The sequence below is a fragment of the Lonchura striata genome, chromosome 16 (assembly GCF_050655825.1).
Source record: "Lonchura striata isolate lonStrDom1 chromosome 16, ASM5065582v1, whole genome shotgun sequence".
Lineage (NCBI taxonomy): Eukaryota > Metazoa > Chordata > Aves > Passeriformes > Estrildidae > Lonchura > Lonchura striata.
This window is the reverse complement of record NC_140718.1, coordinates 1,976,513-2,048,601: the sequence shown is the minus strand read 5'-3', so window position 1 is coordinate 2,048,601 and position 72,089 is coordinate 1,976,513. Positions and strand designations below refer to the sequence as shown.

Here is a 72,089-nt window from a genome sequence, read left to right as displayed (position 1 = left end):
GTTTGTTAATTAGGTCATACATATTGCAAAAGCCGAGCTCATGAGTGGTTGCTATGTGACTTGTACTATTATCTTAAAAGTATCTTTGTGAATGATACTTGCCTGTCCAGCTGGCCTTGCAGCTAGAACAGCTTCGTACTTCTTTGTTCGTCTCTATCTACTTCTACATACCAAGCAGTTTCAATATCCTGCTTTCTGCACACCATCTACTCTTCAGGGTCATGCGAACTTTGCAGCAGTCACGTAGCCCTCCCTAGTTGGATTAATTTTACAGCATCATGTCCCCTGTTGTACAACCATTCCTCTGTCAAGCTCTCTTCAAGAGATGTCAGTGTGACGTCACAGATATATCTCTGTGACATCACAGGAAGTTGTCTAACATCACAGAAGTGTATTGGTGACATCACAAAGATATAAGTGTGACATTCCTAAAAGCTGAGTGCTTTCACAGAGATTTCAGTGTGACATCACAGAGAGCTGTGTGACATCCCAGAGACGTCCATGTGTTATCACAGGGAGCTGTGTGACGTTATGGAGGCATCCGTGTGACATCATAGAGATGTAATTGTGAGAGCAGAGGAGGAGGCTGTGTGACTTCACAGAGAAGTCAGTGTGACATCACAGAGAGCTGTGAACCATCACAGGGAAGTCCATGTGATATCACAGAGAGCTGTGTGACGTTCTGGAGGCATCAGTGTGACATCATAGAGATGTAATTGTGAGATCAGAGGAGGAGGCTGTGTGACTTCACAGATATTGGTGCAACATCACAGGGATGTCCATGTGACATCTCAGAGAGCTGTGTGACATCACAGAGATGTCAGTGTGGCATCTCAAAAAGATGTGTAACCTCACAGGGTCACTGTGACATTACAGAGGTGTCTGAGTGACATCACAGAGATGTCATTGTGACATCACAAAAAGATTTGTGACCTCAGAGGGTCGGTGCGACATCACAGCCATCTAAGTGTGACGTCACAGAGGTGTCAGTGTGACATCATAGAGATGTCACTGTGATGTCAGAGGAGGTTGTGTGGCATCACAGAGATGTCCGTGTGACATCATAGACAGCTGTGTGACCTCACAAGGTCAATGTGACCGCACAGAGATGTCAGTGTGACGTCAGAGAGATAGCTCTGGGACATCACAGGAAGTTCTGTGACATCACAGAGATGTCTGTGTGACATCACTAAAAGCCCTGTGACCTCACAGAAATGTCAATGTGACATCATGAAGGGCCGTGCGACATCACAGAGATGTCCATGTGATATCACTGTCAGCTGTGTGACGTCACAGATGTGTCAGTGTGGCATCAGAGAGATGTCATTGTAACATCAAAGGAGGATCTGTGCAACCATAGAGGAGTCAGTGTGACATCAAATAGAATTGTGTGACATCACAGTGTTGTCAGTGCGGCATCACAGAGAGCGGTGTGACGTCACAGAGATATCTTTGTGTCATCAGAAAAAGCTGTGTGACTTCGAAGGGTCTCTGTAACATCACAGAGGTGTCTGAGTGACATCACAGAGATGTCTTTGTGACATCACCAAAAGCTTTGTGACCCCACAGGGTCTGTGCGACATCACAGCCATCGAAGTGTGACGTCACAGAGGTGTCTGTGTGACATCATAGAGATGTCATTGTGACATCAGAGGAGGATGTATGACATCAAGGAGATGTCTGAGTGACATCATAGACAGCAGTGTGACCTCACAAGGTCAATGAGACAAAACAGGGATTGTTGGAGGGTGCCGCGGGAGACAAGACTCATGCTCTCATGATCATCAAGTCTCAGTTTATTGTGACAGATTACACAGTTTATAGATGTTTGTTAATTAGGTCATACATATTGCAAAAGCCGAGCTCATGAGTGGTTGCTATGTGACTTGTACTATTATCTTAAAAGTATCTTTGTGAATGATACTTGCCTGTCCAGCTGGCCTTGCAGCTAGAACAGCTTAGTACTTCTTTGTTCTTCTCTATCTACTTCTACATACCAAGCAGTTTCAATATCCTGCTTTCTGCACACCATCTACTCTTCAGGGTCATGCGAACTTTGCAGCAGTCACGTAGCTTTCCCTAGTTGGATTAATTTTACAGCATCATGTCCCCTGTTGTACAACCATTCCTCTGTCAAGCTCTCTTCAAGAGATGTCAGTGTGATGTCACAGAGCTATCTCTGTGACATCACAGGAAGTTGTGTAACATCACAGAAGTTTATTGGTGACATCACAAAGATATAAGTGTGACATTCCTAAAAGCTGAGTGCTTTCACAGAGATTTCAGTGTGACATCACAGAGAGCTGTGTGACATCCCAGAGACGTCCATGTGGTATCACAGGGAGCTGTGTGACGTTATGGAGGCATCCGTGTGACATCATAGAGATGTAATTGTGAGATCAGAGGAGGAGGCTGTGTGACTTCACAGAGAAGTCAGTGTGAAATCACAGAGAGCTGTGAACCATCTCAGGGAAGTCCATGTGATATCACAGAGAGCTGTGTGACGTTCTGGAGGCATCAGTGTGACATCATAGAGATGTAATTGTGAGATCAGAGGAGGAGGCTGTGTGACTTCACAGATATTGGTGCAACATCACAGGGATGTCCATGTGACATCTCAGTGAGCTGTGTGACATCACAGAGATGTCAGTGTGGCATCTCAAAAAGATGTGTAACCTCACAGGGTCACTGTGACATTACAGAGGTGTCTGAGTGACATCACAGAGATGTCATTGTGACATCACAAAAAGATTTGTGACCTCAGAGGGTCGGTGCGACATCACAGCCATCTAAGTGTGACGTCACAGAGGTGTCAGTGTGACATCATAGAGATGTCACTGTGATGTCAGAGGAGGTTGTGTGGCATCACAGAGATGTCCGTGTGACATCATAGACAGCTGTGTGACCTCACAAGGTCAATGTGACCGCACAGAGATGTCAGTGTGACGTCAGAGAGATAGCTCTGGGACATCACAGGAAGTTGTGTGACAGCACAGAGATGTCTGTGTGACATCACTAAAAGCCCTGTGACCTCACAGAAATGTCAATGTGACATCATGAAGGGCTGTGCGACATCACAGAGATGTCCATGTGATATCACTGTGAGCTGTGTGACGTCACAGATGTGTCAGTGTGGCATCAGAGAGATGTCATTGTAACATCAAAGGAGGATCTGTGCAACCATAGAGGAGTCAGTGTGACATCAAATAGAATTGTGTGACATCACAGTGTTGTCAGTGCGGCATCACAGAGAGCGGTGTGACGTCACAGAGATATCTTTGTGTCATCAGAAAAAGCTGTGTGACTTCGAAGGGTCTCTGTAACATCACAGAGGTGTCTGAGTGACATCACAGAGATGTCTTTGTGACATCACCAAAAGCTTTGTGACCCCACAGGGTCTGTGCGACATCACAGCCATCGAAGTGTGACGTCACAGAGGTGTCTGTGTGACATCATAGAGATGTCATTGTGACATCAGAGGAGGATGTATGACATCAAGGAGATGTCTGAGTGACATCATAGACAGCTGTGTGACCTCACAAGGTCAATGAGACAAAACAGAGATTGTTGGATGCTGCCGCGGGAGACAAGACTCATGCTCTCATGATCATCAAGTCTCAGTTTATTGTGACAGATTACACAGTTTATAGATGTTTGTTAATTAGGTCATACATATTGCAAAAGCCGAGCTCATGAGTGGTTGCTATGTGACTTGTACTATTATCTTAAAAGTATCTTTGTGAATGATACTTGCCTGTCCAGCTGGCCTTGCAGCTAGAACAGCTTAGTACTTCTTTGTTCTTCTCTATCTACTTCTACATACCAAGCAGTTTCAATATCCTGCTTTCTGCACTCCATCTACTCTTCAGGGTCATGCGAACTTTGCAGCAGCCACGTAGCCCTCCCTAGTTGGATTAATTTTACAGCATCATGTCCCCTGTTGTACAACCATTCCTCTGTCAAGCTCTCTTCAAGAGATGTCAGTGTGACGTCACAGAGCTATCTCTGTGACATCACAGGAAGTTGTGTAACATCACAGAAGTTTATTGGTGACATCACAAAGATATAAGTGTGACATTCCTAAAAGCTGAGTGCTTTCACAGAGATTTCAGTGTGACATCACAGAGAGCTGTGTGACATCCCAGAGACGTCCATGTGTTATCACAGGGAGCTGTGTGACGTTATGGAGGCATCCGTGTGACATCATAGAGATGTAATTGTGAGAGCAGAGGAGGAGGCTGTGTGACTTCACAGAGAAGTCAGTGTGACATCACAGAGAGCTGTGAACCATCACAGGGAAGTCCATGTGATATCACAGAGAGCTGTGTGACGTTCTGGAGGCATCAGTGTGACATCATAGAGATGTGATTGTGAGATCAGAGGAGGAGGCTGTGTGACTTCACAGATATTGGTGCAACATCACAGGGATGTCCATGTGACATCTCAGAGAGCTGTGTGACATCACAGAGATGTCAGTGTGGCATCTCAAAAAGATGTGTAACCTCACAGGGTCACTGTGACATTACAGAGGTGTCTGAGTGACATCACAGAGATGTCATTGTGACATCACAAAAAGATTTGTGACCTCAGAGGGTCGGTGCGACATCACAGCCATCTAAGTGTGACGTCACAGAGGTGTCAGTGTGACATCATAGAGATGTCACTGTGATGTCAGAGGAGGTTGTGTGGCATCACAGAGATGTCCGTGTGACATCATAGACAGCTGTGTGACCTCACAAGGTCAATGTGACCGCACAGAGATGTCAGTGTGACGTCAGAGAGATAGCTCTGGGACATCACAGGAAGTTCTGTGACATCACAGAGATGTCTGTGTGACATCACTAAAAGCCCTGTGACCTCACAGAAATGTCAATGTGACATCATGAAGGGCCGTGCGACATCACAGAGATGTCCATGTGATATCACTGTCAGCTGTGTGACGTCACAGATGTGTCAGTGTGGCATCAGAGAGATGTCATTGTAACATCAAAGGAGGATCTGTGCAACCATAGAGGAGTCAGTGTGACATCAAATAGAATTGTGTGACATCACAGTGTTGTCAGTGCGGCATCACAGAGAGCGGTGTGACGTCACAGAGATATCTTTGTGTCATCAGAAAAAGCTGTGTGACTTCGAAGGGTCTCTGTAACATCACAGAGGTGTCTGAGTGACATCACAGAGATGTCTTTGTGACATCACCAAAAGCTTTGTGACCCCACAGGGTCTGTGCGACATCACAGCCATCGAAGTGTGACGTCACAGAGGTGTCTGTGTGACATCATAGAGATGTCATTGTGACATCAGAGGAGGATGTATGACATCAAGGAGATGTCTGAGTGACATCATAGACAGCAGTGTGACCTCACAAGGTCAATGAGACAAAACAGGGATTGTTGGAGGGTGCCGCGGGAGACAAGACTCATGCTCTCATGATCATCAAGTCTCAGTTTATTGTGACAGATTACACAGTTTATAGATGTTTGTTAATTAGGTCATACATATTGCAAAAGCCGAGCTCATGAGTGGTTGCTATGTGACTTGTACTATTATCTTAAAAGTATCTTTGTGAATGATACTTGCCTGTCCAGCTGGCCTTGCAGCTAGAACAGCTTAGTACTTCTTTGTTCTTCTCTATCTACTTCTACATACCAAGCAGTTTCAATATCCTGCTTTCTGCACACCATCTACTCTTCAGGGTCATGCGAACTTTGCAGCAGTCACGTAGCTTTCCCTAGTTGGATTAATTTTACAGCATCATGTCCCCTGTTGTACAACCATTCCTCTGTCAAGCTCTCTTCAAGAGATGTCAGTGTGATGTCACAGAGCTATCTCTGTGACATCACAGGAAGTTGTGTAACATCACAGAAGTTTATTGGTGACATCACAAAGATATAAGTGTGACATTCCTAAAAGCTGAGTGCTTTCACAGAGATTTCAGTGTGACATCACAGAGAGCTGTGTGACATCCCAGAGACGTCCATGTGGTATCACAGGGAGCTGTGTGACGTTATGGAGGCATCCGTGTGACATCATAGAGATGTAATTGTGAGATCAGAGGAGGAGGCTGTGTGACTTCACAGAGAAGTCAGTGTGAAATCACAGAGAGCTGTGAACCATCTCAGGGAAGTCCATGTGATATCACAGAGAGCTGTGTGACGTTCTGGAGGCATCAGTGTGACATCATAGAGATGTAATTGTGAGATCAGAGGAGGAGGCTGTGTGACTTCACAGATATTGGTGCAACATCACAGGGATGTCCATGTGACATCTCAGTGAGCTGTGTGACATCACAGAGATGTCAGTGTGGCATCTCAAAAAGATGTGTAACCTCACAGGGTCACTGTGACATTACAGAGGTGTCTGAGTGACATCACAGAGATGTCATTGTGACATCACAAAAAGATTTGTGACCTCAGAGGGTCGGTGCGACATCACAGCCATCTAAGTGTGACGTCACAGAGGTGTCAGTGTGACATCATAGAGATGTCACTGTGATGTCAGAGGAGGTTGTGTGGCATCACAGAGATGTCCGTGTGACATCATAGACAGCTGTGTGACCTCACAAGGTCAATGTGACCGCACAGAGATGTCAGTGTGACGTCAGAGAGATAGCTCTGGGACATCACAGGAAGTTCTGTGACAGCACAGAGATGTCTGTGTGACATCACTAAAAGCCCTGTGACCTCACAGAAATGTCAATGTGACATCATGAAGGGCTGTGCGACATCACAGAGATGTCCATGTGATATCACTGTCAGCTGTGTGATGTCACAGATGTGTCAGTGTGGCATCAGAGAGATGTCATTGTAACATCAAAGGAGGATCTGTGCAACCATAGAGGAGTCAGTGTGACATCAAATAGAATTGTGTGACATCACAGTGTTGTCAGTGCGGCATCACAGAGAGCGGTGTGACGTCACAGAGATATCTTTGTGTCATCAGAAAAAGCTGTGTGACTTCGAAGGGTCTCTGTAACATCACAGAGGTGTCTGAGTGACATCACAGAGATGTCTTTGTGACATCACCAAAAGCTTTGTGACCCCACAGGGTCTGTGCGACATCACAGCCATCGAAGTGTGACGTCACAGAGGTGTCTGTGTGACATCATAGAGATGTCATTGTGACATCAGAGGAGGATGTATGACATCAAGGAGATGTCTGAGTGACATCATAGACAGCAGTGTGACCTCACAAGGTCAATGAGACAAAACAGAGATTGTTGGAGGGTGCCGCGGGAGACAAGACTCATGCTCTCATGATCATCAAGTCTCAGTTTATTGTGACAGATTACACAGTTTATAGATGTTTGTTAATTAGGTCATACATATTGCAAAAGACGAGCTCATGAGTGGTTGCTATGTGACTTGTACTATTATCTTAAAAGTATCTTTGTGAATGATACTTGCCTGTCCAGCTGGCCTTGCAGCTAGAACAGCTTCGTACTTCTTTGTTCGTCTCTATCTACTTCTACATACCAAGCAGTTTCAATATCCTGCTTTCTGCACACCATCTACTCTTCAGGGTCATGCGAACTTTGCAGCAGTCACGTAGCCCTCCCTAGTTGGATTAATTTTACAGCATCATGTCCCCTGTTGTACAACCATTCCTCTGTCAAGCTCTCTTCAAGAGATGTCAGTGTGACGTCACAGATATATCTCTGTGACATCACAGGAAGTTGTCTAACATCACAGAAGTTTATTGGTGACATCACAAAGATATAAGTGTGACATTCCTAAAAGCTGAGTGCTTTCACAGAGATTTCAGTGTGACATCACAGAGAGCTGTGTGACATCCCAGAGACGTCCATGTGTTATCACAGGGAGCTGTGTGACGTTATGGAGGCATCCGTGTGACATCATAGAGATGTAATTGTGAGATCAGAGGAGGAGGCTGTGTGACTTCACAGAGAAGTCAGTGTGACATCACAGAGAGCTGTGAACCATCACAGGGAAGTCCATGTGATATCACAGAGAGCTGTGTGACGTTCTGGAGGCATCAGTGTGACATCATAGAGATGTAATTGTGAGATCAGAGGAGGAGGCTGTGTGACTTCACAGATATTGGTGCAACATCACAGGGATGTCCATGTGACATCTCAGAGAGCTGTGTGACATCACAGAGATGTCAGTGTGGCATCTCAAAAAGATGTGTAACCTCACAGGGTCACTGTGACATTACAGAGGTGTCTGAGTGACATCACAGAGATGTCATTGTGACATCACAAAAAGATTTGTGACCTCAGAGGGTCGGTGCGACATCACAGCCATCTAAGTGTGACGTCACAGAGGTGTCAGTGTGACATCATAGAGATGTCACTGTGATGTCAGAGGAGGTTGTGTGGCATCACAGAGATGTCCGTGTGACATCATAGACAGCTGTGTGACCTCACAAGGTCAATGTGACCGCACAGAGATGTCAGTGTGACGTCAGAGAGATAGCTCTGGGACATCACAGGAAGTTCTGTGACAGCACAGAGATGTCTGTGTGACATCACTAAAAGCCCTGTGACCTCACAGAAATGTCAATGTGACATCATGAAGGGCTGTGCGACATCACAGAGATGTCCATGTGATATCACTGTGAGCTGTGTGACGTCACAGATGTGTCAGTGTGGCATCAGAGAGATGTCATTGTAACATCAAAGGAGGATCTGTGCAACCATAGAGGAGTCAGTGTGACATCAAATAGAATTGTGTGACATCACAGTGTTGTCAGTGCGGCATCACAGAGAGCGGTGTGACGTCACAGAGATATCTTTGTGTCATCAGAAAAAGCTGTGTGACTTCGAAGGGTCTCTGTAACATCACAGAGGTGTCTGAGTGACATCACAGAGATGTCTTTGTGACATCACCAAAAGCTTTGTGACCCCACAGGGTCTGTGCGACATCACAGCCATCGAAGTGTGACGTCACATAGGTGTTTGTGTGACATCATAGAGATGTCATTGTGACATCAGAGGAGGATGTATGACATCAAGGAGATGTCTGAGTGACATCATAGACAGCTGTGTGACCTCACAAGGTCAATGAGACAAAACAGAGATTGTTGGATGCTGCCGCGGGAGACAAGACTCATGCTCTCATGATCATCAAGTCTCAGTTTATTGTGACAGATTACACAGTTTATAGATGTTTGTTAATTAGGTCATACATATTGCAAAAGCCGAGCTCATGAGTGGTTGCTATGTGACTTGTACTATTATCTTAAAAGTATCTTTGTGAATGATACTTGCCTCTCCAGCTGGCCTTGCAGCTAGAACAGCTTAGTACTTCTTTGTTCTTCTCTATCTACTTCTACATACCAAGCAGTTTCAATATCCTGCTTTCTGCACACCATCTACTCTTCAGGGTCATGCGAACTTTGCAGCAGTCACGTAGCCCTCCCTAGTTGGATTAATTTTACAGCATCATGTCCCCTGTTGTACAACCATTCCTCTGTCAAGCTCTCTTCAAGAGATGTCAGTGTGACGTCACAGAGCTATCTCTGTGACATCACAGGAAGTTGTGTAACATCGCAGAAGTTTATTGGTGACATCACAAAGATATAAGTGTGACATTCCTAAAAGCTGAGTGCTTTCACAGAGATTTCAGTGTGACATCACAGAGAGCTGTGTGACATCCCAGAGACGTCCATGTGTTATCACAGGGAGCTGTGTGACGTTATGGAGGCATCCGTGTGACATCATAGAGATGTAATTGTGAGATCAGAGGAGGAGGCTGTGTGACTTCACAGAGAAGTCAGTGTGACATCACAGAGAGCTGTGAACCATCACAGGGAAGTCCATGTGATATCACAGAGAGCTGTGTGACGTTCTGGAGGCATCAGTGTGACATCATAGAGATGTAATTGTGAGATCAGAGGAGGAGGCTGTGTGACTTCACAGATATTGGTGCAACATCACAGGGATGTCCATGTGACATCTCAGAGAGCTGTGTGACATCACAGAGATGTCAGTGTGGCATCTCAAAAAGATGTGTAACCTCACAGGGTCACTGTGACATTACAGAGGTGTCTGAGTGACATCACAGAGATGTCATTGTGACATCACAAAAAGATTTGTGACCTCAGAGGGTCGTCGGTGCGACATCACAGCCATCTAAGTGTGACGTCACAGAGGTGTCAGTGTGACATCATAGAGATGTCACTGTGATGTCAGAGGAGGTTGTGTGGCATCACAGAGATGTCCGTGTGACATCATAGACAGCTGTGTGACCTCACAAGGTCAATGTGACCGCACAGAGATGTCAGTGTGACGTCAGAGAGATAGCTCTGGGACATCACAGGAAGTTCTGTGACAGCACAGAGATGTCTGTGTGACATCACTAAAAGCCCTGTGACCTCACAGAAATGTCAATGTGACATCATGAAGGGCTGTGCGACATCACAGAGATGTCCATGTGATATCACTGTCAGCTGTGTGATGTCACAGATGTGTCAGTGTGGCATCAGAGAGATGTCATTGTAACATCAAAGGAGGATCTGTGCAACCATAGAGGAGTCAGTGTGACATCAAATAGAATTGTGTGACATCACAGTGTTGTCAGTGCGGCATCACAGAGAGCGGTGTGACGTCACAGAGATATCTTTGTGTCATCAGAAAAAGCTGTGTGACTTCGAAAGGTCTCTGTAACATCACAGAGGTGTCTGAGTGACATCACAGAGATGTCTTTGTGACATCACAAAAAGCTTTGTGACCCCACAGGGTCTGTGCGACATCACAGCCATCGAAGTGTGACGTCACAGAGGTGTCTGTGTGACATCATAGAGATGTCATTGTGACATCAGAGGAGGATGTATGACATCAAGGAGATGTCTGAGTGACATCATAGACAGCAGTGTGACCTCACAAGGTCAATGAGACAAAACAGAGATTGTTGGAGGGTGCCGCGGGAGACAAGACTCATGCTCTCATGATCATCAAGTCTCAGTTTATTGTGACAGATTACACAGTTTATATATGTTTGTTAATTAGGTCATACATATTGCAAAAGCCGAGCTCATGAGTGGTTGCTATGTGACTTGTACTATTATCTTAAAAGTATCTTTGTGAATGATACTTGCCTGTCCAGCTGGCCTTGCAGCTAGAACAGCTTCGTACTTCTTTGTTCGTCTCTATCTACTTCTACATACCAAGCAGTTTCAATATCCTGCTTTCTGCACACCATCTACTCTTCAGGGTCATGCGAACTTTGCAGCAGTCACGTAGCCCTCCCTAGTTGGATTAATTTTACAGCATCATGTCCCCTGTTGTACAACCATTCCTCTGTCAAGCTCTCTTCAAGAGATGTCAGTGTGACGTCACAGATATATCTCTGTGACATCACAGGAAGTTGTCTAACATCACAGAAGTGTATTGGTGACATCACAAAGATATAAGTGTGACATTCCTAAAAGCTGAGTGCTTTCACAGAGATTTCAGTGTGACATCACAGAGAGCTGTGTGACATCCCAGAGACGTCCATGTGTTATCACAGGGAGCTGTGTGACGTTATGGAGGCATCCGTGTGACATCATAGAGATGTAATTGTGAGAGCAGAGGAGGAGGCTGTGTGACTTCACAGAGAAGTCAGTGTGACATCACAGAGAGCTGTGAACCATCACAGGGAAGTCCATGTGATATCACAGAGAGCTGTGTGACGTTCTGGAGGCATCAGTGTGACATCATAGAGATGTAATTGTGAGATCAGAGGAGGAGGCTGTGTGACTTCACAGATATTGGTGCAACATCACAGGGATGTCCATGTGACATCTCAGAGAGCTGTGTGACATCACAGAGATGTCAGTGTGGCATCTCAAAAAGATGTGTAACCTCACAGGGTCACTGTGACATTACAGAGGTGTCTGAGTGACATCACAGAGATGTCATTGTGACATCACAAAAAGATTTGTGACCTCAGAGGGTCGGTGCGACATCACAGCCATCTAAGTGTGACGTCACAGAGGTGTCAGTGTGACATCATAGAGATGTCACTGTGATGTCAGAGGAGGTTGTGTGGCATCACAGAGATGTCCGTGTGACATCATAGACAGCTGTGTGACCTCACAAGGTCAATGTGACCGCACAGAGATGTCAGTGTGACGTCAGAGAGATAGCTCTGGGACATCACAGGAAGTTCTGTGACATCACAGAGATGTCTGTGTGACATCACTAAAAGCCCTGTGACCTCACAGAAATGTCAATGTGACATCATGAAGGGCCGTGCGACATCACAGAGATGTCCATGTGATATCACTGTCAGCTGTGTGACGTCACAGATGTGTCAGTGTGGCATCAGAGAGATGTCATTGTAACATCAAAGGAGGATCTGTGCAACCATAGAGGAGTCAGTGTGACATCAAATAGAATTGTGTGACATCACAGTGTTGTCAGTGCGGCATCACAGAGAGCGGTGTGACGTCACAGAGATATCTTTGTGTCATCAGAAAAAGCTGTGTGACTTCGAAGGGTCTCTGTAACATCACAGAGGTGTCTGAGTGACATCACAGAGATGTCTTTGTGACATCACCAAAAGCTTTGTGACCCCACAGGGTCTGTGCGACATCACAGCCATCGAAGTGTGACGTCACAGAGGTGTCTGTGTGACATCATAGAGATGTCATTGTGACATCAGAGGAGGATGTATGACATCAAGGAGATGTCTGAGTGACATCATAGACAGCAGTGTGACCTCACAAGGTCAATGAGACAAAACAGGGATTGTTGGAGGGTGCCGCGGGAGACAAGACTCATGCTCTCATGATCATCAAGTCTCAGTTTATTGTGACAGATTACACAGTTTATAGATGTTTGTTAATTAGGTCATACATATTGCAAAAGCCGAGCTCATGAGTGGTTGCTATGTGACTTGTACTATTATCTTAAAAGTATCTTTGTGAATGATACTTGCCTGTCCAGCTGGCCTTGCAGCTAGAACAGCTTAGTACTTCTTTGTTCTTCTCTATCTACTTCTACATACCAAGCAGTTTCAATATCCTGCTTTCTGCACACCATCTACTCTTCAGGGTCATGCGAACTTTGCAGCAGTCACGTAGCTTTCCCTAGTTGGATTAATTTTACAGCATCATGTCCCCTGTTGTACAACCATTCCTCTGTCAAGCTCTCTTCAAGAGATGTCAGTGTGATGTCACAGAGCTATCTCTGTGACATCACAGGAAGTTGTGTAACATCACAGAAGTTTATTGGTGACATCACAAAGATATAAGTGTGACATTCCTAAAAGCTGAGTGCTTTCACAGAGATTTCAGTGTGACATCACAGAGAGCTGTGTGACATCCCAGAGACGTCCATGTGGTATCACAGGGAGCTGTGTGACGTTATGGAGGCATCCGTGTGACATCATAGAGATGTAATTGTGAGATCAGAGGAGGAGGCTGTGTGACTTCACAGAGAAGTCAGTGTGAAATCACAGAGAGCTGTGAACCATCTCAGGGAAGTCCATGTGATATCACAGAGAGCTGTGTGACGTTCTGGAGGCATCAGTGTGACATCATAGAGATGTAATTGTGAGATCAGAGGAGGAGGCTGTGTGACTTCACAGATATTGGTGCAACATCACAGGGATGTCCATGTGACATCTCAGTGAGCTGTGTGACATCACAGAGATGTCAGTGTGGCATCTCAAAAAGATGTGTAACCTCACAGGGTCACTGTGACATTACAGAGGTGTCTGAGTGACATCACAGAGATGTCATTGTGACATCACAAAAAGATTTGTGACCTCAGAGGGTCGGTGCGACATCACAGCCATCTAAGTGTGACGTCACAGAGGTGTCAGTGTGACATCATAGAGATGTCACTGTGATGTCAGAGGAGGTTGTGTGGCATCACAGAGATGTCCGTGTGACATCATAGACAGCTGTGTGACCTCACAAGGTCAATGTGACCGCACAGAGATGTCAGTGTGACGTCAGAGAGATAGCTCTGGGACATCACAGGAAGTTGTGTGACAGCACAGAGATGTCTGTGTGACATCACTAAAAGCCCTGTGACCTCACAGAAATGTCAATGTGACATCATGAAGGGCTGTGCGACATCACAGAGATGTCCATGTGATATCACTGTGAGCTGTGTGACGTCACAGATGTGTCAGTGTGGCATCAGAGAGATGTCATTGTAACATCAAAGGAGGATCTGTGCAACCATAGAGGAGTCAGTGTGACATCAAATAGAATTGTGTGACATCACAGTGTTGTCAGTGCGGCATCACAGAGAGCGGTGTGACGTCACAGAGATATCTTTGTGTCATCAGAAAAAGCTGTGTGACTTCGAAGGGTCTCTGTAACATCACAGAGGTGTCTGAGTGACATCACAGAGATGTCTTTGTGACATCACCAAAAGCTTTGTGACCCCACAGGGTCTGTGCGACATCACAGCCATCGAAGTGTGACGTCACAGAGGTGTCTGTGTGACATCATAGAGATGTCATTGTGACATCAGAGGAGGATGTATGACATCAAGGAGATGTCTGAGTGACATCATAGACAGCTGTGTGACCTCACAAGGTCAATGAGACAAAACAGAGATTGTTGGATGCTGCCGCGGGAGACAAGACTCATGCTCTCATGATCATCAAGTCTCAGTTTATTGTGACAGATTACACAGTTTATAGATGTTTGTTAATTAGGTCATACATATTGCAAAAGCCGAGCTCATGAGTGGTTGCTATGTGACTTGTACTATTATCTTAAAAGTATCTTTGTGAATGATACTTGCCTGTCCAGCTGGCCTTGCAGCTAGAACAGCTTAGTACTTCTTTGTTCTTCTCTATCTACTTCTACATACCAAGCAGTTTCAATATCCTGCTTTCTGCACTCCATCTACTCTTCAGGGTCATGCGAACTTTGCAGCAGCCACGTAGCCCTCCCTAGTTGGATTAATTTTACAGCATCATGTCCCCTGTTGTACAACCATTCCTCTGTCAAGCTCTCTTCAAGAGATGTCAGTGTGACGTCACAGAGCTATCTCTGTGACATCACAGGAAGTTGTGTAACATCACAGAAGTTTATTGGTGACATCACAAAGATATAAGTGTGACATTCCTAAAAGCTGAGTGCTTTCACAGAGATTTCAGTGTGACATCACAGAGAGCTGTGTGACATCCCAGAGACGTCCATGTGTTATCACAGGGAGCTGTGTGACGTTATGGAGGCATCCGTGTGACATCATAGAGATGTAATTGTGAGAGCAGAGGAGGAGGCTGTGTGACTTCACAGAGAAGTCAGTGTGACATCACAGAGAGCTGTGAACCATCACAGGGAAGTCCATGTGATATCACAGAGAGCTGTGTGACGTTCTGGAGGCATCAGTGTGACATCATAGAGATGTGATTGTGAGATCAGAGGAGGAGGCTGTGTGACTTCACAGATATTGGTGCAACATCACAGGGATGTCCATGTGACATCTCAGAGAGCTGTGTGACATCACAGAGATGTCAGTGTGGCATCTCAAAAAGATGTGTAACCTCACAGGGTCACTGTGACATTACAGAGGTGTCTGAGTGACATCACAGAGATGTCATTGTGACATCACAAAAAGATTTGTGACCTCAGAGGGTCGGTGCGACATCACAGCCATCTAAGTGTGACGTCACAGAGGTGTCAGTGTGACATCATAGAGATGTCACTGTGATGTCAGAGGAGGTTGTGTGGCATCACAGAGATGTCCGTGTGACATCATAGACAGCTGTGTGACCTCACAAGGTCAATGTGACCGCACAGAGATGTCAGTGTGACGTCAGAGAGATAGCTCTGGGACATCACAGGAAGTTCTGTGACATCACAGAGATGTCTGTGTGACATCACTAAAAGCCCTGTGACCTCACAGAAATGTCAATGTGACATCATGAAGGGCCGTGCGACATCACAGAGATGTCCATGTGATATCACTGTCAGCTGTGTGACGTCACAGATGTGTCAGTGTGGCATCAGAGAGATGTCATTGTAACATCAAAGGAGGATCTGTGCAACCATAGAGGAGTCAGTGTGACATCAAATAGAATTGTGTGACATCACAGTGTTGTCAGTGCGGCATCACAGAGAGCGGTGTGACGTCACAGAGATATCTTTGTGTCATCAGAAAAAGCTGTGTGACTTCGAAGGGTCTCTGTAACATCACAGAGGTGTCTGAGTGACATCACAGAGATGTCTTTGTGACATCACCAAAAGCTTTGTGACCCCACAGGGTCTGTGCGACATCACAGCCATCGAAGTGTGACGTCACAGAGGTGTCTGTGTGACATCATAGAGATGTCATTGTGACATCAGAGGAGGATGTATGACATCAAGGAGATGTCTGAGTGACATCATAGACAGCAGTGTGACCTCACAAGGTCAATGAGACAAAACAGGGATTGTTGGAGGGTGCCGCGGGAGACAAGACTCATGCTCTCATGATCATCAAGTCTCAGTTTATTGTGACAGATTACACAGTTTATAGATGTTTGTTAATTAGGTCATACATATTGCAAAAGCCGAGCTCATGAGTGGTTGCTATGTGACTTGTACTATTATCTTAAAAGTATCTTTGTGAATGATACTTGCCTGTCCAGCTGGCCTTGCAGCTAGAACAGCTTAGTACTTCTTTGTTCTTCTCTATCTACTTCTACATACCAAGCAGTTTCAATATCCTGCTTTCTGCACACCATCTACTCTTCAGGGTCATGCGAACTTTGCAGCAGTCACGTAGCTTTCCCTAGTTGGATTAATTTTACAGCATCATGTCCCCTGTTGTACAACCATTCCTCTGTCAAGCTCTCTTCAAGAGATGTCAGTGTGATGTCACAGAGCTATCTCTGTGACATCACAGGAAGTTGTGTAACATCACAGAAGTTTATTGGTGACATCACAAAGATATAAGTGTGACATTCCTAAAAGCTGAGTGCTTTCACAGAGATTTCAGTGTGACATCACAGAGAGCTGTGTGACATCCCAGAGACGTCCATGTGGTATCACAGGGAGCTGTGTGACGTTATGGAGGCATCCGTGTGACATCATAGAGATGTAATTGTGAGATCAGAGGAGGAGGCTGTGTGACTTCACAGAGAAGTCAGTGTGAAATCACAGAGAGCTGTGAACCATCTCAGGGAAGTCCATGTGATATCACAGAGAGCTGTGTGACGTTCTGGAGGCATCAGTGTGACATCATAGAGATGTAATTGTGAGATCAGAGGAGGAGGCTGTGTGACTTCACAGATATTGGTGCAACATCACAGGGATGTCCATGTGACATCTCAGTGAGCTGTGTGACATCACAGAGATGTCAGTGTGGCATCTCAAAAAGATGTGTAACCTCACAGGGTCACTGTGACATTACAGAGGTGTCTGAGTGACATCACAGAGATGTCATTGTGACATCACAAAAAGATTTGTGACCTCAGAGGGTCGGTGCGACATCACAGCCATCTAAGTGTGACGTCACAGAGGTGTCAGTGTGACATCATAGAGATGTCACTGTGATGTCAGAGGAGGTTGTGTGGCATCACAGAGATGTCCGTGTGACATCATAGACAGCTGTGTGACCTCACAAGGTCAATGTGACCGCACAGAGATGTCAGTGTGACGTCAGAGAGATAGCTCTGGGACATCACAGGAAGTTGTGTGACAGCACAGAGATGTCTGTGTGACATCACTAAAAGCCCTGTGACCTCACAGAAATGTCAATGTGACATCATGAAGGGCTGTGCGACATCACAGAGATGTCCATGTGATATCACTGTGAGCTGTGTGACGTCACAGATGTGTCAGTGTGGCATCAGAGAGATGTCATTGTAACATCAAAGGAGGATCTGTGCAACCATAGAGGAGTCAGTGTGACATCAAATAGAATTGTGTGACATCACAGTGTTGTCAGTGCGGCATCACAGAGAGCGGTGTGACGTCACAGAGATATCTTTGTGTCATCAGAAAAAGCTGTGTGACTTCGAAGGGTCTCTGTAACATCACAGAGGTGTCTGAGTGACATCACAGAGATGTCTTTGTGACATCACCAAAAGCTTTGTGACCCCACAGGGTCTGTGCGACATCACAGCCATCGAAGTGTGACGTCACAGAGGTGTCTGTGTGACATCATAGAGATGTCATTGTGACATCAGAGGAGGATGTATGACATCAAGGAGATGTCTGAGTGACATCATAGACAGCTGTGTGACCTCACAAGGTCAATGAGACAAAACAGAGATTGTTGGATGCTGCCGCGGGAGACAAGACTCATGCTCTCATGATCATCAAGTCTCAGTTTATTGTGACAGATTACACAGTTTATAGATGTTTGTTAATTAGGTCATACATATTGCAAAAGCCGAGCTCATGAGTGGTTGCTATGTGACTTGTACTATTATCTTAAAAGTATCTTTGTGAATGATACTTGCCTGTCCAGCTGGCCTTGCAGCTAGAACAGCTTAGTACTTCTTTGTTCTTCTCTATCTACTTCTACATACCAAGCAGTTTCAATATCCTGCTTTCTGCACTCCATCTACTCTTCAGGGTCATGCGAACTTTGCAGCAGCCACGTAGCCCTCCCTAGTTGGATTAATTTTACAGCATCATGTCCCCTGTTGTACAACCATTCCTCTGTCAAGCTCTCTTCAAGAGATGTCAGTGTGACGTCACAGAGCTATCTCTGTGACATCACAGGAAGTTGTGTAACATCACAGAAGTTTATTGGTGACATCACAAAGATATAAGTGTGACATTCCTAAAAGCTGAGTGCTTTCACAGAGATTTCAGTGTGACATCACAGAGAGCTGTGTGACATCCCAGAGACGTCCATGTGGTATCACAGGGAGCTGTGTGACGTTATGGAGGCATCCGTGTGACATCATAGAGATGTAATTGTGAGATCAGAGGAGGAGGCTGTGTGACTTCACAGAGAAGTCAGTGTGACATCACAGAGAGCTGTGAACCATCACAGGGAAGTCCATGTGATATCACAGAGAGCTGTGTGACGTTCTGGAGGCATCAGTGTGACATCATAGAGATGTAATTGTGAGATCAGAGGAGGAGGCTGTGTGACTTCACAGATATTGGTGCAACATCACAGGGATGTCCATGTGATATCTCAGAGAGCTGTGTGACATCACAGAGATATCAGTGTGGCATCTCAAAAAGATGTGTGACCTCACAGGTTCAATGTGACATCACAGGGGTGTCAGAGTGACATCACAGAGATGTCTTTGTGACATCACCAAAAGATTTCTGACCCCACAGTGTCTGTGCAACATCACAGCCATCGAAGTGTGGCGTCACAGAGGTGTCAATGTGACATCATAGAGATGTCATTGTGACATCAGAGGAGGATGTATGACATCAAGGAGATGTCTGTGTGACATCACAGACAGCTGTGTGACCTCACAAGGTCAATGAGACAAAACAGAGATTGTTGGAGGGTGCCGCGGGAGACAAGACTCATGCTATCATGATCATCAAGTCTCAGTTTATTGTGACAGATTACACAGTTTATAGATGTTTGTTAACTAGCTCATACATATTGCAAAAGCCGAGCTCATGATTGGTTGCTATGTGACTTGTACTATTATCTTAAAAGTATCTTTGTGAATGATACTTGCCTGTCCAGCTGGCCTTGCAGTTAGAACAGCTTAGTACCCCCTTTGTTCTTCTCTATCTACTTCTACATACCAAGCAGTTTCAATATCCTGCTTTCTGCACACCATCTACTCTTCAGGGTCATGCGAACTTTGCAGCAGTCACATAGCCCTCCCTAGTTGGATTAATTTTACAGCATCATGTCCCCTGTTGTACAACCATTCCTCTGTCAAGCTCTCTTCAAGAGATGTCAGTGTGACGTCACAGAGCTATCTCTGTGACATCACAGGAAGTTGTGTAACATCACAGAAGTTTATTGGTGACATCACAAAGATATAAGTGTGACATTCCTAAAAGCTGAGTGCTTTCACAGAGATTTCAGTGTGACATCACAGAGAGCTGTGTGACATCCCAGAGACGTCCATGTGGTATCACAGGGAGCTGTGTGATGTTATGGAGGCATCCGCGTGACATCATAGAGATGTAATTGTGAGATCAGAGGAGGAGGCTGTGTGACTTCACAGATATTGGTGCAACATCACAGGGATGTCCATGTGACATCTCAGAGAGCTGTGTGACATCACAGAGATGTCAGTGTGGCATCTCAAAAAGATGTGTGACCTCACAGGGTCACTGTGACATCACAGAGGTGTCAGAGTGACATCACAGAGATGTCATTGTGACATCACAAAAAGATTTGTGACCTCAGAGGGTCTGTGCAACATCACAGCCATCTAAGTGTGACGTCACAGAGGTGTGGAAAAAATGACGGGAGACAAGTCCATTCTATAATGTCAACAAGTCTCAGTTTATTTCAAGCACACATGTATAGTTATACCCGTTATAATGAAGCTCATGCATATTGCAAAATTTAAGCTCATCATTGGTGTATGAAAAACAGGTCAACCCCGCGTTTGGAGCTTTCTAAACTTGCTTTGTTTTCCCTTACATTTATCTTTTTGCTGAACATTCTACTGTTGAGAACCAGCTTTGCCAAGGACATAAGATATTATTGCTACATCTGCTATTGCTGCACTGTGCAATTTTCAGCTACTGCTTCACTAACTGCACGTAGTCATGTCCTTTCTCACGAAGCTATTCTTCCACAAAACTCTCCATATTTCCCCCGTTTTTGTTTTGGACAATTAAGTTAGTTGTCCACATCTTTTGAACCATGCGTTCCACCAGCTTCTGAAGACAGTTAAACAGGCAGGGCAAAATCAGCAAGAGTAGTAAAACAACAATCAAGATTCCCACTGCATACATTATAAAAGTTCTTAGCCAAGGACCGATTCCTAAGCTTTTAAGCCATTCTTCTATCCCCAGACCATCTTCTTCTTTTAATTGATGAAGGCCCTGTTGTAGTTCTTTAATCTTAGCATGTATTGATACAGAATGATCAGAGAGATTCATGCAACACATTCCTTCAAATTCCTCACATCCATGTCCCTGGGCTAACAACAAAAAATCAATAGCTGCTCTGTTCTGCAGTACAGCATGATTTACACTTTGTACATCCATAGCAAGCATAGATAAAACCTCTGATGTTTTGTTAAGTTCATCTTTAGTCCAGCATCCCAATTGTTCAGCTAACACCATAGCCTTTTTGGCAACTCCTCCTGGTAACAGGGTTGCCACTATTACCTGTTTTAAAGTACTCCAAAATTGAGGTTGTCCAACCTGATCACATTTTAAGTCATGCACATCACGCCTCTTCCTTGTCTTCCCTAGCCTGTCCCATTGCATTAGCAATGATATATTAGGATGGAACAGTGCTAGTTTTCCTAGGTAACAGGGTCCCCCTTGTGGTTTTACCGGAATTCCATTCCAAGCTCTATCTCCACAAATCAAAAACACACCCTTTGGCAACCTTAAGGGTTTGATTATCTTGGAACCATCACAGTTGGAATATAACTGTGATGCTACCCTACCTGAATCCAGTGAAGAGTCTAGAGAAGCCCATTTGTTTCTTGGGTTATTTACACTCTGCAAATTCAATGGAACAAAACTAAACCATCCTCCTGTTGAAACATTCCCTAAACTAGCATTAGCACTTCCAAAGAGATCTAATTCCTCTGGTGGAGATTGCAATGTTTCTTTAAGTGACAGTATCAACAAACATTGCCTATAGCCATCTCTTTGAGCTTCTGTATAACCAATATTCTTGTCTGGCCCTTTCACCTTTGCAAAATTCTTGCAAAGCGTCTGATTCCTTATCAACCCACAAAATTCCTCTGGTCTCCAGACAGGAACACCTGTTAGGCAGGTACAAAATGGATTTGTCACTCCTCCCAAGCTAAGGCATAGTGAACTTTGATTAGTCATGTTAGCCAAGGTTACCCAAATATTTTCTCTGGGCTGATTAAATTCTATTAGTCCATGACAAAGATTAGTCAAAAGAACAAAATAGATTATCCACCTTATCGCTCTCATGATTTCTTCTGCTTGGATTTTAATTTTAATGTCTGCACATATTTAATAAGCTTATCTAATTCTATGTCTGGATTTCCTACTACTGGTTTTCCTAAATAAGATCTTATAGATACCTTCACTTGCTTTTGACACCTTGTTGGTAAAACTTTTGAATTTGCTTGCTTAATTAATCTATCACAAGCGTGTTCTGCTTCCCACCTATAAAAAGCTAATATCTTTTGTTCTGGTGCTTCAAATAACTGTAAAGCTATAGCAACTCCTAAGCCTGTGTCTCGTATTAAATCTCTCTGCCAAGAATCTCCTCGTTTTTGAAAGTCACAATGTTTACACCAAAAATGTCGTTTTAAAAATACTTGATCTTCCCAGTATGTTTTTCCACAACCCCCACAAACAAAAGCAATCCAACTGTTACAATTAAAATTCCCACAACTAAGACACTCAGGATTCTTTGGTCCTGGAATATGAACAGTTTGTAAAGCCTCAATAGCTGTAACAATTGCTGTAAAAGTTAACTCTGAAGGCAAAAATTGATCAGTCACTGGGGAAAGTCCTCTTATCTCTTGAAGAATAGGTCCCACTGTGCGAATCAGCTTTTCTTCAATTCTCCTCTGGTCCTGATCCGTCAGGCGAGCTAAGAGACGACTCATCCAGAGCTGGTTTAGTCCATTTCGCTGGCACCCAGAGTGAACCTGTAGGGGTGGAAACACAAAGATATCCCCTTCCCCAATATAGGACCTTTGCTGGGTTCTGCCAAATACCTGTTTTAGGGTCCCTATACCTGACCCATACTTCTTTGCCCTTTTTTCTCATTTCTTTTTGTCCATAATGTACCATTGCAGGTGGTGCCTCTGAATCCCCAAATACACACAAATGTTTAAGAACAAAGAGCACTTTCATTAATCTTTCCTGAACATCTCCAATCTCTCTATGTTTTTCCAGATATCTCTTCAAAGTTCCATTTGCCCTTTCTACAATTGCTTGTCCAGTGGGAGAATGTGCTATTCCTGTAATGTGCTTAATTCCCCATGATATTAAAAATCTATTCACCCTGCCACCAATGTATGCAGGACCATTGTCTGTCTTAATCTGCTTTGGCACTCCCATTACTGCAAAACAACTACACAAATGCCTTATAACATGTAATGCTTTTTCTCCAGCTTGAGCTGTTGCCCAGATGTATTTACTATATGTATCTATAGTAACATGAACATATTTCAAGCGACCAAAACTATTTACATGAGTAACATCCATCTGCCAGAGTTCATTAGATGAAAGACCTCGTGGGTTAACTCCCCATCCCATGCCATGACCCCCATTATGATGACTACAGGTAGGACAAGCTCTCACTATAGCAGTGGCATCTGCATGGGATATTCCAAACTCCCGTTGTAACCCTTTTGCGTTCTGATGAAACATAGAATGTGCCTCCCTAGCAAGCATTTGCCTTGATAAAGGAGAAGTTTGAGTAACTGTGACGAGCTTATCTGCCCGAGCATTACCCTCTCCTAAACCAATTTCCCATTTGTGACTTCTTATATGAATGATAGCATAAGGATGTTCTCGGATTTTTACTGCTTTTTGAAGTTGTATGAACAGTTCAAATAGTCTCTGATTTCGTACTTCCTTGATAGCAGCATCCTCTATTCTTTCCACTACACCAACTACATACAAGGAATCTGTAACAATATTCAAAGGCCCCTTCAGGACTGTTAGAGCCCATACCACAGCTGCTAACTCCAAGGTCTGAAGGGTATCTGAATCATTTGCAGTAAGAATTTCATGATTCCAGACTCCCTGCTCCTGCCACGTAATTGCTGCTGTTCTTGACCTCTTCCCTGCATCTGTGTATGCCGTTATTGCACCAGGAATCGGCTCCTTTTCTCGCTGTGGCCGAACCATCCAACTCAATTTTCCAATCCACTGTAATGGAGGATTTTTAATACTTTCAGTTATGACAGCACCTCCTATTCCTAGCAGAGCTTCTTGCAATTCTTCACTATTGACCAAATACCATTGTAAAGAGTCCTTTTTCATAGGAATCTGTATTAGTTCAGGCTCTCGCCCATCAACCTGCAAAATTCTCTCACGACCCCGTTTTATCAAAGCTGCTAACAGTTCAATTTTTTGAATTAAAGTTTTTGTTTGCTGAAGTGGAGGGGATAGCCATTCCAACACCCTTATCTCCCCCGTTTTTGTTTCTAGCTGTGTTAAAGCTCCCAGCAAATGTTTTTCACCACACCATATAGTGAGATTAAGCGGGATTCCCAGTATTCGCCGATGTACACGACCCTGAACCACACAGTCTGTAATTTGCTGAAGAGTTCTTTTCTGCTGAGGATTAAGGGTCACTGGTGCTGTTGGGTCCGTGCCCTTCAATAAGGGTCTAAGAGAATCCAACAGTTCATTTGGAAGGCCCACTATAGGTTTAAGCCATTGTAAACCACCTAGTAATTTCTGAGCATCATTTAAAGTAACAATCTGTGTTTTCAGTTCTAATTTCTGAGGTGTTACCAAACTTTGAGACAATGTCCATCCCAAGTATTTCCAAGGAGAAGTTAACTGTATTTTCTCTGGGGCCACAACAAGCTTAAAAAGTCCCAGCAAGTTTTGTACATGCTTAACCTGTTGACTTGTAAATGACTTAGGCTGAGCAATCAAAATATCATCCATATAGTGATAAATGATAGCTTGTGGCCACTGTTGCCTCAATGGTTGTAATGCAGAATCTACGTAAAGTTGACACAAAGTAGGGCTGTTACGCATACCCTGAGGCAAAACCGTCCATTCAAATCTTTGATCTGGACCTTCTCTGTTCAGAGCTGGCAAGGTAAATGCAAAACGCTTTGTATCCCTGTCATGCAAAGCTATTGTGAAAAAGCAATCTTTGAGATCTATTATCAATAGAGGCCATCCTTCAGGTAACGTTGCTGGATTAGGCAGACCTGGCTGTAGTGCACCCATTGGCTCCATCTGTTTATTAACCTCCCGCAAGTCATGTAGCAAGCGATATTTTCCTGACTTTTTCTTTATCACAAAGATAGGGGTATTCCAAGGACTTGTAGATAATTTCAGATGCCCTTGTTGATATTGTTCAGTGACTAAGGCATGAGCATGTTGCAGACTTTCCCTTTTTAAAGGCCATTGCTTTACCCATATAGGCTCATCACTTTTCCAAATTATGGGAATCGGGAAAGTCCAAGCAATGGCTATTATCCCAAAGGGTGCTCATTTGTCAGGACAACCCCTAGCTGTGCCAAAATGTCTCGCCCAATTAGGCATTGCACCGTAGGTGGTAACTGAACAACAGAAAATATTGCCTTTGTGATTTTACCATCTATTGAGACAGTAAGAGATGGCGAGCGACTTGCAAGAGTTAAACCTCCAACTCCTGTTACTGCTGTAGCAGCTGGCTGTAAAGGCCAATGTGCAGGCCAACACTGTGGTGCAATAATACTTGAATCAGCACCCGTGTCCAGCAAACCTGTAAGCATACATTTTTGTCCCTTATATTCCAACAAAACCTCTTTTCTTGGTCTGTGAAGAGAGCCTGACAGAGGAATGGTTGAACGACAAGGGACATGATACTGTAAAATTAATCCAAATGGGGAGGGCTACGTGACTGCTGCAAAGTTCGCATGGCCCTGAAGAATAGATGGTGTGCAGAAAGCAGGATATTGAAACTGCTTGGTATGTAGAAGTAGATAGAGAAGAACAAAGGGGGTACTAAGCTGTTCTAACTTCAAGGCCAGCCGGACAGGCATGTATCGATCATAAAGATACTTTTAAGATAATAGTACAAGTCACATAGCAACCAATCATGAGCTTGGCTTTTGCAATATGTATGAGCTAATTAACGAACATATATAAACTGTGAAATCTGTTACAATAAACTGAGACTTGATGATCATGATATCATGAGTCTTGTCTCCCGCGGCATTCCCTCTAACAACTGGCGCCCGAAAGCAGGGATCTTATCCGAGCCTAAGGCGAGAGAGGTGCTGCGTTGGGGTTCGGGTCCTGCAGCTGGAAGGACGGCGAAAATAAAGAGAAGAGGCGAAACGCTCTGCTCCGCGCCCTGAGTGACCGTAGAAGCGGGCTCAGCCGATACGTGCTGCCGAAGCCTGAAGGAGCCAGCAACGTTACCAACGTAATCATGGAAAGGCAAGCAGCATATGATTTATTTAGTGCTTCTCTTATAAAAAGGCAGATTAGGGGGATTGACTTAGATAAGGATCTCCCTTCGCTATTGCATCATGCTGAGTCTTACGGCTTTTTCGTTAACCCCCATAGTGTTCATAAACTTTCAGAATGGAGAAGATATAGGGATAAGTTGTGGGAATTAGTGTTAGATGAGGATAAACCGGGCAAGAAAATGAGTAAACTTTGGAGAGTGGTTGATAACGAATTGTTAATGTGTCAGGCAGAAAAGAGGGCGGTGGAAGTGATACGGACAGCTCTGGAGAAAAATAAGGAATGTAAACCCTCGCTTCTCTCCAGTGAACCAAACCCTCCGGTTCTCACAAATTTTCCCATTCCCATCTCTGCTTCTGAAATGCCTGTACCTCCCATAGACACTAGTAGCATTGAGGTGCTGGAAATTGAGATCCAAATTGCTTTATGCAACGGGACTGGGATCCCAAATTCACTTTTTGTGAACGGGAATCAGGTAGAACGGAGCAGGCACGGGGCCAGACAGAGCGGGGCCGGCCAGCACCGAGCCGGAGGTGAGCCCGGGGCGGAGCGGACATCAGCCGAGAGACGGAAGGCTCCTTGCTGCCGAGCAACAGCGCAAGGGGGGAGAGGGGCGTTCCTGGGGCTCAGCTGCGCTGGAGTCGGAGCAGGCGGGGCGCGGCCGTGGCGGGGGTGTCTCTTCTCCCATCCACAAGGTGACACAACAAGGACGGGAGCGAGGCGGCGCCGCCCCTCATCTCCCCGCAGCGCCCAGCAATGGCGGCGGAGATGGTGGCACAGTCCTGGTTGCCATGGCAGCGACAACGCCGAGAGCAGCAGCGCCACCGATGGCGGGATCGCAACACTACAGCAAAAATTTCAACAGCATCTTCCCAATTTCTTACAAGAGTCAGAAGACGTAATGAAAAAATACAGCAGTACCGAGTGTTTTCCAAGATACCAAGAAGGATGAACATTATGTGAATCAATGTTATTTCAAATATGATATAGATAAAAATCACTGTATAAAGATAGAAATTTTAGTAATGATTTAATTACCAAAAATGTCTCTGAAAACAAAGAGTTGAGAAAATGTCATCTGATGGAATTTTAGTATTGAGTTTGTAATCTCCGTCTTTGGGTTTTTATAGATAATAATATAAGTAATAATGATTTTTAAGTTTTATAGATAATACGATAAATAGTGATTGTTAAGTTTTTGTAAGTAATGATAAGTAGTGATTGTTACTAAAGTTATATGAGTGCTTTAAAAGGATTGTCTTAAACTATTTTAAACATTTCTTGTTAATAGTTTGATCATAAAATGTGAGTTGTCTGATTTTTGTGATAAGAATTATTATTAAGGTATTAAGGTGTTGTTATAGTATTTACAGTCAGTTTTCATATGTTTTATTGTCTCTTTAGGTGATTGATTACAAGATATTTTTTCAGGATCCTGTGTTTTTGATTTTTTAACTACTCATGTGTTTTCTTTATCCAATCTTTTATGCAGCTGCAATTCATCTTCCTTTAAAAATTCATTGTCCAAATTTTAGTTCAAGATTTCAGACTTCAAATTTTCAGATTTCTGAAGAAAGGGTTTGTTGTATTTAGAGAATTTTTGTCTTGAAAGAGATTTTAGACAGGTTCAATTATTTGATAGTTTGATAAAGTTTTAATAATAAGGTTTTTTACTTATAACTGTTATTTCTAGGACTTTTGTTTTATAATGTGTTAAAACATATCCTCCAATTAGAGTTTGAGCTCTGGCCAAGCTCTGGCTCTACGTGGATGGTGTGATTGACCCAGGTGTTTTCTGCATCAAAAAGTATTCAAGTCCTTTTGGCTTGACAATTTGACCATATAAGGCAGCTGAGCCTCAAAAAGAGTTTTGGAGAAACATGATCCGGACATGTTTTATCCAGATCTCTGTTGTTTTAAGGTTTATCAGCTGCTGCAGACTCTGGGATGACAATTTGATAGTGTAGCACTTGGTAACTGTGATTTTATATGTAATATTAATTGTGTATTATCTGATTGATTTTTATTTGTTGTTAGTTTCTTTACTATATGCATTGTTTTGTTCTTGATGTTTTTTCATGTTTATTATCAAGATGTTGATATTTCCATTCCTTCATGCAAATTTTAGGAAACAGAATTGAGAGAGGACCCTCCAGTCCCTGTGGGGAGTGTTGAGTTTGTTTGTGTTTTAGCAGGTGCAGAATCTGGATAGATTTCATTGAAGAATGTTAAACTTATCAATTTCAAGAGAACACTAATCTCTCCACAAGTAAATCAGAGGATGCACAGCAAAAGTGGATTGTGCAAAGATTTGTGTTTCACCCACAGAAGATTGTAGACTTTGGGTTTTTTCATAAGTGTGTTTTTAATTATGTTATAGACTTTTTTTACTAAGTTTTGATGAGTTTTAGTAATGCCTGTGATTTTTCTGTTCATTTTACCATTGCTTTTCAATGGCAAAAGAAAAAGAGGGACAATCAATTAGATAATCAAAAGCATAACATTAAGTTTATCATAAATATAGTTTGTATTTAGAATTAAGTTTGTTCCTTTCATGTTAAACAGAACAATCAAAACCATGAGAAATATGAAGTGGGGTGCACTTCTGTAATACTAACCTCATTTTTCACCCCACGAGTTGCTTCAGTGCAAGCTCTCATACAATTGAAAATCCTAGCCTACTGGACAGAAAAATAAATTAATATTTCATCTAAAATGTTAAGTGAGCTTGCCACAAATATAGGTAGTATCTGTCATGCAGTTCTGCAAAACAGAGCAGCTGCCACTAATTTACTTCTTCTAGCCCAAGGTCATAGTTGTGAAGAATTTGAAGGAATGTGCTGTATGAACTTATCTGATCACGCTACATCTATCCATAAGCAAATACGAAAATTGACCGAGCTAACTCAACAGTTAAAGGTAGAGGATAGATTAGGTTTAAAAAGATAGCTAAAAGGATTGGGGATCGGACCATAGTTAAGAGACATTATCAAATACAGCATAATAGTTCTAAGCATAATTGTGATACTTTTGTTTGTTTTGCCCTGTGTGTTTACTTGCTTGCAAGGCTTGATGCAGCAGCTTTTGCAGAAAATGCTGAATGCACACCTTCTTGTACAAAAGGAAAACGGGGGAGATGAAGAGAGCCTGAGAGAGGAATGGTTGAACGACAAGGGACATGTTACTGTAAATTTAATCCAAATGGGGAGGGCTACGTGACTGCTGCAAAGTTCGCATGGCCCTGAAGAATAGATGATGTGCAGAAAGCAGGATATTGAAACTGCTTGGTATGTAGAAGTAGATAGAGAAGAACAAAGGGGTACTAAGCTGTTCTAACTGCAAGGCCAGCCGGACAGGCATGTATCGATCATAAAGATACTTTTAAGATAATAGTACAAGTCACATAGCAACCAATCATGAGCTTGGCTTTTGCAATATGTATGAGCTAATTAATGAACATATATAAACTGTGAAATCTGTTACAATAAACTGAGACTTGATGATCATGATATCATGAGTCTTGTCTCCCGCGGCATTTTCCCTCTAACAGGTCTGTCATTCAGATCCAAAGTTAATAGAGTCAAACCTCCTGTAGATCCAAATCCATCTCCTCCACGGCTTTTCCGTGAGGATACAGCCTTAGTAACTTGCTCCAGAGGAACCAATTGAGCAATCCTTTGTCCTTTATTAATCCGAATAGGAGGAAATGGAGTATGAACCATAATCATAATTTCACCAGTATAGTCTGCATCAATGACACCAGGCAGCACAAATAATCCAAGCATAGAGGCCGATGATCTTCCCAATAACAAAGCTCCCATCGTCCTGCCCTCGATTATAACAGGTCCATTTACTCCAGTGGGGATCTTCTGCGGCTGTGGTGTCATTAAAGTCACTTCTACTGCGGCTGCCAAGTCCATCCCGAGGCTCCCTCTTGTGGCTGGACGCAAGGTGTCGCTGTTGGAAAGGCTGGAGCAGCTATTTGTGTCGGAGCGCGGCTGCTCTTGTTCGCGCTGTTTCGGGCGTTTCCCGGTCTCCTCTTACAGGCAGCAATGTTATGAGTATCCGATTTGCATTTAGGACACCATATTCCAGCAGCAGAGCATTCTCGCCGAACGTGTCCTGTCCCTCCACATCGGAAACATCTCATACGACTGCCGTAAACATTTCCCTGGGTTGCTACTGACGCTTGGAGGGGTGCAAGAGCAGCTAACACTTGTGTCTGTGAAGCTTTTGCCTGCTCTTTTAATCCCTCCCCCAGCTCTTTAATAGCCTCAACTAAAAATGCCTGCTGCCCCGTTGGTATAGTAGCCATCCTCTCTAATGCATCTTCTATAGTCCAATTAGCTCCTAATGTGTTTAACACACTTCTTGTAGAAGCATTACAATTTTGCAAAGCACACTGCTTCAACAATGATCCACGCATAAACTCAGGCACTCCAGCTCTCTCTATTGCTGCCGCTGCCTTATCAATAAATGCTCCAAAAGTCTCATCCCTTCCTTGTTTAATTCCCATATACGCTGGCAAACCTCCCGGGTCTTTCACCTTATCTATAGCCCTTCGAGCTAGTCGCATTGCCTCTCGACACTTCTCAGGTCCTAGCATAGCTTGTGCCTCAGTGCGAAAATATGGTCCTAAGCCCATCAATTCATCCATAGTTACTCCATGAAGAGGATCTCCAGGCTGTCTTTGTATAGCTACAGCTTCATTAACTTCTGCCTGCCAATGTGCACCAAACAAAAGCCTCTGATGTGGCGAGAAAATAAGCTTAGCAAGACTTCTACAATCTCCTGGTAGCAATATATTAGTACTCCAAACATAATCCAATATCTGCCTAGCCGGTTCACTAGTAACTCCAAATTGACTCACTGTAGCTCGCAACTGTGACAACAACTTCCAATCTAACGGTGTAATCTGAGCTGTTAACCCTCCGCCTGCCTGCTGCTGAAAAATTACAGGACAAACCAGTTCTGTTGCTAGTTCCAAAGCCTGCCCATCTCCTTTGTCCAGCTCCTCTCTTGCCAAAGTCGCCCAAACTTCCCTCCGTTCCCTGGCCAGAGCCTCCGTTAGGTCAGACTCTGCCCTAGGGGTCGGTTTACTGGCAGACAAACTTTGACGAACTGTCGATTTCTGTTCTGAGGGGGCTGGAAGAGCCGTGGGCTCACAACGCAACTCTGTTTCCGTATCCTCAGGCACAGGTCGCAAGGGAGGTAACTCCACTGTAGATACAGCAGGTGGCATGGAAACACCAGGCAACCAATCCTCCCCGTTAAAACCTCTATTTTTCTCTATTGCTGAAGTTCTCTGCTTGGCAGCTTTCTTTTCTGCCTGATGTTGTAATAATTCATTGTGAACTACCTTCCACCACTTTCCCAACTTTTAGCTGTCTTATCATCATCTAAAACTTCCTCCCATAGTTTATCCCCAAACTTACGCCACTCAGACAACTCATGTACTGTATGAGGGTTTACAAAGAACCCCTTAGAATACCCATATGTTAATAGCCCTGGCAGATCTTTTTGCAAATCAATGCCTTTAATCTGCCTTTTCTGCAAGAATGCAGTAAATAAATCATATGCTGCTTGCCTCTCCATACCTATATTGTCAGCGCTGTTGCAGCCCTCCGAGGTCGTCGTCAGCACGTATCGGCCAGGCTTGCCTGTGCAGTCACCTGGGGCACGGTGCACTCTATTTCAATTCAGCACTTTTGCCGTCCTGGCTGCATCAGGACCCGAACCCTTTTTCGTCACTCCACCGTGGCGCCTATCACGTCGATCGGGTCACCATTTTGTGGAAAAAATGACGGGAGACAAGTCCATTCTATAATGTCAACAAGTCTCAGTTTATTTCAAGCACACATGTATAGTTATACCCGTTATAATGAAGCTCATGCATATTGCAAAATTTAAGCTCATCATTGGTGTATGAAAAACAGGTCAACCCCGCCTTTGGAGCTTTCTAAGCTTGCTTTGTTTTCCCTGACATTTATCTTTTTGCTGAAAATTCTACTGTTGAGAACCAGCTTAGCCAAGGACATAAGATATTATTGCTACATCTGCTATTGCTGCACTGTGCAATTTTCAGCTACTGCTTCACTAACTGCACGTAGTCATGTCCTTTCTCACGAAGCCATTCTTCCACAAAAATCTCCATACAGAGGTGTCAGTGTGACATCATAGAGATGTCACTGTGATGTCAGAGGAGGTTGTGTGGCATCACAGAGATGTCTGTGTGACATCATAGACAGCTGTGTGACCTCACAAGGTCAATGAGACAAAACAGGGATTGTTGGAGGCTGCCGCGGGAGACAAGACTCATGCTATCATGATCATCAAGTCTCAGTTTATTGTGACAGATTACACAGTTTATAGATGTTTGTTAATTAGGTCATACATATTGCAAAAGCCGAGCTCATGATTGGTTGCTATGTGACTTGTACCATTATCTTAAAAGTATCTTTGTGAATGATACTTGCCTGTCCAGCTGGCCTTGCAGCTAGAACAGCTTAGTACTTCTTTGTTCTTCTCTATCTACTTCTACATACCAAGCAGTTTCAATATCCTGCTTTCTGCACACCATCTACTCTTCAGGGTCATGCGAACTTTGCAGCAGTCACGTAGCCCTCCCTAGTTGGATTAATTTTACAGCATCATGTCCCCTGTTGTACAACCATTCCTCTGTCAAGCTCTCTTCAAGAGATGTCAGTGTGACGTCACAGAGATATCTCTGTGACATCACAGGAAGTTGTCTAACATCACAGAAGTTTATTGGTGACATCACAAAGATATAAGTGTGACATTCCTAAAAGCTGAGTGCTTTCACAGAGATTTCAGTGTGACATCACAGAGAGCTGTGTGACATCCCAGAGACGTCCATGTGGTATCACAGGGAGCTGTGTGACGTTATGGAGGCATCCGTGTGACATCATAGAGATGTAATTGTGAGATCAGAGGAGGAGGCTGTGTGACTTCACAGAGAAGTCAGTGTGACATCACAGAGAGCTGTGAACCATCACAGGGAAGTCCATGTGATATCACAGAGAGCTGTGTGACGTTCTGGAGGCATCAGTGTGACATCATAGAGATGTAATTGTGAGATCAGAGGAGGAGGCTGTGTGACTTCACAGATATTGGTGCAACATCACAGGGATGTCCATGTGACATCTCAGAGAGCTGTGTGACATCACAGAGATGTCAGTGTGGCATCTCAAAAGGATGTGTGACCTCACAGGGTCACTGTGACATCACAGATGTGTCAGAGTGACATCACAGAGATGTAGTTGTGACATCACAAAAAGATTTGTGACCTCAGAGGGTCTGTGCGACATCACAGCCATCTAAGTGTGACGCCACAGAGGTGTCAGTGTGACATCATAGAGATGTCACTGTGATGTCAGAGGAGGATGTGTGGCATCACAGAGATGTCTGTGTGACATCATAGACAGCTGTGTGACCTCACGAGGTCAATGTGTCCTCACAGAGATGTCAGTGTGACGTCAGAGAGATAGCTCTGGGACATCACAGGAAGTTCTGTGACATCACAGAGATGTCTGTGTGACATCACTAAAAGCCCTGTGACCTCACAGAAATGTCAATGTGACATCATGAAGGGCTGTGCGACATCACAGAGATGTCCATGTGATATCACTGTGAGCTGTGTGACGTCACAGATGTGTCAGTGTGGCATCAGAGAGATGTCATTGTAACATCAAAGGAGGATCTGTGCAACCATAGAGGAGTCAGTGTGACATCAAATAGAATTGTGTGACATCACAGTGTTGTCAGTGCGGCATCACAGAGAGCGGTGTGACGTCACAGAGATATCTTTGTGTCATCAGAAAAAGCTGTGTGACTTCGAAGGGTCTCTGTAACATCACAGAGGTGTCTGAGTGACATCACAGAGATGTCTTTGTGACATCACCAAAAGCTTTGTGACCCCACAGGGTCTGTGCGACATCACAGCCATCGAAGTGTGACGTCACAGAGGTGTCTGTGTGACATCATAGAGATGTCATTGTGACATCAGAGGAGGATGTATGACATCAAGGAGATGTCTGAGTGACATCATAGACAGCTGTGTGACCTCACAAGGTCAATGAGACAAAACAGAGATTGTTGGAGGGTGCCGCGGGAGACAAGACTCATGCTCTCATGATCATCAAGTCTCAGTTTATTGTGACAGATTACACAGTTTATAGATGTTTGTTAATTAGGTCGTACATATTGCAAAAGCTGAGCTCATGACTGGTTGCTATGTGACTTTTACCATTATCTTAAAAGTATCTTTGTGAATGATACTTGCCTGTCCAGCTGGCCTTGCAGCTAGAACAGCTTAGTACTTCTTTGTTCTTCTCTATCTACTTCTACATACCAAGCAGTTTCAATATCCTGCTTTCTGCACACCATCTACTCTTCAGGGTCATGCGAACTTTGCAGCAGTCACGTAGCTTTCCCTAGTTGGATTAATTTTACAGCATCGTGTCCCCTGTTGTAAAACCATTCCTCTGTCAAGCTCTCTTCAAGAGATGTCAGTGTGACGTCTCAGAGATATCTCTGTGACATCACAGGAAGTTGTGTAACATCACAGAAGTTTATTGGTGACATCACAAAGATATAAGTGTGACATTCCTAAAAGCTGAGTGCTTTCACAGAGATTTCAGTGTGACATCACAGAGAGCTGTGTGACATCCCAGAGACGTCCATGTGGTATCACAGGGAGCTGTGTGACGTTATGGAGGCATCCATGTGACATCATAGAGATGTAATTGTGAGATCAGAGGAGGAGGCTGTGTGACTTCACAGAGAAGTCAGTGTGACATCACAGAGAGCTGTGAACCATCACAGGGAAGTCCATGTGATATCACAGAGAGCTGTGTGACGTTCTGGAGGCATCAGTGTGACATCATAGAGATGTAATCGTGAGATCAGAGGAGGAGGCTGTGTGACTTCACAGATCTTGGTGCAACATCACAGGGATGTCCATGTGACATCTCAGAGAGCGGTGTGGCATCACAGAGATGTCAGTGTGGCATCTCAAAAAGATGTGTGACCTCACAGGGTCACTGTGACATCACAGAGGTGTCAGAGTGACATCACATAGATGTCTTTGTGACATCACAATAAGATTTCTGACACCACAGTGTCTGTGCAACATCACAGCCATGTAAGTGTGACGTCACAGAGGTGTCAGTGTGACATCATAGAGATGTCACTGTGATGTCAGAGGAGGTTGTGTGGCATCACAGAGATGTCTGTGTAACATCATAGACAGCTGTGTGACCTCACAAGGTCAATGAGACAAAACAGAGATTGTTGGAGGCTGCCGCGGGAGACAAGACTCATGATATCATGATCATCAAATCTCAGTTTATTGTGACAGATTACACAGTTTATATATGTTTGTTAATTAGGTCATACATATTGCAAAAGCCGAGCTCATGAGTGGTTGCAATGTGACTTGAACCATTATCTTAAAAGTATCTTTGTGAATGATACTTGCCTGTCCAGCTGGCCTTGCAGCTAGAACGGCTTAGTACTTCTTTGTTCTTCTCTATCTACTTCTACATACCAAGCAGTTTCAATATCCTGCTTTCTGCACACCATCTACTCTTCAGGTTCATGCGAACTTTGCAGAAGTCACGTAGCCCTCCCTAGTTGGATTAATTTTACAGCATCATGTCCCCTGTTGTACAACCATTCCTCTGTCATGCTCTCTTCAAGAGATGTCAGTGTGACGTCACAGAGATATCTCTGTGACATCACAGGAAGTTGTGTAACATCACAGAAGTTTATTGGTGACATCACAAAGATATAAGTGTGACATTCCTAAAAGCTGAGTGCTTTCACAGAGATTTCAGTGTGACATCACAGAGAGCTGTGTGACATCCCAGAGACGTCCATGTGGTATCACAGGGAGCTGTGTGACGTTATGGAGGCATCCGTGTGACAACATAGAGATGTAATTGTGAGATCAGAGGAGGAGGCTGTGTGACTTCACAGAGAAGTCAGTGTGACATCACAGAGAGCTGTGAACCATCACAGGGAAGTCCATGTGATATCACAGAGAGCTGTGTGACGTTCTGGAGGCATCAGTGTGACATCATAGAGATGTAATTGTGAGATCAGAGGAGGAGGGTGTGTGACTTCACAGATATTGGTGCAACCTCACAGGGATGTCCATGTGACATCTCAGAGAGCTGTGTGACATCACAGAGATGTCAGTGTGGCATCTCAAAAAGATGTGTAACCTCACAGGGTCACTGTGACATCACAGAGGTGTCAGATTGACATCACATAGATGTCTTTGTGACATCACAATAAGATTTCTGACCCCACAGTGTCTGTGCAACCTCACAGCCATGTAAGTGTGACGTCACAGAGGTGTCAGTGTGACATCATAGAGATGTCATTGTGACATCAGAGGAGGATGTATGACATCAAGGAGATGTCTGAGTGACATCATAGACAGCTCTGTGACCTCACAAGGTCAATGAGACAAAACAGAGATTGTTGGAGGCTGCCGTGGGAGACAAGACTCATGCTATCATGATCATCAAGTCTGAGTTTATTGTGACAGATTACACAGTTTATAGATGTTTGTTAATTAGGTCATACATATTGCAAAAGCCGAGCTCATGATTGGTTGCTATGTGACTTGTACCATTATCTTAAAAGTATCTTTGTGAATGATACTTGCCTGTCCAGCTGGCCTTGCAGCTAGAACAGCTTAGTACTTCTTTGTTCTTCTCTATCTACTTCTACATACCAAGCAGTTTCAATATCCTGCTTTCTGCACACCATCTACTCTTCAGGGTCATGCGAACTTTGCAGCAGTCACGTAGCCCTCCGTAGTTGGATTAATTTTACAGCATCATGTCCCCTGTTGTACAACCATTCCTCTGTCAAGCTCTCTTCAAGAGATGTCAGTGTGACGTCACAGAGATATCTCTGTGACATCACAGGAAGTTGTGTAACATCACAGAAGTTTATTGGTGACATCACAAAGATATAAGTGTGACATTCCTAAAAGCTGAGTGCTTTCACAGAGATTTCAGTGTGACATCACAGAGAGCTGTGTGACATCCCAGAGACGTCCCTGTGGTATCACAGGGAGCTGTGTGATGTTATGGAGGCATCCGTGTGACATCATAGAGATGTAATTGTGAGATCAGAGGAGGAGGCTGTGTGACTTCACAGAGAAGTCAGTGTGACATCACAGAGAGCTGTGAACCATCACAGGGAAGTCCATGTGATATCACAGAGAGCTGTGTGATGTTCTGGAGGCATCAGTGTGACATCATAGAGATGTAATTGTGAGATCAGAGGAGGAGGCTGTGTGACTTCACAGATATTGGTGCAACATCACAGGGATGTCCATGTGACATCTCAGAGAGCTGTGTGACATCACAGAGATGTCAGTGTGGCATCTCAAAAAGATGTGTAACCTCACAGGGTCACTGTGATATCACAGAGGTGTCTGAGTGACATCACAGATATGTCATTGTGACATCACAAAAAGATTTGTGACCTCAGAGGGTCTGTGCGATATCACAGCCATCTAAGTGTGACGTCACAGATGTGTCAGTGTGGCATCAGAGAGATGTCATTGTAACATCAAAGGAGGATCTGTGCAACCATAGAGGAGTCAGTGTGACATGAAATAGAATTGTGTGACATCACAGTGTTGTCAGTGCGGCATCACAGAGAGCGGTGTGACGTCACAGAGATATCTTTGTGTCATCAGAAAAAGCTGTGTGACTTCGAAGGGCCTCTGTAACATCACAGAGGTGTCTGAGTGAAATCACAGAGATGTCTTTGTGACATCACCAAAAGCTTTGTGACCCCACAGGGTCTGTGCAACATCACAGCCATCGAAGTGTGACGTCACAGAGGTGTCAGTGTGACATCATAGAGATGTCACTGTGATGTCAGAGGAGGTTGTTTGACATCACCGAGATGTCCGTGTGACATCATAGACAGCTGTGTGACCTCACAAAGTCAATGTGACCTCACAGAGATGTCATTGTGACATCACAGAGATAGCTCTGTGACATCACAGGAAGTTCTGTGACATCAAGGAGATGTCTGAGTGACATCATAGACAGCTGTGTGACCTCACAAGGTCAATGAGACTAAACAGAGATTGTTGGAGGGTGCCGCGGGAGACAAGACTCATGCTATCATGATCATCAAGTCTCAGTTTATTGTGACAGATTACACAGTTTATAGATGTTTGTAAATTAGGTCATACATATTGCAAAAGCCGAGCTCATGATTGGTTGCTATGTGACTTGTACTATTATCTTAAAAGTATCTTTGTGAATGATACTTGCCTGTCCAGATGGCCTTGCAGCTAGAACAGCTTAGTACTTCTTTGTTCTTCTCTATCTACTTCTACATACCAAGCAGTTTCAATATCCTGCTTTCTGCACACCATCTACTCTTCAGGGTCATGCGAACTTTGCAGCAGTCACGTAGCCCTCCCTAGTTGGATTAACTTTACAGCATCGTGTCCCCTGTTGTACAACCATTCCTCTGTCAAGCTCTCTTCAAGAGATGTCAGTGTGACGTCACAGAGATATCTCTGTGACATCACAGGAAGTTGTGTAACATCACAGAAGTTTATTGGTGACATCACAAAGATATAAGTGTGACATTCCTAAAAGCTGAGTGCTTTCACAGAGATTTCAGTGTGACATCACAGAGAGCTGTGTGACATCCCAGAGACGTCCATGTGGTATCACAGGGAGCTGTGTGACGTTCTGGAGGCATCCGTGTGACATCATAGAGATGTAATTGTGAGATCAGAGGAGGAGGCTGTGTGACTTCACAGAGAAGTCAGTGTGACATCACAGAGAGCTGTGAACCATCACAGGGAAGTCCATGTGATATCACAGAGAGCTGTGTGATGTTCTGGAGGCATCAGTGTGACATCATAGAGATGTAATTGTGAGATCAGAGGAGGAGGCTGTGTGACTTCACAGATATTGGTGCAACATCACAGGGATGTCCATGTGACATCTCAGAGAGCTGTGTGACATCACAGAGATGTCAGTGTGGCATCTCAAAAAGATGTGTAACCTCACAGGGTCACTGTGACATCACAGAGGTGTCTGAGTGACATCACAGATATGTCATTGTGACATCACAAAAAGATTTGTGACCTCAGAGGGTCTGTGCGATATCACAGCCATCTAAGTGTGACGTCACAGATGTGTCAGTGTGGCATCAGAGAGATGTCATTGTAACATCAAAGGAGGATCTGTGCAACCATAGAGGAGTCAGTGTGACATGAAATAGAATTGTGTGACATCGCAGTGTTGTCAGTGCGGCATCACAGAGAGCGGTGTGACGTCACAGAGATATCTTTGTGTCATCAGAAAAAGCTGTGTGACTTCGAAGGGCCTCTGTAACATCACAGAGGTGTCTGAGTGAAATCACAGAGATGTCTTTGTGACATCACGGAAAGCTTTGTGACCCCACCGGGTCTGTGCAACATCACAGCCATCGAAGTGTGACGTCACAGAGGTGTCAGTGTGACATCATAGAGATGTCACTGTGATGTCAGAGGAGGTTGTTTGACATCACCGAGATGTCCGTGTGACATCATAGACAGCTGTGTGACCTCACAAAGTCAATGTGACCTCACAGAGATGTCATTGTGACATCACAGAGATAGCTCTGTGACATCACAGGAAGTTCTGTGACATCAAGGAGATGTCTGAGTGACATCATAGACAGCTGTGTGACCTCACAAGGTCAATGAGACTAAACAGAGATTGTTGGAGGGTGCCGCGGGAGACAAGACTCATGCTATCATGATCATCAAGTCTCAATTTATTGTGACAGATTACACAGTTTATAGATGTTTGTAAATTAGGTCATACATATTGCAAAAGCCGAGCTCATGATTGGTTGCTATGTGACTTGTACTATTATCTTAAAAGTATCTTTGTGAATGATACTTGCCTGTCCAGATGGCCTTGCAGCTAGAACAGCTTAGTACTTCTTTGTTCTTCTCTATCTACTTCTACATACCAAGCAGTTTCAATATCCTGCTTTCTGCACACCATCTACTCTTCAGGGTCATGCGAACTTTGCAGCAGTCACGTAGCCCTCCCTAGTTGGATTAATTTTACAGCATCGTGTCCCCTGTTGTACAACCATTCCTCTGTCAAGCTCTCTTCAAGAGATGTCAGTGTGACGTCACAGAGATATCTCTGTGACATCACAGGAAGTTGTGTAACATCACAGAAGTTTATTGTTGACATCACAAAGATATAAGTGTGACATTCCTAAAAGCTGAGTGCTTTCACAGAGATTTCAGTGTGACATCACAGAGAGCTGTGTGACATCCCAGAGACGTCCATGTGGTATCACAGGGAGCTGTGTGATGTTATGGAGGCATCCGTGTGACATCATAGAGATGTAATTGTGAGATCAGAGGAGGAGGCTGTGTGACTTCACAGATATTGGTGCAACATCACAGGGATGTCCATGTGACATCTCAGAGAGCTGTGTGACATCACAGAGATGTCAGTGTGGCATCTAAAAAAGATGTGTGACCTCACAGGGTCACTGTGACATCACAGAGATATCATTGTGACATCACAAAAAGATTTGTGACCTCAGAGGGTCTGTGCGATATCACAGCCATCTAAGTGTGACGTCACAGAGGTGTCTGTGTGACATCATAGAGATGTCACTGTGATGTCAGAGGAGGTTGTGTGGCATCACAGAGATGTCCGTGTGATGTCATAGACAGCTGTGTGACCTAACAAAGTCAATGTGACCTCACAGAGATGTCAGTGTGACATCACAGAGATAGCTCTGTGACATCACAGGAAGTTCTGTGACATCACAGAGATGTCTGTGTGACATCACTAAAAGCTCTGTGACCTCACAGAAATGTCAATGTGACATCATGAAGGGCTGTGCGACATCACAGAGATGTCCATGTGATATCACTGTGAGCTGTGTGACGTCACAGATGTGTCAGTGTGGCATCAGAGAGATGTCATTGTAAAATCAAAGGAGGATCTGTGCAACCATAGAGGAGTCAGTGTGACATCAAATAGAATTGTGTGACATCACAGTGTTGTCAGTGCGGCATCACAGAGAGCGGTGTGACGTCACAGAGATATCTTTGTGTCATCAGAAAAAGCTGTGTGACTTTGAAGGGTCTCTGTAACATCACAGAGGTGTCTGAGTGACATCACAGAGATGTCTTTGTGACATCACAAAAAGCTTTGTGACCCCACAGGGCCTGTGTGACATCACAGCCATCGAAGTGTGACGTCACAGAGGTGTCTGTGTGACATCATAGACAGCTGTGTGACCTCACAAGGTCAATGAGACTAAACAGAGATTGTTGGAGGGTGCCGCGGGAGACAAGACTCATGCTCTCATGATCATCAAGTCTCAGTTTATTGTGACAGATTACACAGTTTATAGATGTTTGTTAATTAGGTCATGCATAATGCAAAAGCCGAGCTCATGATTGGTTGCTATGTGACTTGTACTATTATCTTAAAAGCATCTTTGTGAATGATACTTGCCTGTCCAGCTGGCCTTGCAGCTAGAACAGCTTAGTACTTCTTTGTTCTTCTCTATCTACTTCTACATACCAAGCAGTTTCAATATCCTGCTTTCAGCACACCATCTACTCTTCAGGGTCATGCGAACTTTGCAGCAGTCACGTAGCCCTCCCTAGTTGGATTAATTTTACAGCATCATGTCCCCTGTTGTACAACCATTCCTCTGTCAAGCTCTCTTCAAGAGATGTCAGTGTGACGTCACAGAGATATCTCTGTGACATCACAGGAAGTTGTGTAACATCACAGAAGTTTATTGGTGACATCACAAAGATATAAGTGTGACATTCCTAAAAGCTGAGTAGTTTCACAGAGATTTCATTGTGACATCACAGAGAGCTGTGTGACATCCCAGAGACGTCCATGTGGTATCACAGGGAGCTGTGTGATGTTATGGAGGCATCCGTGTGACATCATAGAGATGTAATTGTGAGATCAGAGGAGGAGGCTGTGTGACTTCACAGAGAAGTCAGTGTGACATCACAGAGAGCTGTGAACCATCACAGGGAAGTCCATGTGATATCACAGAGAGCTGTGTGATGTTCTGGAGGCATCAGTGTGACATCATAGAGATGTAATTGTGAGATCAGAGGAGGAGGCTGTGTGACTTCACAGATATTGGTGCAACATCACAGGGATGTCCATGTGACATCTCAGAGAGCTGTGTGACATCACAGAGATGTCAGTGTGGCATCTAAAAAAGATGTGTGACCTCACAGGGTCACTGTGACATCACAGAGATGTCATTGTGACATCACAAAAAGATTTGTGACCTCAGAGGGTCTGTGCGACATCACAGCCATCTAAGTGTGACGTCACAGAGGTGTCAGTGTGACATCATGGAGATGTCACTGTGATGTCAGAGGAGGTTGTTGGACATCACAGAGATGTCCGTATGACATCATAGACAGCTGTGTGACCTCACAAGGTCAATGTGACCTCACAGAGATGTCATTGTGACGTCAGAGAGACAGCTCTGTGACATCACAGGAAGTTCTGTGACATCACAGAGATGTCTGTGTGACATCACTAAAAGCCCTGTGACCTCACAGAAATGTCAATGTGACATCATGAAGGGCTGTGCGACATCACAGAGATGTCCATGTGATATCACTGTCAGCTGTGTGACGTCACAGATGTGTCAGTGTGGCATCAGAGAGATGTCATTGTAACATCAAAGGAGGATCTGTGCAACCATAGAGGAGTCAGTGTGACATCAAATAGAATTGTGTGACATCACAGTGTTGTCAGTGCGGCATCACAGAGAGCGGTGTGATGTCACAGAGATATCTTTGTGTCATCAGAAAAAGCTGTGTGACTTCGAAGGGTCTCTGTAACATCACAGAGGTGTCTGAGTGAAATCACAGAGATGTCTTTGTGACATCACGAAAAGCTTTGTGACCCCACCGGGTCTGTGCAACATCACAGCCATCTAAGTGTGACGTCACAGAGGTGTCAGTGTGACATCATAGAGATGTCATTGTGATGTCAGAGGAGGTTGTGTGGCATCACAGAGATGTCCGTGTGACGTCATAGACAGCTGTGTGACCTAACAAAGTCAATGTGACCTCACAGAGATGTCAGTGTGACATCACAGAGATAGCTCTGGGACATCACAGGAAGTTCTGTGACATCACAGAGATGTCTGTGTGACATCACAGATATTGTTGCAACATCACAGGGATGTCCATGTGACATCTCAGAGAGATGTGTGACATCACAGAGATGTCAGTGTGGCACCTCAAAAAGATGTGTGACCTTACAGGGTCAATGTGACATCACAGCGGTGTCAGAGTGACATCACATAGATGTCCTTTTGACATCACATAAAGATTTGTGACCTCAGAGGTTCTGTGTGGCATCACAGCCATCTAAGTGTGACGTCACAGAGGCGTCAGTGTGATATCATAGAGATGTCATTGTGACATCAGAGGAGGTTGTGTGACATCACAGAGATGTCTGTGTGACATCATACACAGCTGTGTGACCTCACAAGGTCAATGTGACATCACAGAGATATCAGTGTGACGTCCCAGAGATGAACAGGAAGTTCTGTGACATCGCAGAGATGTCTGTGTGACATCAGCAAAAGCCCTGTGACCTCACAGAAATTTCAGTGCAACATCACGAAGAGCTGTGTGACATCACAGAGACGTCCATGTGATATCACAGAGAGCTGTGTGACATCACAGATGTGTCAGTGTGGCATCAGAAAGATGTCATTGTGACATCAAAGGAGGATCTGTGCAATCACAGAGGAGTCAGTGTGACATCACAGAGATGTCTTTGTGACATCACAAAAAGCCTTGTGTTGGAGGGATGCCGTGGGAGACAAGACTCATGCTATCATGATCATCAAGTCTCAGTTTATTGTGACAGATTACACAGTTTATATATGTTTGTTAATTAGCTCATACATATTGCAAAAGCCGAGCTCATGATTGGTTGCTATGTGACTTGTACTATTATCTTAAAAGTATCTTTATGATCGATACATGCCTGTCCAGCTGGCCTTGCAGCTAGAACAGCTCAGTACTTCTTTGTTCTTCTCTATCTACTTCTACATACCAAGCAGTTTCAATATCCTGCTTTCTGCGCACCATCTACTCTTCAGGGCCATGCGAACTTTGCAGCAGTCACGTAGCCCTCCCTATTTGGAATTATTTTACAGTATCATGTCCCTTGTCGTTCAACCATTCCTCTGTCAGGCTCTCTTCATCTCCCCCGTTTTCCTTTTGTACAAGAAGGTTTGCATTCAGCATTTTTTGCAAAAGCTGCTGCATTAAGCCTTGTAAGCAAGTAAACACACAGGGCAAAACACGCAAAAGTATCACAATTATGCTTAGAACTATTATGTTATATTTGATGATGTCCCTCAACCATGGTCCGTTCCCCAATCCTTTCAGCCAGCCTTCTAAGCCCAATCCGTCCTCCACCTTCAACTGTTGAGTTAGCTCGGTCAATTTTCGTATTTGCTTATGGATAGATGTAGAGTGATCAGATAAGTTCATGCAGCACATTCCTTCAAATTCCTCACAACCATGACCTTGGGCTAGCAATAGGAAATCTATAGCTGCCCTATTCTGCAGTGTGGCATGTCTTACTGAGTCTACGTCCAAAAGCAGGTCACTTAGGGCCTTCGATGTAGCGTTTGTCTGTTTAGCTAACCAGCATCCCAGCTTGTTGAGTTGAGCTAATGCTCCTGCTGAGGCAACACCAGGCGCTAGGAAAGAGGCAGCAATAATAGCCTCAGGGGACCAAAATCTAACATTATCTTGACAGTTACTGGCAAAGTTATGTACACTGCGTCGCAATCTGCTGCCATGATGACGCCGAGCCATGTCTAATATCATTGATGTGTTGGGTGTCAGCAATGACAATCTTCCTAACGAACAAGGGCCTCCCTTTATTTTGGAAGGTATGCCAGCCCAAGCTCTGTCACCACAAATAAAGAATATTCCTCGGGGCAAAGAAAGCGGATTATTTGTTGACTTTAAAACCTTTTTGGCCGTGTACTGACACCAGATACTACTGTTTCTGTAAATTGGCAAAGTGGAATTAACGACAATTGCAGACCCATTGATTCTCTGTTGCTTGCTTGTCCAGTTAAAGTACAAACAGCAATCCATGCCAACTGCCCCCAGTAGCTCTAGCTCCTGGGGTTCTGCCGGGGCAATCGGTAAGTAGGGAACCCACCTGTCCCAATTATCTACAGTAGTATTGAAATTTAAATTATCACAAGTTGGAACACATGTAGGACATGGCCATGTATCCAATGGTAGACCGACTAGGCAGGTGGAGAACGGATTGCCTGGGGAAGATAAAGCAAGACAGATGGACTCTTGCCCTGTTAGATTTGCCATTGTGACCCATACATTTGTTTTAGGTTGAGGTGGGACGTATGCCTGCACACTTAGCAGCACGGCTGCGACGACGAAACCTCCTACACTGCGTGTCCCATTCCTCTGGGTCAACTTGCCACTGAATGGGGATGCCGATACCATTCTGACAACAGGAATCTATAATCCCTGTCCTTTTAACACCTAGAATTTTCTTTACTAAGTGCTGTACCCTCCAAGCTAGCCTTCTTAATTCCAGGTCTTCTGTATTTTCTATTAATCTCAGGCTCTCGCTGATAGGCTGACCTGTTAGTTGTGTTAAAGCGCGCTGTGGTGAGTCAAAGCTCCACTGGCGCTGACAGGTAAGACACCAGAATGCAGAGGTAAGGTGGGGCTGATGAATCCACCAACGATGAGAGCACCCTCCACAATATATTTTTACCCAAGATTGGTGGTCATAACTATTGCAAGTCAAGCAAGCAAGCGAACAAAAGCGGTCAAAGTCTCTAGCTAAATGAGGCAAGAGGCAATCTTCAACTTCTCTCTGCGAGTCAAACAGGAACTTAGTCTGAAACTCTTCTTCTAGATCATACAGGATCCTGGAGATCGTCCTCTGTAGGCGCTGCCTCCTCCTCTGCTCCAGGCTGGTCATTGGTGGGCCGCACCCACTTAGCTGGGACCCACACAGTACCTGCTGGTGTAGAAACACACAGATAGCCCCTGCCCCAGTATAATACTTTGGCTGGACCTTGCCAAATTCCTGGTTTTGGATCTCTATACCTGACTACCATTTGCAGAGGGGTAGGGGCTTTAGAGGCAAAATGAGTAATTGCTGCGGGTAACCCCCCATCTCCAAAAATACATAAGTGATTAAGCACAAACAGGCATTTCAATAACCTATCCTGCACGCTGACTGTATCAATGTATTTTTCCAGATATTGTTTAAGAGTTCTATTGGCTCTCTCTACTATTGCCTGTCCAGTAGGGGAGTTTGCAATCCCTGTAACGTGTGTGATGTTCCATGTTTGCATAAAGCGGGCAACACGTTTACTGCAATAAGCAGGGCCATTATCAGTCTTGATCCTCTGAGGCACTCCCATAACCGCGATACAGCTGCTGAGATGTCGCTCCACATGAAGGGCCCGTTCTCCTCTCTGAGCAGTAGCCCATATGTAATGGCTGTAAGTATCAATAGTCACATGGACGTACTTCAAGCGACCAAAACTAGGTACATGGGTGACATCCATCTGCCAAAGTTCATTAGCTTGCAGGACTCGCGGATTTACCCCTATTCCCAGGCCCACACCTCTGTTGTGATGGCTACATATGGGGCAAGCCTTAACAATAGCTCTAGCTTCTTGTAGTGGAACTGTGGCATTACATGAGAGCTGTGTGACGTCACAGAGATATCTTTGTGACATTTGAAAAAGCTGTGTGACCTCAAAGGGTCTCTGTGATGTCACAGAGGTGTCAGAGTGACGTCGCAGAGATGTCTTTGTGACAACACATAAAGTTTTGTGACCCCACAGGGTCTGTGCTGCATCACAGCCATATAAGTGTGATGTCACATAGAGCTCTGTGTGGCATCATAGAGATGTCTTTGTGACATCAGAGGAGGATATATGACATCACATAGATGTCCTAGTGACATCATAGACAGCTGTGTGACCTCATAAAGTCAAGGAGACAAAACAGAGATGTCAGTGTGATGTCACAGAAATACCTCTGTGACATCACAGGAAGTTGTGTGACACCACAGAAGTGTATTGGTGACATCAGAAAGATGTAAGCGTGACATTCCAAAAAGCTGTGTGATGTCACAGAGATTTCAGTGTGACATCACAGAGGGCTGTGTGACATCACAGAGATGCCCATGCGATATCACAGAGAGCTGTGTGACGTTGTGGAGGTGTCAGTGTGACATCACAGAGAAGTCAGTGTGATATCACAGAGAGCTGTGTGAAATCACAGAGATTGGTTCAACATCACAGGGATGTCCATGTGACATCTCAGAGAGCTCTGTAACATCACAGAGATGTCAGTGTGGCATCTCAAAAAAATGTGTGACCTCACAGGGTCACTGTGACATCACAGAGGTGTCAGAGTGACATCACAGAGATGTCATTGTGACATCACAAAATTATTTGTGACCTCAGAGGGTCACATTCATCTAAGTGTGACGTCACAGAGGTGTCAGTGTGACATCATAGAGATGTCACTGTGATGTCAGAGGAGGTTGTGTGACATCACAAAGATGTCTGTGTGACATCATAGACAGCTGTGTGACCTCACAAGGTCAATGTGACATCACAGAGATGTCTGTGTGACATCACTAAAAGACCTGTGACCTCACAGAAATGTCAAAGTGACATCACAAAGAGCGGTGTGACATCACAGAGATGTCCATGTGATATCACTGTGATCTGTGTGACGTCACAGATGTGTCAGTGTGGCATCATAAAGATGTCATTGTAACATCAAAGGAGGATCTGTGCAACCATAGAGGAGTCAGTGTGACATCAAATAGAATTGTGTGATATCACAGTGTTGTCAGTGCGGCATCACAGAGAGCGGTGTGACGTCACAGAATTGTCACTGTGATATCACAGGAAGTCCTGTGACGTCCCAGAGATGTCTGTGTGACATCACAGAGATATCTGTGTGACATCACTAAAAGCCCTGTGACCTCATAGAAATGTCAATGTGACATCATGAAGGGCTGTGCGACATCACAGAGATGTCCATGTGATATCACTGTCAGCTGTGTGACGTCACAGATGTGTCAGTGTGGCATCAGAGAGATGTCATTGTAACATCAAAGGAGGATCTGTGCAACCATAGTGGAGTCAGTGTGACATCAAATAGAATTGTGTGACATCACAGTGTTGTCAGTGCGGCATCACAGAGAGCGGTGTGACGTCACAGAGATATCTTTGTGACATCAGAAAAAGCTGTGTGACTTCGAAGGGTCTCTGTAACATAACAGAGGTGTCAGTGTGACATCAAAGAAATGTCATTGCAATGTCAGAGGAGTATATGTGACATCACAGAGATGTCTGGTTGACATCATAGACAGCTGTGTGACCTCACAAAATCAATGAGACAAAACAGAGATGTCAGTGTGACGTCACAGAAATATCTCTGTGACATCACAGGAATTTGTGTGACATCATAGAAATGTATTGGTGACATCACAAAAATGTAAGTGTGGCATTCCAAGAAGCTGAGTGCTGTCACAGAGATTTCAGTGTGACATCACAGAGGGCTGTGTGATATCACAGAGATGCCCATGCGATATCACAGAGTGCTCTGTGACTTTATGGAGGCATCAGTGTGACATCATAGTGTTGTCATTGTTTCATCAGAGGAGGAGGTTGTGTGACTTCACAGAGAAGTCATTGTGACGTCTGAGAGAGCTGTGTAACATCACAGGGATGTCCATGTGATGTCACAGAGAGCTGTGTGACGTTATGGAGGTGTCAGTGTGACATCACAGAGATGTCAGTGTGATATCACAGAGAGCCTTGTGACATCACAGGGTCACTGTGACATCTCAGAGGTGTTAGAGTGACATCACAGAGATGTCTTTGTGACATCACAAAAAAATTTGTGACCTCACAGGTTCTGCGGGACATCACAGCCATCTCAGTGTGACGTCACAGAGGTGTCAGTGTGACATCATAGCGATGTCTTTGTGACGTCAAAGGAGGTTGTGTGACATCACATAGATGTCCGAGTGACATCATAGACAGCTGTGTGACCTCACAAGGTCAATGTGACATCACAGCAATGTTAGTGCGACATCACGATTGTTGCTTCTCTTTCGACTGCCATTTTGCTCTCTGGGGTGACTTGCTGCTGTCCCCCATCCCTCCCTGGCCCCCTGGGACCCTCTGGCTAGCTGTCCCTTTCCAGGGCTGGGATTTTCCTTGGTTCCACTGCCATGAGCTTACCAGGTAGCGTCTGGGTTAGCACGGTCCGAGCTGTGGCGTTGCCTCAGTCACCGCTAGGATTCGAGATAAAGAGACCAAGAGAGACCAATGGTATGCTTGTCCAGAGAGATTGTATTGCCTGAAGCGTTGCAGGGACCAAAGGCCCCGGGCTATTGCCCAGATACAGTTTTATACAGCAAAATTAAGAGATAAGGTCTTAAACAATGGAGACAGTGTTCAGCTAAGGCACATCATAACCACCCCAGGGGCCAGGTCCAATGGGAACTGCTCAGGGGTGGGAAGAAGGGTGTTTACAGAGGAATGCTGAAGCAGGACTTTCCCGAAACAGTGGAGCATACATAAATGTATCTTTTACCTCAGTTTACCATTCCCAAGGCCTTTCTAAAACAATGGGTCATACATGAATGTATCCTTTACCTCAGTTTACCATTCCCAAGGCCTTTCTAAAACAATGGGTCATACATGAATGTATCCTTTTCCTCAGTTTACCATTCCCAAGGCCTTTCTAAAACCTTTCTCCACGCTACCATGCCAGCATGACAACCGCAGGGGGAAGGTGCGCCGTGGCAGAGCAGAGACTGCCTGGCCGCCCAGCACTGTGCTTTTGCTTAATAATGCTTGCTTAATAAATTCACGTTAATTGATTTATCTATAATTAGCATCCCCAATTTAATTTGTCCATAACACGCCTGACTAGAGAAATGAAAAAAAAATAAAGTTGGTATATTATCCAACACACAAGTGCAGTGCAAGCCCCCAGCTGCTGAGTCTCAGGAGAAGGCTGAGGGAAATGCACCCACTACGTCCTTTCTGCCACTCCCTCTGCATCTGGTGCTGAAGTTTGGATGCCTGCAGGGGTTGCTTGTCTCCTCTGGGTGTATTCTTCCTTCCCTCTGGGAGGGCCTTAATGGAAATTAGTTCCATTTCTCCTGCAGATGAGAGTGGCAGGGAGTCACTGCAGGCTGGTGATACTCTGATACAAGGAAATGGGTGTGCATACAAACCAGGCTGTGAAAAGCCAGTGTCCATAAGGGAGCCAGAGGAGCCCTGCATCTTTCTTTGAATAAAGGGAGAGAGTCCATGGGGACATGTGCTGCTGGGGTTTTCTCTCTCAAAGTTTTGGAGGACACAGCCTTATTTTAAACTCCTGGCCACATGCTGCCCTCTTCCTTTCCCCACTGGCTGGGGTACCAGGCCAGGGGACTGCAGGGACCTTTGTACCCTCTTTTCCTTTTGCAAGGTATTAGTTCTTGTTAGAGGGAATGCCGCGGGAGACAAGACTCATGATATCATGATCATCAAGTCTCAGTTTATTGTAACAGATTACACAGTTTATATATGTTCGTTAATTAGCTCATACATATTGCAAAAGCCAAGCTCATGATTGGTTGCTATGTGACTTGTACTATTATCTTAAAAGTATCTTTATGATCGATACATGCCTGTCCAGCTGGCCTTGCAGTTAGAACAGCTTAGTACCCCTTTGTTCTTCTCTATCTACTTCTACATACCAAGCAGTTTCAATATCCTGCTTTCTGCACACCATCTACTCTTCAGGGTCATGCGAACTTTGCAGCAGTCACGTAGCCCTCCCTATTTGGATTAATTTTACAGTATCATGTCCCTTGTTGTTCAACCATTCCTCTGTCAGGCTCTCTTCAAGTTCTGGTCTCCATCCAAACTGTAATAGATAGATAAGGAGATGATTGGCTCTCGCAATTAAGGGATGAATATTGTGTGAATCTTAAGAGAAGCTTTATTGATGTAGAGTTATGTTATTGTGCTTTGTTGTTTAGATGTTCTCTGTTCTCCCCACAGTCCCCTTCCCCCCCCACACACACACTCCCTATTGTTCCCACCAGACAGCCTGGGCTGTACAGGACAGGTAGAAAGAAGGTGTGTGTGGTATTCACATATCCTTTGAACAGTGAGAGACACAGACTTTCCCAGGAAAATCCTGGGGAAGGCTGTGAGAAAGCTCAGAGAAAGAAGAAAACCAATTATCTTCATTTGCTGCATCTGTTGTTTGGCACATGTGAAATGTGTTATGCAGATTGTTTAGCAAAGAGGGATTTCTTCATTGGACTCTGGTGATGGTGTTTTGATTTCATTTGACCAACTGGAGCCACTCTGTGTTGGACTGTCTCTAAGGGTCATGGGTTTTTCTTCACTATAGCAGTAGTATAGTTTTTAGTATCATGTAATATAGGACAGCTTAATAAAGCTTTTGTTCAGCCTTCTGCAAACATGGAGTCAATGCACGTCATTCCCTGCGGTGGGGGTCCACCACAATAGGTGTTGACGTATACCCCTTGCATGGGAGAGTTAGGAATGGAACAGCTTGTTGCTGTGGGGACACAGCATGACAACACCTGACCTTCAAATGCAGCTACAAGAAATAAATCCCACCAATAAAGGGCAGACTTTGGGAGGGGCCAGGGGTGGCTGATGCACCCTCCAGGAGTGTGAAAGTTGAAGCATCAATCTTGAAGATGAGGCAGCCACCTGGCAGGCAGCCATGGGGCAGGGAGCCTTCCCAGGCCTGTTCTTCCTTATTAATCCTTCTCTTATGTTTTTGTAAATGTTTAATAAACGTTTTCAAAATTTTTATGTGCACTGTTGTTTCTCACAAAACCCAGTCCTAAGGTGGGATGGTCGTGTTACTCCTGCCAGGAATGGGCTCCCTGCAGTTCCAGCTGTTCTGCAGCCTGTGCTTTTCCGTACCCTGCTTTGCTCTTCAGGTGGCAGATGCCTTGGGCAGGTCACTCCAGACACACGAGAGTGCCAGGGTAGGCCCAATCCCTAAAGCTCTCACAGAGCTGTGCTTGACTCCAAATTAGGTAAGCATGAAACGGTCTTTAAAGACTGTAGCACATCTGCAGTTTCAAGGGATAGTAAAGCCAGTGCTGCACTCTGAGAAGTAAGTCCACAGTCGGAGTTGTTGATGTCATTTAACTAATTTGCAGCTCATTCTGGTGATGATGATGATGATAGTACCATAGAGCATTTACTTTTGTTTTTCATTCCCCAAATAAAATGGTGCCATTCGGCTTCTGGAGAAAAGAACTCTCAAAGGTGCAGTTTGGCAGTCATGGAGGCCGAGGTGGAGGAGAAACAGATATGCCCTTGGTGGGATGCTCTGGTGGGCTCCAGCATTTAAACAAGCTACTTTGATACATAGACTGCCCATTTTCAATACTAAATGGCTGCATTAAATGGTTTTCCAGGCCTTATGCTGGCCAGAAAGCTTTTAAAGCCCATGGGAGATTAGCCTCCATGAGAAGGGCAGCATCAGTTCCTGTGCCAGGTGAGACATAGCGTTCAAAAGCTCAGCTTGTGTCTAGAGAAGCCACCAGCCTAATGTAAGCAAGGCCAGAAAGCTTCTCCAGTCCTGCTGAGCGGGTGTGGCAGAGCTGCTGTTTTACAGCAGATCCATGGCAGAGCAGCGGCTGCAGGAGAGGGCTCAGGACAGGCTTGAGGGGAGCGGGGCGGCAGGAAGCTGAGCAAAGACCCTGCTCTGTGACTGAGGCACTTTGTGCAGAAGCAAACAAAGATGGTGACTTGAAGAGATTCCTGCTGTGCTCAAAGTTTGCCTCTGCAGACTGAGAGGTGAGCTTGTCCAGAATCCCAAAAAACATCAGGGAAAAGCTTTTAGGTTAGTTGTGATAAGGCACAAGCGCCCAGTGGGAAAAGAGCCTCTGAAGCAGGCTGTGAGTCATAGGGTGTTTTAGTTTCAAGAAGAGCATAGATTACCAATTAAATACAATTTTAATTTTTATTCGAGAAGTGTAAAAATATTCTAAGTTTTTCTGAATTCTAAAACTACATTGAAAAATATAAAACTGCTGTGGGAAAATGAACAAAATATGTGGAGAATTCTCTATGAAAAATATTCCTAAATCTTGCAGTATGAAAACTAAACACAGCAGCTGCTGGTCTCAGAAGCCCGAAGCCCAGCTGCTGCCTGCCCAGCACTGGCTGTGCCCAGACAAGCAGCTCCACCAGTGCTGGTGGTAGCAGCCAGGGACCAGAGCTGAAGCCCAAAGATGCTGCTGGAGTCAGGCCCTGCCCTGGCAGGAGGGCTGAACCTCCTGTCCTGGCTGGACACCAGGGCCAGCACCTTTGGGGACAGAGGGCTCTGTTATGGGTGGTGGCAGCATGTCCCCAGCAGTAAGTGATTAATGCAGCTCTGGAAGGGCTGCTGGAAACTGGCTTGGGGAGGGCTGATGACAGGCACAGGTCTCCATGGCTGAAGTCCTTGTCAGGTCTTGTGAAGCTGCAGAGGCGCTGCTGTGGAGAGAGGAGTGGCTGAGGCCCCAGCTGCCAGTGGCACACAGGGACCCTCGTGCACAGCACGGCCCAGAGCTGGCAGGGCTCCCCAGCATGGCTGGAGCGGCTGGCACACCTTGGCCCAGCTGCACAGCTGCCACTCGAGGCCCCGGCGAGCAGGGGACGGCTCTGGGCAGCTCCCTGGCCAGGAGCAGCCCCTGAGTGCCTCTGCCTTTCAGAGGCCATCTCGTCCCCGCTCTTTCTCCTGCCCACCTTGCTGTGCCTCTGCCCTGTGCCCCTGGGGCTGCTCCTGGCCAGGCAGCCTCAGGGGGAGCCAGCACTGGCTGCAGCCCCAGCGGCCCCCCAGGACAAGGCCCAGCAATGAAGAGGCCAAGGAAAGCACTGGGCAGCAGCAGAACCCTCAGCAGAGTGCTTTGGACAGCCATGGACTGGCCACAACTCCACTGCAGCCTGACTGGAAATGTTTCCCATCTACATTAGACTTTTAAAAGAAACTGTTTGAGGGAGAGATGATGAAAACACTCACCGTTTTCTCTTCCAGTAACACCAGATTCCAACACAGGGCAATATGAAGATAAGCTCCAGAAACAGCAGACCTGCAATTAACTGTAGCACACAGTGTGTTTCCCAACAGCAACCACTTCTGAGGCTGTTCTGGGCATCGGGAACAGGTGTTGTGGGGCCAGCTGCATCTGTGGGAGCAATGGGGAGCGTGAGCCCGCGCTGTGCTGCACTGCTGAGCTGGCAGCACGGTGGATACGGCCAGGACGTTCTCTGTTTGCCCAGAGCTGGGGCCTGCAGGCACCTTGCCGCCCCTTGGCACAGGCTGTGCCTCCCAACACAGCCCAGCAGGCCGGGAGGAGAGCCCGGGGCCAGCGCAGCTGCTTGGGCCGTGGCTGCTTGGAGGGACAGGGGCCAAACCCATCCCTGAGCAGCCCCTGCCAGCCCTGGCCCTCCCTGCCCTGGGACAGCTCCCCCAGCCCCAGGGGACAGAGCCAGGCCCTGTCAGGAGCCAGTGCAGCCCCTGCCCAGCCGGGAGCCAGGGCTGGCTCTGGCCCTGGGCTGGCAGCAGGGCTCCCGCTCGGGGCTGCTCCTGTGCCTGGGGCCTCTGGGCACTCAGGGCGGCTGCGGGAGCAGCTGCAGTGGGAGGGACGTTGGTGCAGAGTCCCGATTCCCCGGGGCTGCCAACGAGCTCCAGAGCCCTGGAAGCCCAGGCGCCTCCAGCTTTGGCTGCTGCCGGGCCGTGCAAGGGCAGGGCCTGGGGGAAGAGCTGCTGCCACACAGCCCCGCCGAGGGCTGAGCCCGGCTGAGCCCGGCACAGCAATCACCTCCTGTGCCTGTGCCCGTGCCTGGCATCGCCTTCCTTCCTGCAGCAGAGGTTGGCACTGAGCCACTCCTTCCTCCGGGATGTGCCTCCTTCTGCAGAGATGTTTGGTCCATTACTTGGGAAAGGAAGAGAGACAGCTGGATCAGATGGGACTATCCACCATTAAGGGAAGTAGCATTTTCAGGGGGCAATGCTTTTCAAAGTCTTGGTTAAAGATCAGAAAAACATCTGGGATTTGGCACTGGGCCAGGGCCCTCCCTCCCTCAAGCATCTGCCAGGCCTGAGCAGAAGTCATAAGGGGATGGCCCAGGGCGAGGGCACACACGTGCATGATTCTGTCCTGGCACCTGCAGCGATGCCCCCCTGGCCGAGCTCTGGGCTCTGAGCTGGCAGCTCTCACAGGGGGAAAGGCCTTGACCTACCCTCAGCATCTCCCAGAGGCTCAATCCTGAACGTGGGTTGGGAAGCCAGATCACTTTCACTAGCAGGGATATCTGCAAAGAAAGGCAGGACAGAGCATATCCTGTAGCAATGTAGGAGATCCTCAGGCTGCACCCAAGGCTCAGCCCCAGGACACAGCCCTGGGCTTGGCCCCTTCCCTCTCTGCTCTTCTCTGTGGCTGCACAGAGGACACGGAAGGACAATCTTGCATTGCACACAGGAAGAAAACTGACAGCTAAATGCTCCTTCCTCCCACTGACAGTGATCCTGTGGGATCACTTAGGGTTTGAGAAGGGAGCAGGGCAGGGTTTCTTAATCTCAACAACCTTCAGGCTATTAAGGGAATGGCACATGATTGAGCTCTTGCAACATGGACATTGATTGTTCTTTCAGGAATAGGGACATTGAGAATTTGTCTTCAAAATTCTCCAAGGATTTCAAACTGTCTTGTCCTAGGCCTCCCAGATAAGCCATGTCACGATCCAAATCTAGACAGAAACACAGGCCAGAAGCATTTCCATGGTGTTCTGGGGTCTCCCTCTGCCTTTGGGAAATGGGCACTGCAAGGGGTCAGGTTAAGCAGTGGGTGCCAGATGTGAATGGCCACGGCCAAAGCTGCAAAGAAGCCTGGAGAGCCCTGCAGTGGCTCCTGGTCACTCTCCACCCTCTTTGCAGGCCCTGTGCTACATCCCTGGAGGGGTTGCTGAACCTGCCCGGGACCCATGGTGGTTCTCTGACTCGCACAGAGGAAACCCCCACTAATTTCCTGAGGAAATGTGCAGCAGGCAGTGCCACAACTATTCCTTCTTGCCTATCTCTGCTCGGTCAGCTCAGACCGGCCATGGAACGGTCAGACCCTCTCACACAGGTCAGGCCCTTGGAGAAGAGCTTCTGCCACACAGCCTCACCAAGGGCTGTGGCCAGCACAGCAATTACCTCCTGTGCCTGTGCCCATGCCTGGAATTGCCTCCCTTCCTTCAGGAAATGCTGCCTTCCATAGAGCGTCTCTGTCCATCCCTTGAGAAAGGAAGAGGCACAGGTGAATCAGATGGAAGCATTACACATCATGGGGGTGGAAACTTCAGGAGGCAATCCTTCTCAAAGACATGGGTAAGGATCAGGAAAAGGCCCAGGCTCTTGGGGCTGTGACAGGGCTCTCTCTTTTCCAAACCGCCACCCCTCCTGATCTTCTGGGGACTGGGAAATTACAGGGGACATCAGGGTGTTCATGGCCCATAGAGATATTGGGGCTCCCTGTCAGCTGTTGCCAAATGCCTTCCTGCAGAAGCTGGGGAGAAGCTGCAGCCTGGCCAGCCTGGGAAACAGCCCTGCAGGGCATGAGAGCAGCAGTGGGGCAGCGAGGCTGCCATGGATCCCTACCCGCTGTGCCAGGCATGGCCTGTGCAGATGTGCAGGGAAAGGCCCCGGCTGCTGCGTCCCAGGGATGGTCTACGAAATGCACCCACCTTGTCCTGCCCGCAGCATTTCCTTTAGAATTTGCTGCATGTTTTCGGATGTCTCATGGGGTTTTTTGCGTCCTGTAGCTTTGTTCTTTCCTGTTGGAGGACCTTAGAGGAAAATAATTCCATTTCCCAGGAACAGATCCCACAAAACCAGTGCTCAGCCTGTGGGATCAGCAGGGACACACTACTCACCCCTGCGATGGGAGATGGGCTTGCGAGCAATATCCACCAAAGGACCAGGGAAAGACCTCCCTGCAGCCACACCTGTAACTCAAAAGCCACAGAAGCTTCTGCCATCTCTGCAGATCAGCATGAGCAGCACTGAACTGCAGGAGCAATGAGGGGATGGCGCAGGGCAAGGGCACACATGTGCGTGGTTCTGTCCTGGCACCTGCAGCGATGCCCCCCTGGCCGAGCTCTGGGCTCTGAGCTGGCAGCTCTCACAGGGGGAAAGGCCTTGACCTACCCTCAGCATCTCCCAGAGGCTCAATCCTGAACGTGGGTTGGGAAGCCAGATCACTTTTGCTAGCAGGGATATCTGCAATAAAAGGCAGGACAGAACATCTCCTGTGGCAATGTAGGAGATCCTCAGGCTGCACCCAAGGCTCAGCCCCAGGACACAGCCCTGGGCTCGGCCCCTTCCCTCTCTGCTCTTCTCTGTGGCTGCACAGAGCACACGGAAGGACATACTGGCATTGCACACAGGAAGAAAACTGACAGCTAAATGCTCCTTCCTCCCACTGATAGTGATCCTGTGGGATCACTCAGGGCTCTAGAAGGGAGCAGGCAAATTTTCCTGAATCCATGTAATTTGTGATGGTCTTAAGGGAAAGGGCAAATGTTTGAGCTCTTGCCACCTTGTCACTGCCTATTCTGACAGGAAAAGAACAGGGAGAACTTGCCTCTAGCATTCTCCAACATTTTCAGGCCTTCATCCAGCAGGGCATCCAGATAATGCAATTTACGATCCCAGTCTAGAAGGGAGCACAGATTGGAACAATTTCCATGGTGTACTGGGATCCACTTCTGCCTCAGGGAAAGGGCTCTCCAAGGGGGTTGGGGAAGGTCGTGGGAGCCTAATGTGAAAGGACAAGGCTGATGCTGCACAGGGGCCTGGAGAGCTCTGGGCTGGCTCCTGGTCAATCCCCATCCACTTTCCAGGCCCTGTGCAACATTCCTGGAGAGGAAACTGGAGCAGCACGGGGTCCATGGGGATTCTCTCACTTGCACAAAGGAAACTCTCTTCAATCCCTGGGGAAAACTGCAGCAGGCAGTGCTGCAAATATCCCTTCCTAACTCCCTCCCTCCCTCTCTCCTGTCCTACCAACTGCCCATCGTCCTTCTGCTGGAACAGCTCCTCTGCCACAACGGGAGATGGCAGAGCTTTTACAGGACATTCTGGAGCCTTGCTCTCCCCCTCTGTCTTTTCCCCACCATGGGCACCCCATGCAGTCGCTCCCAGGTCTAAGGACATGTCTCCCACGGAGGGACCCCAGCAGGACTGCTCAGTACCCGAGTGCCCTGAGCATAATAATTCCTCTGGGCTGTGCTGGCTCTGTCCGGGCTGTGCCCGCACTGCCAAGCAGCAGAGAGGGCAGTTCAAGACTCAGCAGGTTGCAGGTCCAGAGGCACAGCAATTACGTCCTGTGACTGTGCCCGGCAGCACCTCCCTTCCTGAAGCAGAGGCTGCCAATGAGCCACTGCTTCCTCTGGGAAATGCCACCTTCAGCCCAGCTTCTACATCCACTTCTGGAGAAAAGACAAGACACAGGTGGGGCTGTTCCACATAGTGGAGATGGCATCTTCAGGAGGCAATGCTTGTCAAAGGCAAGCATGGTTAAGGATCAGGAAATCCCTATAAAATTTCTGGGTAGGCTATGAGCCACTCCCTCCTCCAAACCGCCACCTCTCCTAATCTGCCTTGAGACTGGGAAATTGCAGAGGATATCAGGATGGGCATGGGCTGTGGTGGAATTTGGGCTCCCTGTCAGCTGTTGCCAAATGCCTTCCTGCAGAAGCTGGGGAGAAGCTGCAGCCAGGCCAGCCTGGGAAACAGCCCTGCAGGGCATGAGAGCAGCAGCAGCGGGGCAGCGAGGCTGCCATGGATCCCTACCCGCTGTGCCAGGCACGGCCTGTTCAGATGTGCAGGGGAAGCCCCTGGATGCTGCGTCCCAGTGGAAGGCCAAGGAAATACACCTACCTTGTCCTGCCCGCAGCATTTCCTTTAGAATTTGCTGCATGTTTTCGGATGTCTCATGGGGTTTTTTGTGTCCTGTAGCTTTGTTCTTTCCTGTTGGAGGACCTTAGACCAAAACAATGTCATTTTCCAGGAACAGATCCCACAACACCAGTGCCCAGCCTGTGGGATCAGCAGGGACACACTACTCACCCCTGCGATGGGAGCTGGGCTTGCGAGCAACATCCACCAAAGGACGAGGGAAAGTCCTCCCTGCAGCCACACCTGTAACTCAACAGCCACAGAACCTTCTGCCACCTCTGCAGATCGGCACGGGCAGCACTGAGCCGCAGGAGCGGTGAGAGGATGGCCCAGAGCGAGGGCACACATGTGTGTGATTCTGTCCTGGCACCTGCAGCGATGCCCCCCTGGCCGAGCTCTGGGCTCTGAGCTGGCAGCTCTCACAGGGGGAAAGGCCTTGACCTACCCTCAGCATCTCCCAGAGGCTCAGTAATGGGTATGGGTGGGGAAGCTGAAGCACCTTCACCAACAGGTTCAGCTGCAAAGAAAGGCAGGACAGAACATCTCCTGTGGCAATGTAGGAGATCCTCAGGCTGCACCCAAGGCTCAGCCCCGGGGCACAGCCCTGGGCTCAGCTCCTTCCCTCTCTGCTCTTCTCTGTGGCTGCACAGAGCACATGGAAGGACACACTGGCATTGCACACATGGGAGGAAGATGAACATCTAAATGCTCCTTCCTTCCACTGACAGTGATCCTGTGGGATCACTCAGGGCTCTAGAAGGGGAGCAGGGAAAAGTTTTCAGCATTCTTCAACCCTTAACAAAAATGGCACATGTGAGTTCTTGCCACATTGATACTGATTATGCTGTCAGGAAAAAGGGAAATGCAGAACTTGCCTTCAGCATTTTCCAAGATCTTTATCGTGTCATTCACCAGCACATACAAGTCATTCAAGTCGCGATCCAAATCTAGAGGGAAGCAGAGACCAGACCCATTTCCATTGTGCTGGGATCCCCTTTTGCCTCTGGGAACTGGGCACTGCAAGGGGATCAATAAGGCTGTGGAAGCCAGGTGGCAATGGGCAAGGCCAAAGATACACAGGGGCCTGGGGAGCTCTGGGCTGGCTCCTGGTCACCCTCCACCCTCTTTCCCTGTCCTGTGTAACATCCCTGGAGAGGAAAATGGGGCTGCCCAGGGCCCATGGGGGCTCTCTCCCTCCCACAGTGGAAACCCTCCCTAAATCCCACGGGAAAACCATCCCCAGCACTTCCCAGGGAGCAGGGAGCGCTGTCCCGGGAAAGGGCAGCCAGGCTGCTGGCTCACCTGCTCCCCGCGCTTGCAGAGGAGCAGCCTGGGCAGCCCTGGCAGGCAGGGCCACGGCCAGGAGGAGCAGGAGGAGGAGGCGCAGAGCAAGGGCCATGGTGCCTTGCCCTGTGCCAGTCCCGCCGCTCTCGCTGCCACCACTGTCCTGACACCGCTGTCCCAATGTCAGCACCACTGCTGCCACCGCCGCTGCTGCCGCAGCCGTTGTGCTCCAGGACTGCCTGCTGGGGCCTTGTGGTGCTCTGCAACCACGGGGCTCTGGGACCTCTGTGACCTCAGAGCCTGCTGTGACCTCAGCCTGCTGTGACCCAGAGCCCTCTGTGACCTCAGCCTGCTGTGACCCAGAGCCCTCTGTGACCTCATGCTCTTAGCTGTACCCCCAGAGTGTACCCCCTTCTGTACAAATGAACTGCCCTGACTGTAAAGGTTTTGCTTCATCCATTGCTCAGAAAAGCCTTCAGGGACACAGGGTTTTGTTTGGGTGGAGGCAGCAACTGCAGAGCAACAAGCTGGTAATGTAGCTGTGACAGGGACATCAGGCATGGGCATGGAGATGGAAAGTGAGGGCAGATGTGTCCCTGACTGAGTTGTTTGGCCGTTCTTGGAATTCTTTGCCCCATTCAGAGGAGCAGCTGCTGGGAGAAGAGCTAGCCAAGGCCCCAGTTGCAGCTGGTACACTGTCCTGGGGCGACTTTATGATGTTTCTATCCCATTTGTCAGTTCAGCCCAGAAATAAGTTTTGCACCTTTAGGACTGGTTCCAAGAGTGAAGGGGCGGAGGGTGAGAAGAAGCGCAGAGTTTGTTGTCAGAAACTGCACTTGCTTCCCCACATCCTTCTCCTGGACTCTGGTGTCTGCAGACAGACAAGACAGCAGGAGAGAGCTCTCCTTTGCTTTTTAGTTAATATTTAGCTAGCTGAGGACGGGAATTTCTCTGGACTGTGGTTTTCCTTTTTTTGTGAACTGTTTCAACCTGCTCTGGACTGAGCTCCCAGAAGAGCCCCAGCAGCTCACACCTGTGGCCCACCAGGCTGGGCCTGGGCAGCAGATTCCCAGAGGAACCCCTTTAGGGTGTATCTTAACACACTCGAAAGCGCTGGTGGGCTATGGTGGTAGTGAAACTAAAAGAGAGCTTGTTAAATTTTCTACGCAGTGGTGGCCACTCTATAGACTTGATGGGGGGTTGAAATGGCCAGCAAATGGTACTTTAGACTATGAGACTTTATTACAGTTAATGCTTTTCCTTAGGCGTGAACAAAAGTGGCAAGAAGTAACTTATGCTGATATGTTTTTCAGTCTTTGAAATCACCCTGAGTGGCAAAGGGACTGTGGGATTAGGCCACCGTCTGATCCACTGGTACTGGCTCTTGGAAAGGATAATAAAGCTAACAAGGAAAAGCTCAAATGGTGTTGCAGCACATGTTCAATAAATCAAAGATGCTCACACCCAAGTAAAGTGTTTCCAACAGAGATCTTAGAACATGAGACAGTAGAGGCACTTTTACCACCGTCTAGAAACCAGGAAGGGAGGGGGGTAGAGGAGAGGGTGGGGGAACGAGTGAAGTCAGAACCCTCAGCAACTTCAGCCTTCCCTAACCTATCCTCTGGTTCGTCTGCCCTGGAAAAAACAGTAATTAAAGTAGGAGTTTCCCCACCAACTCCTAGATCAGGGGAACCCTCGAGGTTTTATCCACCATTGCCCAGTAGTGATAGTGAATGGGATGAATCTGAACCAAGTCCCAAGCCTTCCCCACAAGGTCCAATAGTGTCAAGGACCAGAAGGCAAACCTGAATGAACCCACCCCCACAAACAACTAGAAAGCAAACTAAAGGAGTCATACAAGCACCCTTAAGGCAAGCTATAGCCTCTGATAAGGGAGCAAGGGATAATTAAGGTCCCCTTTTTCTCAATGGATTTAGAGGCTTGGGAAAAGACTGCTAAGGGTTATCGAAATGACCTGATAGGCGTTGCCAAAAGGTTAAAGTTTATGGTTAAGCAGCATTTACCTGATTGGGCAGACATGCAGTTACTACTTGATGCTTTAACAGAAACAGAGAAGCATTTGGTTTTAAAGGTGTCCAATGACTTAGCTGAGGATGCTTGCGTATCAACACAAGAGGATATTAAAGATGTATTTCCTCTTCAGGACCCAATGTGGGATCCTAATGAACCTGATCAATTAGCACAGCTTAAGGGATATCAAGACTTTCTAGTGAAAGGGCTAGAACGAGCAATTCCTAAGACAATAAATTGGTCAGCTTTATATGCTGTTAAACAAGGTCCCTCTCAAACACCTTCTGATTTTTTAGATCATCTACGGGACGCGATGCAGCAATATACCACCTTGGACCCTGGATTGGAGGAAGGAATACAACAACTAATAAATTTGTTTTTAGGACAATCCACAGGAGATATCAGGTGGAAACTTCAGAAGATCCGGGGCCCAAATAGCCGAGACTTGGAGACTCTATTGGATGAAGCATGGAGAGTCTTTAGTAACCAGAAGGAAGGATATAAACAAGGGATGAAGAAATTAGTAGCAGTAGTAAGGGAGGAAGGAAAGGAGAAATGCGAGCAAGACCTGCCAAGACAAGGACCACCCCGACTGGGAAAAGATCAGTGTGCATTTTGCAGGAAATTTGGACACTGGAAGAACCAGTGGCCAGAATGAAGAAGGGGTGATGAACAGAGAAAAAGTGATCGAGGGGGAGGAAGGGTGGTTGCTCATGCAAAGGAGGACTGAGGAGGACCGGAGGGCCCTACCCTAGGGGACTCTCTGGTTATAGTTAAACTAGGGAATAAAGAAAAGGGAGTGGAATTTTTAGTGGACACAGGGGCAACATTTTCAATGTTGAATAAGGCCCTAATACCTCTAACAAATGATTATGTTATGTTAAAGGGGGCTACTGGCCAATCTGAAAGAGCATATTTTTGCAAACCATTAAAATATAAATTGGGAAAGCAATGGGGAATTCACCGGTTTTTATATATGCCTAATGCCCCATCTGCACTTTTGGGCAGGGATCTGCTAGAGCAGCTGGATGCAAAAATAATATTTAAAAATTGAGAAATTATCTTGGAGGTAAAGGACCAACAATACATGGAGTTGTTGAGCCTAATGTTAATAACCAAAGAACTGGAGACTGTAAGTGAAGAAGAGAAAAACTTCAAGAAAATAATGGATCAAGTATTCCCTGGGGCATGGGCTTCTAATATACCAGGGCGAGCAAAGAATGCATTACCTATACATATCAAGCTTAAGGAAGGAGAACGGGTAGTGAGGGTTAAACAATACCCCCTGAAGAAAGAAGATAGAGAAGGGATTAGCCCAATTATTGAAAATTTTTTGCAAATAAGACCGTTAAAAGAGTGTCAATCTGATTTTCATACTCGCATTTTGCCAGTAAAGAAGCCTGATGGGTCATATAGATTAGTACAAGATTTAAGGGTTGTTAAGAGAGGAACTGAAGACTTGTATCCAGTAGTTCCTAACCCTTACACCTTGTTAACTTGTTTAACACCTGAACTAACATGGTTTACAGTTTTAGATTTAAAGGATGCTTTCTTTTGCCTCACTCTCCAGGAAGCCAGCCAGAAAATTTTTGCATTTGAATGGGAGAACCCCAAAACTGGACAAAGGAACCAGCTCACATGGTGTGTATTACCACAGGGATACAGGAACTCTCCTACTATATTTGGGGAACAGCTTGCCAAGGACGTGGAATCTTGGGAACCTCCACCAGGAGAAGGACAGTTGCTCCAGTACGTGGATGATCTCCTGATAGCCACCCAGACCCAGGAGTGGACGGTAAGCCTCCTAAACTTTTTGGGCCTGCAGGGGTATCAAGTATTCCAGAAGAAAGCCCAGATGGTGAGGCAAACAGTCATTTCCCTCGGTTATAAAGTGAGCGCTGGACAAAGGACCTTGGGCCAGGATCGCAAAGAAGCAATATGTCAGACCGCAAGACCTCAGACAGTGAAAGGACTGAGAACCTTTTAGGCATGACGGGGTGGTGCAGACTATGGATTTATAACTATGGGTTACTTGTTAAACCTCTGTATGCCCTGATCACAGAAGAGAGCAGAGATGTCCAGTGGACAAAAGAAGCAACCCAAGCCTTTGACCAACTAAAGAAGGCCCTCATGTCAGCTCCAGCCTTAGCACTTCCAGACGTGAGTGAACCATTTTTCCTGTTTTTCCACGAAAAACAAGGGGCCACCTTGGGAATACTAGCACAGAACTTAGGCCCATACCAGAGAGCAGTGTCTTATCTCTCCAAACAGCTGGATACAGCAGCTAAGGGATGGCCAGGGTGTCTCAGAGCTGTTGCAGCAGTGGCAGTGAACATCCAAGAAGCACACAAATTCACCCTAGGTCAGAAGATGACTGTGCTAGTATCCCACACAGTGTCTGCAGTCCTTGAGGCAGAAGGGGGGCATTGGCTCTCTCCACAGAGGTTTCTGAAGTACCAAGCTGTACTAGTAGAAGAGGATGATGTTGAAATTGTGGTAACTAAGATTGTGAATCCAGCTTCCTTTCTCAGTGGGGGTATGGGAGAACCAGTGATCCATGACTGTCTGGAGACCATTGAGGCCACCAACTCCAGCTGCCTGGATCTGAAGGACATCCCACTCGAAGGTGCTGAGACTTGGTTTACTGATGGAAGCAGCTATGTCATCAGTGGAAAAAGGCATGCTGGGTATGCGGTTACCACAAGCAGAGAGGTCATAGAGTCTGGACCTTTATCAGCAAACACCTCTGCACAGAAGGCTGAAATAATCACCTTAACTTGAGCCTTAGAGATGGTAAAAGGAAGAGAGATTAACCTTTACACGGACTCAAGGTATGCATTCGGGGTGGTTCATGCACATGGAGCCGTTTGGAAAGAGAGAGCACAGTTGAATTTGCAAGGGATGAATATTAAGCATGCACAAGAGATACTGACGCTACTAGATGCAGTGCAACTGCCTGAGAAGGTAGCCATCATGCACATTAAGGCACACCAAAGAGTGAGCTCTGAATTGGAAGAAGGGAACATGCTGGCAGACAGAGAGGCAAAAGATGCAGCCAAAGGTGAGGCATTTGAGGAGACAGTGGAGGCAACATTGATCCCAGATGGAAAGATTTCTACTGAAGGTAAGCCAGTGTACAATAAAAAGGATAAGAAACTTATTAAGGCAGAAAAAGCAAATTATAATCAAGAAGGATAGGCTGTAACAGAGGAAGGGAGACTTGTAGTGCCCTCCTATTTGTTGTGGTCATTAGTGCAAAAAGAACATGAAAAAACACACTGGGGAATAGATGCCCTGTATAACCATCTGAAAAGAAAAATTATAGGTAGGAAATTACAGGGCACAATAATACAAGAAACTCATCAGCATAGCCTTTGCCTCCGAACTAATCCTAAAAACATCCCAAGGCCTAAAGTTGGACAAATTGGGAAAGGTTGCGGACCTGGGCAGCAGTGGCAAATAGATTTTACAGAATTACCCAGGAAGGGGGGATATCATTATCTCCTGGTATTGACTGATACCTTTTCAGGTTGGCCAGAAGCCTTTTCTACTAGGACTGCTAAAGCACGAGAGGTAACCAAAGCACTGTTGCAAGAAATAATACCAAGGGTTGGAGTTCCAGCCACCATATCCTCAGATAGAGGGCCGCATTTTATCTCCAAAATTGTGCAAGAAATTAGCCATCACCTGGGGATAGATTGGGAGCTGCATACCCCATATCATCCTCAATCGAGTGGCCAAGTGGAAAAGATGAATCATTTGATTAAACAACAGATTGTAAGGTTGGGACAAGAGGCAAACCTACCTTGGCCCCAGGCTCTCCCATTAGCATTATTCTGAATTTGGACAAAACCAAGAACAAAAGAAAAGTTGAGCCCCTTTGAAATATTATATGGGAGACCATATGCAGTTCAAGAAGGAATCACACCAACACAAGTAGGAAACCCTACATAGATATATGGTAGCCTTGAACAAACAATTAAGGGAAATTGAAAAATATGTGGCTGGAGCTCAAACCAGAGAATTAGATGGACCAGTACACGATGTACAATCTGGGGATTATGTATATGTTAAGTCTTTTGCAGAAAAAAGCCTGGAATACAGTAGGAAGGACCCTACCAGGTGCTCCTCACTGCCTTTACTGCAATCAAGATCAAAGAACAGAAGGCCTGCATCCATCACTCCCGAGTGAAGAAAGTCCCTGAGGGAGTCTGGAAAGTGACACCAGGTGACAACGAGCTGAGGTTGAAGCTCACCCACAACAGCGAATAAATGGACCTATAGAAATGATGGACATGATGGAGAAGGTCGTAACTATTATAACAATGTCTGTGATTCAGTGCTGATAACATGACCTGTTCCCCCTCGGTAGCTTCAATGGACTTATTCTTCATTGTACCTGTTCCCCCTCAATGACTTCAATAGACTTTCAGTGTCTTTTGCCTGTTCCCCCCTTAGACAGAGGATCATAAAAGACCCCTGAGATAGCCAAGATTTTGAGATTCTCCCCAACGCAAGAAAATGGATTGTCATTGTCTGGACCAGAGAGGATTTTGTCTGCCTTGGTACCTATAATCCCCTTTCCCCTCCTTTTCATTCTATCCTTTATTTCCTTTCTGTCCCCTCTATTGCATTTGCTCTTGGCACTCAATAATAAAGGTGCATTTGTTGTGATTAAACTGATGGGTCCCTGCTGTTTGCCTTTTTACACTTTGGGGATTGGCAAACGAGCCATCACAACACCTTGCTCCTCCAAGCGGATTTTGACACTCCCTCACGGGATTGGGACCTGCTGGCAGGGTCCCTTCCTACCCCAATAGTTCCGTGATTCTGTCAGGGACTTGCTTCCCTTTCCTTCTTCCCTCTGCTTCCAGCTGTGAATGTGCCAGAAAATGCCCAGCAAATCCACCTTTGCTGTGTGCTCTGGGAGCTCACACAGCTGCTGCACCTTGTCCCCTGCCCTGCACAGCTCCTCGGGAGGCACTGCAGGAGCAGCACCCTGGGAGCCTCAGGAATACCCCTCTGGGATGCATGGCACACACTCCCAGGGGCTGGAATTCCAGTTTCCAGCCAGGAAAAGATGTTCCTGCCCTTGAAGGCAAAGCTCTTAACAAGGAGCCAGAAACCAAGTGGAGCAAGATCCTACAGGGACATTTCACTGCCAGCCTTCATAACTTCACCCATGGCTGTAGATCATGGATTGGGAATGAAATCAGGGCAGGGCCTTAGGAGGGAGCTGCCCTGGCTCAAGGGAGACACTGAGAGAGAAACAGAGCAGGCAAAGAAAGGCAGGAGAGAAAGAAGGACACAAACACAATCAGCTGAGAAGATGGCACTCTGAAAAACAAACTGCAAGTGACTGAAAAGGAATGGGATGGAAAGAAATAATTTTTTAACTTGTATTTCCAATCAAAATACAATTTCCTCCCTTTCTCACCAACCTCCTCCTGGTGTCATTCAGCAGGGATGTCAGAATGTTCTTCATTCTGAGTGGATGTTCCAGGCTGCAGCCACAAGGAAGCAGGGCATGGGGATTTCCCTGCTCCTGGGGCGTTTGACATCCTCAGCTGAGGAGAGGAGGCAGCAGAAGGAAAGGACAGCTGGGCTTCACCCTTTCACAGGAATGAAGACGGGGGGAATCTCTGATCATGTCTGCAGCTGCTCCCACAGGGATGTGAGGGCTGATGACTGCTGCAAAGTTCGCATGGCCCTGAAGAGTAGATGGTGTGCAGAAAGCAGGATATTGAAACTGCTTGGTATGTAGAAGTAGATAGAGAAGAACAAAGGGGTACTAAGCTGTTCTAACTGCAAGGCCAGCTGGACAGGCATGTATCGATCATAAAGATACTTTTAAGATAATAGTACAAGTCACATAGCAACCAATCATGAGCTTGGCTTTTGCAATATGTATGAGCTAATTAACGAACATATATAAACTGTGTAATCTGTTACAATAAACTGAGACTTGATGATCATGATATCATGAGTCTTGTCTCCCGCGGCATCCCTCCTACAACTGGTGCCCGAAAGCAGGGACCTGATCCGAGCCTAAGGCGAGAGAGGTGCTGCGTTGGGGTTCGGGTCCTGCAGCTGGAAGGACGGCGAAAGAGCCAATACTCTCTGCTCCGCGCCCTGAGTGACCGCAGCGGCGGGCTCAGCCTATACGTACTGCCGGAGCCTGAAGGAGCCAGCAACGGTACCGACGTAATCATGGAAAGGCAAGCAGCATATGATTTGTTTAGTGCTTCTCTTAGAAAAAGGCAGATTAGGGGGATTGACTTAGATAAGGATCTCCCTTCACTATTGCATCATGCTGAGTCCTACGGCTTTTTCATTAAGCTCCATAGTGTTCATGAACTTTCCGAATGGAGAAGATATGGGGATAAGTTGGTGGAATTAGTGTTAGATGATGACAAAACGGGCAAGAAAATGAGTAAACTTTGGAGAGTGGTTCATAACAAATTGTTAATGTGTCAGGCAGAAAAGAGGGCGGTGGAAGGGATACAGACAGCTCGGGAAAAGAATAAGGAATATGAACCCTTGCTTCTTTCTAGTGAGCCCAACCCTCCGGTTCTCACAAATTTTCCCATTCCCATCTCTGCTTCTGAAATGCCTGTACCTCCCATAGACACTAGTAGCATTGAGGTGCTGGAAATTGAGATCCAAATTGCTTTATGGCAACGGGACTGGGATCCCAAATTCACTTTGTGTGAACGGGGATCAGGTAGAACGGAGCAGGCACGGGGCCAGACAGAGCGGGGACGGCCAGCACCGAGCCAGAGGTGAGCCCGGGGCGGAGCGGACATCAGCCGAGAGACGGAAGGCTCCTTGTTGCCGAGCAGCAGCACAAGGGGGGAGAGGGGCGTTCCTGGGGGCTCAGCCGTGCTGCAGTCGAAGCAGGCGGGGCGCGGCCGTGGCGGGGGTGTCTCTTCTCCCATCCACAAGGTGACACAACAAGGACGGGAGCGAGGCGGCGCCGCCCCTCATCTCCCCGCAGCGCCCAGCAATGGCGGCGGAGATGGCGGCACAGTCCTGGTTGCCATGGCAGCGACAACGCCGAGAGCAGCAGCGCCACCGATGGCGGGATCGCAACACTACAGCAAAAATTTCAACAGCATCTTTCCAATTTCTTACAAAAGTCAGAAGACGTAATGAAAAAGTACAGCAGTACCGAGTGTTTTCCAAGACACCACGAAGGATGAACATTATGTGAATCAATGTTATTTCAAATATGATATGTACAAAAATCACTATATAAAGATAAAAATGTTAGTAATGATTTAATTACCAAAAATGTCTCTGAAAACAAAGAGTTGAGAAAATGTCATCTGATGGAATTTCAGTATTGAGTTTGTAATCTCTGTATTTGGGTTTTTATAGATAATAATATAAGTAATAATGATTTTTAAGTTTTATAGATAATACGATAAATAGTGATTGTTAAGTTTTTGTAGGTAATGATAAGTAGTGATTGTTACTAATGTTATATGAGTGCTTTAAAAGGATTGTCTTAACCTATTTTAAACATTTCTTGTTAATAAGTTGATCATAAAATGTGAGTTGTCTGATTTTTGTGATAAGAATTATTATTAAGGTATTAAGGTATTAAGGTGTTGTTATAGTATTTACAGTCAGTTTTCATATGTTTTATTGTCTCTTTAGGTGATTGACTACAAGATGTTTTTTCAGGATCCTGTGTTTTTGATTTTTTAATTACTCATGTGTTTTCTTTATCCAATCTTTTATACAGCTGCAATTCATCTTCCTTTAAAATTCATTGTCCAAATTTTAGTTCAAGATTTCAGACTTCAAATTTTCAGATTTCTAAAGAAAGGGTTTGTTATATTTAGAGGATTTTTGTCTTAAAAGAGATTTTGGGCAGGTTCAATTATTTGATAGTTTGATACATTTTTAATAATAAGGTTTTTTACTTATAACTGTTATTTCTAGGACTTTTGTTCTATAATGTGTTAAAACATATCCTCCAATTAGAGTTTGAGCTCTGGCCAAGCTCTCGCTCTACGTGGATGGTGTGATTGACCCAAGTGTTTTCTGCATCAAAAAGTATTCAAGTCCTTTTGGCTTGACAATTTGACCATATAGGGCAGCTGAGCCTCAAAGGGAGTTTTGGAGAAACAAGATCCGGACATGTTTTATCCAGATCTCTGTTGTTTTAAGGTTTATCAGCTGCTGCAGACTCTAGGATGACAATTTGATAGTGTAGCACTTGGTAACTGTGATTTTAGATGTAATATTAATTGTGTATTATCTGATTGATTTTTATTTGTTGTTAGTTTCTTTACTATATGCATTGTTTTGTTCTTGATGTTTTTTCATGTTTATTATCAAGATGTTGATATTTCCATTCCTTCATGCAAATTTTAGGAAACAGAATTGAGAGAGGACCCTCCAGTCCCTGTGGGGAGTGTTGAGTTTGTTTGTGTTTTAGCAGGTGCAGAATCTGGATAGATTTCATTGAAGAATGTTAAACTTATCAATTTCAAGAGAACACTAATCTCTCCACAAGTGAATCAGAGGATGCACAGCAAAAGTGGATTGTGCAAAGATTTGTGTTTCACCCACAGAAGATTGTAGACTTTGGGTTTTTTCATAAGTGTGTTTTTAATTATGTTATAGACTTTTTTACTAAGTTTTAATGAGTTTTAGTAATGCCTGTGATTTTTCTGTTCATTTTACCATTGCTTTTCAATGGCAAAAGAAAAAGAGGGACAATCAATTAGATAATCAAAAGCATAACATTAAGTTTATCATAAATATAGTTTGTATTTAGAATTAAGTTTGTTCCTTTCATGTTAAACAGAACAATCAAAACCATGAGAAATATGAAGTGGGGTGCACTTCTGTAATACTAACCTCATTTTTCACCCCACGAGTTGCTTCAGTGCAAGCTCTCATACAATTGAAAATCCTAGCCTACTGGACAGAAAAATAAATTAATATTTCATCTAAAATGTTAAGTGAGCTTGCCACAAATATAAGTAGTATCTGTCATGCAGTTCTGCAAAACAGAGCAGCTGCCACTAATTTACTTCTTCTAGCCCAAGGTCATAGTTGTGAAGTGTAAGAGAAGGGTGACCTTTTTGTTCGATGCAGCTGCAGATAGTAATTTGTTTCAAAGAAGTTTGTTTTTACAGCGGTAATAGGCAACAGGCTGTGAATTGCTGATAATACGCATTCCTAACCTTTTACAGCGGTAGTAGGCAATAGGCTTTGCAGTGCTTAACTGATAACATGCATTTCTAAGATAACACATATACTTGAGACTGTGAGAATCCCCAGATCAGAAGACACCTGTGAGGAAGACAACCAGCCTTCATCCCACGACCACCAGGAGGCAGAAAACGACCACCTAGCAACAGAATGCGACTGCGCAGAAGAAACGAGTGAACTAAGGAAGGAGATAAAAACAGTGAGCTAGGGGATCACAGCGCAGCAGTTTGGCGGAGCGGTTGCTCCCCTCTGTCGC

General features: G+C 45.8%; 2 protein-coding genes across 2 annotated transcripts; both read right to left on the bottom strand.

Annotated features, from left to right (window-relative positions):
* Positions 1-26,948: 26,948 nt before the first annotated feature.
* On the bottom strand, positions 26,949-31,627 carry LOC146765914 (endogenous retrovirus group K member 113 Gag polyprotein-like). Its single transcript, XM_085593543.1, has one exon. It carries the CDS (start codon positions 31,403-31,405, stop codon positions 30,062-30,064), a length of 1,344 nt encoding a protein of 447 aa, XP_085449669.1. The 5' UTR covers positions 31,406-31,627; the 3' UTR covers positions 26,949-30,061.
* A 12,481-nt stretch (positions 31,628-44,108) lies between these two features.
* On the bottom strand, positions 44,109-45,997 carry LOC146765913 (syncytin-1-like). Its single transcript, XM_085593542.1, has one exon. It carries the CDS (start codon positions 45,758-45,760, stop codon positions 44,417-44,419), a length of 1,344 nt encoding a protein of 447 aa, XP_085449668.1. The 5' UTR covers positions 45,761-45,997; the 3' UTR covers positions 44,109-44,416.
* Positions 45,998-72,089: the final 26,092 nt, after the last annotated feature.

Excerpts from the sequence above, each read along its gene's own strand:
- LOC146765914 (XM_085593543.1), bottom strand. The coding sequence starts at position 31,405 with ATGCCACCTGCTGTATCTACAGTGGAGTTACCTCCCTTGCGACCTGTG.
- LOC146765913 (XM_085593542.1), bottom strand. The coding sequence starts at position 45,760 with ATGGTATCGGCATCCCCATTCAGTGGCAAGTTGACCCAGAGGAATGGG.